The sequence below is a fragment of the Protopterus annectens genome, chromosome 10.part0, assembly GCF_019279795.1.
Source record: "Protopterus annectens isolate FY-2018-M chromosome 10.part0, PAN1.0, whole genome shotgun sequence".
NCBI classification, from domain to species: Eukaryota; Metazoa; Chordata; order Ceratodontiformes; family Protopteridae; genus Protopterus; species Protopterus annectens.
This window is the reverse complement of record NC_056744.1, coordinates 510,154,858-510,226,946: the sequence shown is the minus strand read 5'-3', so window position 1 is coordinate 510,226,946 and position 72,089 is coordinate 510,154,858.

The window sequence follows — 72,089 nt, the reverse complement described above, 5'->3', positions numbered from 1 at the left end:
TGATGAGCTGGGCAATGTTGAAGGTCTACCTAACTACGTTAGCAACGTGTGTGTCGAACGAACGGTTACCAACAACCCGGGTCCCCAGATCCCTGGTAACTCCCTCTGTGCTCAGTGGATTGACACCTATATGGTAGCTAGGGATAACCTTGTTCTTCCCGAAGGGTATGACTATGCATTTCCCGGCATTTAGCTGTAGGCCATGTCTCTGGCACCAGTTATCCACATCTGTGAGGCCCTTCTGAAGGATGTCTGTGGCAGATGTGTGTCCGACTATGGCACCCAGTTTGCAGTCATCTGCAAACATTGTCAGCCATAACCCCCCTGTGTTTGCTTGTACTTTGGAAATGTAGATGCTGAAAAACAGTGGACCCAGGACTGAGCCCCGTGGGACACCACCTGTGACCGGCTGTGAGTATGACATGGCGCCAGCAACTATGACCGTGTGGGTTCTGTGACTTAGCCAGTTTGCAACCCATCTGGCGATGTATGTATTCACATTCAAGCCGACGGGTTTATCAATGATACCTGAGGGGGGTATTGTGTCGAAGGCCTTTGCCAGGTTGAGGTAGGCTGTATGGACTGCTTTACCCTCATCAATGGCCTTGGTGACTGATCCTAAAAAGTCAAACACGTTTAAAAGGCATGATCTGCCTTTGACCAAGCCAAACTGGGTTGGATCCAAAGTATGCAGGTCCCGTATGTCTTTATCTATGAGTTCCATTATGATCCTTCTCCATGGCTTTGCAGATAAGGCTTGTCAAGCTAATGGGATGGTAATTACCAGGGTCAGTGGAGGCACCATCCTTGTGAAGTGTGACTACAGTCGCCTTGTGCCACTACTTGGGTAACGATCCTGAGGTGAGGCTAGAATTAAACAGCTGTCCTAACTGTGGGTTTAATTCCCATTGAGTTCATGGAGTACACAGCTGGGACAACATCTGGTCCCATGGATGCTGTGTTTACTGCCTTGGAGAGAGCATTTCCCACCTGTGCGTTACAGATGTTCCAGGATCTACAATCCTCTGGTATAGATATCTCTCCATGTGGGGGGGGGAGAAGTTAGCACCGAACCTGTCAGCCAGTATGTTGGCAATGTGTGTAGGTTCAGTCATCTTCACATCATTCTGAACCCAGTCTGAGCATATCTGGGAGTGCCCTCCCAGGTGTCCAACATAGCTAAAGAAGGCCTTATGATTGTCTGTTGAGTCCTTGTTAATTTCTCTGTTGAATTTCCCCTGGATGATGTCATGACAGCTTGTAGTTCTTCACATATAATGAGCAAGGGTGTCTTACCTTACAAGTATTCCGCTCTATCTTGTAGTAGCTACCTCCTGTCGTTGTAGAGCTTGTTCATGGCTGGGGTCCACCACACTGGATGCTTGGCTTTGGTACAAAGAGTCTCAGTTTTGCATGGGATTGCCTGATCCATGCAGTCCTGTAGGTGCTGGTGGAAGGCATATGTACGTGATTCAGCGGTTTGAGTAATGTTTACCACTGGCTCAGGGGCCTTAAAGGAGACCACAGTAGTGTTCAGAAGTGTGAATTCGGCTTTTGAGAAAGGCATATGTATGGTAACCGGCACCACTGCACACATGGAACATCATAGCAATAAACCACGGCCGGATGTGGGTAATGCTGGGCATACCCACCGCAGACGTGGCGCTGCCTCGAGTCCGATGCCCGAGGGACCACACACATAGCCGGCCTTAGGCATAGGCCAACCCAACTAGGCAGCCGCCTAGGGCGTTGCTCTACTCGGGGCATCTTTCCAGCCTTTATTTGGTGTAGGTAGACCAGGAAGGGGGTGGCGGGTGATGTGGCGGTGGCACCAGGGAGTCCTTCTGCCTAGGGCACCACTTAACCTAAGGCCACTCTTGCCGTGGGTAAATACAGCAGTACCCACACCCAGACGCTGGTCATTGCTAGTATGCCATATCATCTATGGAAAGAAACCATATATTCCCAGACATAATGGCACAGCATAATGCCTGTCCGCCGCCCAAACGCAGACATACGGCACCAAGCGGTGCGGACGCATTCACGCGAGATGTCCGCTACCAATGTCGACACTGTCTTGCTCTGTGAAACAAAGTCAACATAGCGATTTAATACTAAACAGCGACGGAGAGCCCGATGTCCCCGCTGTTGAGTTGTTCAACCTGTTCCGCCATGTTAAATGTGTGTAGCAGAGCGGAACCGCCCAAACTAAGCAACGGACATGTCTGTGGCTCAGTGAAAGCCGCCACGCAATGTTAAACCCATGTAATATAGCGACACAGGTTATACATACCGAGGGTTAGTAATGGAAATAGGTCCGCTTGACCGACCGTGTGCAATTAGTATAACAAGATCTACAACGGGTACACCGCCAATCAGCGCACACGGTTATGAATAATGGGGACATGGTATCATAGACACGGACAAACCGTGCCCATGTGACTCATCTAACATTCAGACACGGTCAGGGCAGTTCCGTACACTGGGCGGACAAGACCAAACCCAAAGCACCACAGGAACACCCTGACAATCAAAGGCCTGTATGCGTAGGGGATATAAGCACCTGTGATCTGAACATCCCTGCGGTCACGACATATGCATCCTGGGCCATGAGCGAGAGGGAATAAGGAATGTTTAACATGTAGTACCGCACCTTTCCCAGCAGGGGAATGGATGCCTGTGACGTGCATGAGTGCGGGGGGGGGGTGGGGGATATGTTAATGTAGCTAAGTACCATGGGTATGCATATTAATGAGACCGAACAGCTAACGGTAGTGGTCACAGTAACCGCAAACGTGAATGCAGTCCCGCTTGAATTACGACTATAGAACATATACATGTGAACGGTACGTAACGCGCCCATGCTGCAAAGACTGTTACATGTATAAAGGTGTAAGTGCGTTCTGCACACGTCCGTCAACCGGATCAGAGATATGTTACCGGAATAGTCACAACTAACACACACCACGTAACCACACAGACCCAGTAAACATATGTAAACAGAATACGGATATGCATGTGCCTCGCGTAACCCACAATTAGGAAATGCGAAAGTGCGTGTGTCATCCACTCAAGCAGGGAAGGTGAAGGATGTTGTCTCCCCCCCAACCAGACATGTCTCAACAATGTTAGCCTCTGAAAGTATGGAATCGGGCAATGCCATGTAAAGTACCGTTAGAAATAGTGAGAAACACACGCTATGTGATGAGACAAACATAGACTGTGGATAGAATAACGATGTGTTAGTAGTATGGATTGATGACGGTTATGCATCAGTAACCCGACCCACTTGTCAGAAGGTGCCCCGCACGACCTATGCTCAGTTGGCTCACACTTGTTGACCGGCTAGGCTAGCTGGATATATGTCCAGTGTCAGCAGAGGCCCGTGGAGAAATTCTCCACACACAATAATAGCACAACATACCAAAGTACTCATATATGTAACCAAAGAAGAACAACAATAGAAAGTGTCCTGAAAGGACTGGTTACACACAGATCCCAGACGACAGACAGATATATGGCCAGTGGAAGCATCGCCACAATTATGGGATCAGGTCCCTAAAGTAGCAAGAAGGTCACACATGACACGCCAGCGAATTGCCAGATAGACACTGGTCAATGTAACACACAGCAAGAGTAAGGGCCAATCAGCCGTACACCATGCCAGAACCTGTACAGTGGAAAGGTATGGCATGGTAATTGATGTGTGTACACAGGTAATCCACAGACAGTAACAAAGAAAGGTATGAAACGAGGGGTTCACATGTACACATCTACACACAGCAGTCCGACGGCCCGTATATATGACGATGGACATAGATTTGTCACTTGAAAACAAGATGTAAACAACTACAGTTTATTCCATTTCATATTGATATAGTTATAATACAGTCATATTCATATGTAACATTGTGACACATTTACATTCATAATTATAAAATATATGCTTAGATTGTACATATTGATTCCATGCTTTGGAATCGTAATGCTACAATTATACACATTGATATACAATATCATGATCAACACACTACATTCTAAGGTTTACTCACAACAATTATCAAGTATGTTTCAATATACTGATTGTATTGACCAATATTGTATTTATATTAACACATTGTTGTCGTATTATTGTTTCCATTAAGTAATGTATGCAGCACTGATTTGTATATGTCACGTTATCATCAAGACTTGGAGCACTGTCCACTTAACTATGAGCAGGTTTATTGATTAATTGACTTTAAACTGACTCTGAAGGAAGTGTATAAGGGACGAATATGTAATGTATTTCAGATCCGACGATGCCCCATGTTAGTGGGTGAAAGAGCTCAGTATCTTTTGACTGTGGAGTGTATCGTTTTTGTCATTGTCTGTTTTGGCCGATATATGTTCAATAATGTCTTTCATGAAGATGAGCAGGACTCAAGGTTTGCTGTATTTCCGCCTACTGGCACGTGGATATAGATAGGCCAAGTAATACATAATATGGGTAGTCAAACAGACATCCGCGATTGGGGAACATACAGCGGCAGTCAAAACCACTGGCCAGATGGTGACAGTCCAACACAATCTACACTTTACATATGCACATCGGTGTCCATTGTAGGACTCCAAAATTGTTCCGCTCGCAATATCGACCAGCTGCGATCGACCCAGACAGAGTGACAGCCGTGACTACGGCACAGCTAGACATATGCACCACCAGCGTGTTTAAGGTTGATGATAACTGTCCATGAAATGCAGGACATATGAACAGAAATCCCCAGATTGTCGTGTCCATAGAAGTGCGTCCACATCCCAGTCCCGCACACATGACGGGTGTGTAATGGGTACCGTGGAGGGTTGCAGCCATGGGATCCTGGGTATGCAAAGATGGGGCTCGGTGTTGTTTGGCAGATAATCCGTTGTCCCGCCCCGTGGGAGGGCTGTGGGTATAGCACGTGCCTTACTCCCCACTAATGATGCAAAGCATCCACTGGATAATGCTAAAAGCAGGTGTGAAATGTGTTCAGCCCTATATCAGTGTCCAGTAGGCAATTCCCATGGATGGACAAGTGTACGACCAAGATGGCACCTATAACTGGAAACCTGGTGGAATTACACAGCTGCGGTAAGGCATAACACAGGAAATACAGATAGGGACTACAGTAGACACTCCCCATACAAAGTCAGACCGCCGTAATACCGCGCATACAGCACTCGATCTGCCAGCAACAACATGAGGATCACTCGCCCATACTGCGGAACAAATGGGCGACCTGTGGAACACATACTAATGGCACACTAACAACCTCAACTAGGAAGGTCATACGATGTTTCAACACTAGCGCTCCCGCATATAACGAACATCCTTCAATGAATAAATAGGGTATACATGTTCTGGCTGTTTTATATTGACAATACAGTGGCGATATGTCCTACTGGGCCTTCTGAGGATTACTTAAAGCAGTTGCCAACCTGCAGCATTACATCAATACCATTTGGGTTAATCGTAGTAGAACATGGGTTTCAGAGCACAACATAATATGTGTATTCAAACACACATCCGCGATTGGGGAACATACAGCAGCGGTCACAACCACTGGCCAGATGGACACAGTCCAACATGTTCTACATTTTACATATGCACATTTGTGTCCATTGTAGGACCCAAAATTTGTCCTTTGCAACGCCAACCGGTGCGAGCGGAAGACCAAGATGGACTACAGCCGTGACTATAGCACAGCTACATATATGCACCGCCAGCGTGTTCAAGGTTGATGACAACTGTCCATGAAATGCAGGACATATGCACAGAAATCCACAGATTGTCGAGTCCACAGATGTGCACCCACATCCCATTCCAGCACACATGGAGGATTTGCAATGGGTACTGTCGAGGGTTGCAGCCATGGGATCGTGGGTATGCAGAAATGGGTGTTGGAGATGATTGGCAGATGATCCATTGTCCCGCCCCGTGGGAGGGATGTGGGTACAGAACATGCCTTACCACCCACCAATAATGACAATCATCCACCGGAGAATGCTACATGCAGCTGTGAAATGGGTACAGCCCTACACCAGTGTCCAGTAGGCATTTCCCAAGGATGGACAAACGTACGGACAAGATGGCACCCATAATAGCAAACCTGGTGGAATCACACAGCTGTAGTAAGGCATAACACAGGAAATACAGATGGAAACAACAGTAGACACACCCCATAGAAATCTATACTGCCGTGCGAATCCCGACGTACACAGCAACCAAGCTGCTAGCAAGTATATGGGGATCACCCGCTTCCACTCCGCAGAACATACGGGCGACCTGTGGAACACATATTAATGGCACACCAACAACGACAACTAGGAAGGTCATAGTATGGTTAAACTATGGCGTTCCCACCCATAAATAACATCCTTTCATGAATAAATAGGTTCTACATGTAACTGCTGTGTTATAATGACAATACAGTGGCGGATAGTTCACAATGGGACCTCTGAGGATTACTTAAAGCAGTTGCCAACCTGCAGTACTACAGTAACACCATATGGGTTAATTGTGGAAGGACACGGGTTCCGTAGCACTACATAATATGGGTAGGCAAACAGACATCCGCGACTGGGGAACATACAGCGACGGTCAAACCCACTGGCCGAATGGACACAGTCCAACATGTTCTACACTTTACATATGCACATCGGTGTCCATTGTAGGACCCAAAAATTTCTCCTTACGTGTTGGCAACAGGCTGCGATCGTGTGACCCAGAAGAGGTGACAGCCGTGACTACGGCACAGGTAGATATATGCACCACAAGCGTGTTCAAGGGTGATGACAAGTGTCCATGAAATGCAGGACATATGAATAGGACTCCCCAGGTTGCTGCGCCCATAGACGTGCGCTCACAACCCATTCCCGCACACATGAAGGATGTGCAATGGGTACTGACGAGGGTTGCAGACATGGGAACGTGGGAATGCAAAATGGGTCTCGTGTGGATTGGCAGATGATTCGCTGTCCCGCCCCGGTGAGGGACGTGGGCATGGCATATGCGCTACTCCGCACTAATAATGCCAATCATCCACCGGAAAATGCAGAATGCAGCTGTGAAATGTGTACAGCCCTATACTAGTGTCCAGTAGGCAGTTCCCATGGATGGACAAACGTACGCCAAGATGGCACCCATAGCTGCAAACCTGGGGGAATCCCACAGCTGTTGCAAGGCATAACCCAGGAAATACAGATAGGGACTACAGTAGACACTCCCCATACAAAGCCAGACCGCTGGGCAGATACCGCGCATACAGCACTCAATCTGCCAGCACATAAATGGGGATCACACGCTTCCATACAGCGGAACAGATGGGTGACCTGTGGAACCATACCAATGGCACAATATCAACGCCAGCTGGGAAAGACATACGATGGTCAAACTATGGCGTTCCCACCAATGAAAGACATCCTTCAGTGAATTAATAGGATTGATGTCACTTGACCATGGAAAACACCCAATCAACAATAAAGACTCGCTGGCACCCTATGGCCACAAACCATGTCACACATAGGTAGATGGAACAGTCAACTGAAACATTTCATCCACGACAGGTCACATATGGTATCCAAAGGTTCTTCATAGACATGTATGCGCTATCACCCGTAGGCCCCGTGAGACTTACACATAACATGGAAGCATCCAGGCTTTAAATATCCACCCTTACACTTCCATTTGTCACTTTCTATGCGAACAATGAACATGTAGCCACAGCATGAAAAGCACAGACGCACTGCTAACGACACACACACATGTCAACATCTCAGAAAGCATCCTATGAACACACGTATTACATAATATTGTAGTATGACAAACAAACCAGCAACCTGCGGCAAGAATAGTAGTTCGACACAACACAAGTGTTATTAACGTTTAAAAAGTTTATTAAAAAATGCAACGTTTTGGTTGCTTCCACAACTTCTTCAGAAAACAGCAGATTCTACAAATGTTCAAAATCAACAATGTGAGGTTTAACGAAGTTCTTAAATCTCACATTGTTGTTTGAGAACATGTTTAGAATCTGCTTTTTTCGCAAGAAGTTGTGAAAGCAACGAAAACGTTGCATGTTTTAATAAACTGTTTAAACGTTAAGAAGACTTGTGTTGTGTCGAACTACGGGGACTGTTCTTGCCGCAGGTTGCTGGTTTGTTTGTTTTTCACGGTTTTGCAGTTTTTCCGTAGTATGATATTGTACTATGTCGAATCCTCAACAATCGAAGACCTAACAATGTATATGGAAGATATGCATAGCATATCACTGTAATACAACGGTACAGAACTGACAGAGTGGACAAATGTATGTTAACCCTACATCTGTATCTACACTACATTCCCGTTACGGGTGTTTGCTCCACCTGCCTCTCAAAAGATGCCTCAGCAGTTATCCATCGGTCAGCCCTGGTGTGTGGCCAACCCTCCACCTACTAATCTATCTACATCCGCATTCTTCAGCATAGCTGAGGAGGTCCCTCCTGTGGTGTTATAATCTAGACGCCGAAACACCGAATGTAGACGATGCCTTGTGATGTGCCCATAGCCGCCGTAGGCATACGCCAATCCTGCGGCTGCCCAGGGCGCGCCTAGTAGGGCCACCTGTCTAGTAGGCGTGTCACGAGGTATACCAAGATGGGTGCACCATGTGTTGTGGTGGCGTGCGCCATGTAGCCCCACAGCCTAGGGCAGCGGACGATCTAAGGCCGCTGCCGCCGCAGGGGTAGTACAGTCTGCAGGTATGTTCAGACGCGCCCATGTAACAGCGGTCCACAAGGATACCCATAGTGGCGACAGCTGCACACATGGCTATAGCGGACACACACACGCCATGCATACAGCACAGTTAGACATACACACACCATAAATAGGCAAGTACACACAAGGTGTATGTCGTGTATGGGTACAGTGTCAGGACAGCAAGGATAGCTGTCTGCCACGTAATCCAGCAGATGTCTATGAGGTGTTCTGGAATACGGACGGTGCATGGACAATGTGTGGATATGCAACGTACCACAGTTATATGTGTCAGCCGTGCAAATATGCGATACATGGGGAAGACAGCTGTCCATGGTAGAGCAGCTGCACGCCCACAACATAGGTACATAGATATACAAAGAAAGAGATACAGACGGACACATCCGCAGGCCCGACAGTGTAATGTACACAGCAGCACCCCACCACACCATAGTAGGGTGCACGTGGAGAACACGCTACGGAGGTCGCCGACCAGGAAAAGCACACAAGCAGTACACGAGCTGCATCCCGCCATCCACAAACACAAGGATGGCGCCAGGTTATGAGTGTTCCAGAAACCTCAAAGCCATACTGTATGAACCCATGCAGCTGGGAGCCTGGACACACACACACATGTGGCACGATGATGATTGACCACACCCCCACATACCCAACCGCACAAACGCATAAACACAGGTATGGTATGCGCCACGTGACCACCGAGTACAGCACCAGCAGAGGCACATGTACAGGTGGGTGGCAACAACCGTACAGGAATGGCTGCTGGTAGGCAAGGTATGTGTTTTGAAGCATCTAAAAGCATGTTCATCCGCAGAGGCAGCTGGAAACGCCCAACACACACACGGAAGGTCCGGGAGCCGAACCTACGCCTATCTACATGAACTCACTACAATATGAAGCATTTACAGAACGCTACCGAAGTTTACTGAGCACAGCGCTGTCAGAGGCATACTTCTAGGCTGGTGACATCACCCGAAGACAATAGCTGGCAATAGCCAAGGTATGTGTTGCGAAGCCTAAAAGCATGTTCATTCGCAGAGGCAGCTGGTAACACACAGACACACACACACACACACACAAGCCACACCACACGAACCTACGCCTATCTACATGAACTCTCTACAGTATGAACCATTTACAGAACGCCACCGAAGTTTACTGAGCACAGCGCTGTCAGAGGCATACTTCTAGGCTGGTGACATCACCCGCAAGACAATAGCTGGCAATAGCCAAGGTATGTGTCGCCTAAAAGCATGTTCATTCGCAGAGGCAGCTGGTAACACACACACACACACACACACACACGGAAGGGCCAGGAGCCGAACCTACGCCTATCTACATGAACTCACTACAGTATGAAGCATTTACAGAACGCGCTACCGAGTTTACTGAGCACAGCGCTGTCAGAGGCATACTTCTAGGCTGGTGACATCACCCGCAAGACAATAGCTGGCAATAGCCAAGGTATGTGTTGGCGCCTAAAAGCGTGTTCATTCGCAGAGGCAGCTGGTAACACACACACACACACACACACACACACACACACGGAAGGGCCTGGAGCCGAACCTACGCCTATCTACATGAACTCACTACAGTATGAAGCATTTACAGAACGCTACCGAAGTTTACTGAGCACAGCGCTGTCAGAGGCATACTTCTAGGCTGGTGACATCACCCGCAAGACAATAGCTGGCAATAGCCAAGGTATGTGTTGCGAAGCGTCTAAAAGCATGTTCATTCGCAGAGGCAGCTGGTAACACACACACACACACACACACACACACACACATGGAAGGGCCGGGAGCCGAACCTACGCCTATCTACATGAACTCACTACAGTATGAAGCATTTACAGAACGCTACCGAAGTTTACTGAGCACAGCGCTGTCAGAGGCATACTTCTAGGCTGGTGAGATCACCCGCGAGGCGATAGATGGCAATAGCCAAGGTATGTGTTGCGAAGCGACTAGAAGCATGCTCATTCGCAGAGGCAGCTGGTAACACACACACACACACACACACACACACACACACACACACACGGAAGGGCCTGGAGCCGAACCTACGCCTATCTACATGAACTCACTACAGTATGAAGCATTTACAGAACGCCACCGAGTTTACTGAGCACAGCGCTGTCAGAGGCATACTTCTAGGCTGGTGACATCACCCGCAAGACAATAGCTGGCAATAGCCAAGGTATGTGTTGAAGCGCCTAAAAGCATGTTCATTCGCAGAGGCAGCTGGTAACACACACACACACACACACACACACACACACACACACACGGAAGGGCCGGAGCCGAACCTACGCCTATCTACATGAACTCACTACAGTATGAAGCATTTACAGAACGCTACCAAGTTTATTGAGCACAGCGCTGTCAGAGGCATACTTCTAGGCTGGTGACATCACCCGCAAGACAATAGCTGGCAATAGCCAAGGTATGTGTTGCGGCGCCTAAAAGCATGTTCATTCGCAGAGGCAGCTGGTAACACACACACACACACAAACACACACACACACACACACGGAAGGGCCAGGGGCCGAACCTACGCCTATCTACATGAACTCACTACAGTATGAAGCATTTACAGAACGCGCTACCGAGTTTACTGAGCACAGCGCTGTCAGAGGCATACTTCTAGGCTGGTGACATCACCCGCAAGACAATAGCTGGCAATAGCCAAGGTATGTGTTGCCGCCTAAAAGCATGTTCATTCGCAGAGGCAGCTGGAAACACACACACACACACACACACACACACACACACACACACACACGGAAGGGCCGGGAGCCGAACCTACGCCTATCTACATGAACTCACTACAGTATGAAGCATTTACAGAACGCTACCAAGTTTACTGAGCACAGCGCTGTCAGAGGCATACTTCTAGGCTGGTGACATCACCCGCAAGACAATAGCTGGCAATAGCCAAGGTATGTGTTGGCCGCCTAAAAGCATGTTCATTCGCAGAGGCAGCTGGTAACACACACACACACACACACACACACACACACGGAAGGGCCAGGAGCCGAACCTACGCCTATCTACATGAACTCACTACAGTATGAAGCATTTACAGAACGCGCTACCGAGTTTACTGAGCACAGCGCTGTCAGAGGCATACTTCTAGGCTGGTGACATCACCCGCAAGACAATAGCTGGCAATAGCCAAGGTATGTGTTGCGGCGTCTAAAAGCATGTTCATTCGCAGAGGCAGCTGGAAACACACACACACACACACACACACACACACACACACACACACACACACACACACACGGAAGGGCCGGGAGTCGAACCTACGCCTATCTACATGAACTCACTACAGTATGAAGCATTTACAGAACGCTACCGAAGTTTACTGAGCAGAGCGCTGTCAGGAGGCATACCCTACGCGGGTGGTATCATCTGCAGAGGCAATGCGCCCGATCGAATTATGTCAGAGTGCGCAGTCACGCAGCCTGTTACCATCCCAAGGTCGCCGCACAGTAACACGTTAGTGCTGCAGTCGGGAATACCAAGTAACTACTGATCAGTACATCACGACAGGAATACGGGATGCACCGCATGACAGTTCACCCTATGAGAGGGCATCCAGCGCAGGATGTAGGCAACCAATGTGGCATGACAGCCACACATTATGGTCACCATATCTATGCAGGATGCCATTGGCCATGGCTACACGCATAGTAGCAGACATCGTGTACTGGCCATGCCCCACACCTAGCGGTTGCAAAGGGAGACAGACATGCTCACGGGTATCAACGCAGTCGCAGTGTGCACTGTACTGTGTGTCTATCTACACAGCTGCCTACTGGGCATGCTCAGACACTTAGACTCGGCACAGAGCAGACATGCATACACATGGTGCGACTGCATGGGTGGCGGAATGTGGACCGTCAGGTGTGTCCAGCCACACAACAGCAACCTGGCCATGCCACAGACGTGGCCGCTAAGGGGATACAGGCATGCACCCGGGTATAACTGCAGTCGGGCGGTGTGCACTGTGCTGTGTGTCTATCTACACAGCTGCCTACTGGGCATGCTCAGACACTTAGACTCGCACAGAGCAGACATGCATACACATGGTGCGACGGCATGGGTGGCGGAATGTGGACCGCCGTGTGTGTCCAGCCACACAACAGCAACCCGCCATGCCACAGACATGGCCGCTGCAGCGGGAATATCTAGGTGCAATTAACCATGGGTAGGACTGGCCTACAGTTTGTTGCATGCTACAGACAACCCTCCCAAACACAGGATACCTGCACAGACGTCCTGAGGACACTGGTGAGTGTGCATGCTCTCACAACAGCACCGTATTGGGTGACATGAACCACCCATACATAGACTGGGAACATTACCCATGGCACAACACCACGCCACCGGGTCCCAGGTGTTCTCACACCTGGCCACTGTTAAACAGCCATGCACCATACACACTAGGGGATGTCTAACAGTTCTGCCCATCACACATGGTGAGGATATGCCCCACACAGGATGTACAGCCCTCAATGGTGATGCCAGACCATATAGTGGATCCACTGGTCATCCACATCCTGCACCCAACACCGCATGGGGACCTAAGTGATGACCTCTCCACAACAAACCACACACATCATACGACCGGTGTGGTACCCTACAAGTCCTCCATGCCAGTGTTGAACACAGGCCAGACTGCCAACCGCCTTACGAATGCCTTCTCTGAGCACCCCCATGCATGTCTGCACCAGGCAAACATGATAACATCAGGACCTTGTCCACCACAGGTAGGCACATGGTGTGGTGGACCCCAGCCACTGACAAGCTGTACATCAACAGTTGGAGCTAATACATGACAGAGCAATGTCAGTACCAGGGAAACCATCTCCCATTCATACCGGCCACCATACGGCCACACATACAATCATCCACGGCCGCCAGGGAGTGGTACTGCAGAGGGCACATGAGACAACCATAGGGCCTTCCCTAACTGTGGTAAGGACATGGTTGGGGGCACACAGACTTGGCTGGAAATGGTCCAGAATGGTACAACGGTCACTGCACCCACAGACATTGTCAACAAACCAGCGGACATGTTCCATGCATACATCCACCCCCACCCCCCCAAGAGGGGACATATCCATCCCACCAGAGTGTAGCCTCCAAAACATCTCATATGGCCTGGAGTGATCTCATAACTCTATGGCGGTTGACACAGCACCAATGGGCACCGATGGTGTCCCTGGCTGTGTGCTACCCATCCTCATTGAGGCCCTCGACCCACACATGAGGCCACTGTGTCATGTTAGCCTTACTATGGGCTATGTCCCCGATGGATGGCATATGGCATCTGTGGTCCCACTATGCCAGGGTAGTGCTCTTCTGGACTGTAGACAGCCACACCCTATCAGCTTGACAAGCCTTGTCTGCAAAGCTGTGTGGAGGTCCATACAGGTGCCCATGGATACAGACAGCGTGTACAGCCAATACCAGAACATACCCACAACAACATAGTCAAGGGTGGATCCTGCCTCCCAAACCTGCTCGTCCTGTCTGGAGTGGTCACCAAGGCCATTGATGGGGATACGCGGGTTTGCACACAGTACCATGACCTGGTGGGAGCATTCAGAGTACACTCCACATGGGACTCATGGAAAGGCTTGCCAGCGCATGTGGGGACATATGTCACCCGATGGTTCTCAGAAAGGTTGGAGGTCACACCACACAGGGTTGGTGTTCCTGGTGCCGTGTCACACTCATATCTGGTCTCCAGTGGAGGCCCACAGGGCTCAGTCCTGGGCCCCTGCCATACGGCAATCTAGCAACAAATGTGGATGCAATCATAGGGGGATTGTGGCAGACAAGGTATGCAGATGGCTACACACCAGCCACCATACCCAACACCCCATGTGACACGGACATCCACCTAGGGCGTAATAGACATGGATAACTGGTGCCAGAGCCATGGCCTGCTGCTACATGCCAGAGAAGGTGCAGACCTACCCAGTGTGAAGGACATGTTCGCCCAATGTAACATGTAGGTGGTAAGCCATTCAAAATGGTGGACATGTTCATGGAAATGGGTACCACACCTGTCGGTAACCTCTGTCAACACACACAATGGCAATGTGTGTGTGAAGACATTCCACTGTGGCCACCTGGTCTGGAAGGAATCGCATCCACATCAGGGGTGTTCATTGTACCCCTGTACACATCACACACCAGAGCAATGACTGCGTACGATGGCACATCTGGCCTGTACCTAAGCTGACACCTGCAGCACTCGGAAGGACCACAAACGTTCCACAACGCAGGGATGACGGTGCTAGGACATGTGTCACAAGCTGCACGACCAAGGGGACTCCAGCTGTATACCTTCCCAGCACATCTGCTCTGTGGTGATCTGTGCCTGGCATACACGGCCATGTCCGACCTGGGTGACATGGGCATATTCCACCTCCTAGGCTCCAGGCAAACACGGGCACAGAAGCGACTGTCAGACACCTCACCACAAAGATGAGTGGGACGTGCTGGGGGAACAGGGTCAACGGCCAGAGACCCCCTACAACACGGAGAGGAGTGCCAGCCCATGTTAAGGAAAGGCCCTGACTGCCTTCGGCCCAGGAGTAATCATGATGTGTGGATGTGTGAACATAGTTATGCGCCAGGCATCATCCGTGTGTCAGTGCTGGACGAGGGACTGGGGACTGATGCATGTGGCATCCCCATCCTAAGGGGTGTTAGCAGCCACACACAGTCATGCTAGGTCTACACATGTCGTAGGGCACATAGCCTGGTATGTACGTGCGCCTATGTACCTATGTAGGGTCCATGCCAGTTGCGGTACCTGTACTATGCTGATGTTGCCAGACATGCCTGTGGGTACCCCATGACTACACGTGGGGAACTAATAACAGTGCTCCCAGTAGGCACATGCAAGTACACCATCATTGTCATACGGGTTAACTGAACCAACATGGTGCTACACATGTAACCACCACGCATACTGTGTACACAGATCAATGAATGCTGCACCTGCCCTACATGGTATGTCTGCTGCATGATGTCAGTGCACAACCCACATCACATACACACCTGTCACCAGCCATACACACACACCACAACATACACATCACGCACTATGCGGACACAGGTATCACATACACCTCTCACTATCTTGTCCACCCTGTGCATCAGAATATGTTTGCATAACCGTGCACCAATGGTGTAGCTCACAGTTCTGCGGCAGAGACTTCATCATATGCACAGGGTGATATGTGTGCCACAGGCATGGGCTGTACCAATGGATGACATCATGTGTGTGTGTAAGGGCCTGTGCATTGACTGGGCATGACTGTGTAGATTGCATGTGGATGTGGTGGAGCCCTACAGTTGTGTTTGCTGTGTGTGGGTTTGTGTGTACATGGTTCAGTCATCTGTGATGCCTACACGGGGTATGCTTGACAGCCCCAGACTGTACAGTGCAGGTGTTACGGCTCACTGTGTCCGCTTCGGCGACGTGACCCGCGCCTGCCTGGGGTCGCACGGGCACTACCGGGTGGAGATACAGACTGTCTACTCTCCGATGTCACATGTCCGCTGGAAACGCGCCCACGCCGGGGCCGCCCAGGGCCACGCCCACGTGGCCTGCTGTGTCCTGGTGTGGTTGGTGTAGTAGCAGCTGCACTGCTGCTGCTACCAGCACTGTGTGGGTGGGCATGGGAGGTGGCACGCACACGCTGACCTGCACCTGTTGGTGTTACTGGCCCACACCCACGTGCCCTATGCCTCACCCCTACCATGTGTTCCAGCACAGACAGCTCACGCCACGGATGGCCATGCCTCGGTCGAGGATCCCAGCCATCTCACCCAATCTCCTATCCAGAACATCGGCAAGATGCTGTTGGGCATTCGCCAATGACTGGATGTTGTCATTCAAGGAACGGATTGCAGACCTCTGCAGCCTCTGCCCTTCCCTTCCAGGTTCTGCCGCATTCGGCACGCGCCTGTGCCGCCATTACAGTCTGGAACATGCGTCTGGTTATACCAGCTGCTGCACCCTGTACGGCAGGTGTATGTCTAGCGGTGCTCCCCCTACGAGCAGCACCTGCCACATGCCTGTGTGGCACTGCACCAGTCATTGCACTGGCAACATCGCGTGTAGCCACACCTTCTGCAGCCACCACACATTCCTGCTCGGTGCCAACAGACGCTGACTGACTCTCATCCATGGGCAATGGTGTTGGGGTATGTGTCGGCATCTGAACCGTGTGCAGGGATGAATGGGACGTAAGTGTGATGTTCTCCAATGGCACAGTGTCTGCCTGTGACGACCCTGCCTGTGCCTCATGCACATGGTCATCACCACTAGTATCTGTGTGGACACTAGCCTCAGATGGCCCGCAGGAGGGGAACTCACCTACAGCACCTGTCAATACAAAGACATACCATCCGTTACAATACAGACATGCACACACACACACACACACACACACACACACACACACACACACACACACACACACACACACACACACACACATCATGCATGTGATATTGCAGGTGGCATGCAGCATTCCCACAGCACAGACCAGTGAATGCAGACCAGACATTCATAGTGGCAGTATGCACACTGCCCTGGTGGGTACACTACAACAGGCAGGTGTCTTTAGTAGGCATGCAGTACACACATTCATGGTAGTTTGCATGCATCACCGCGGATACACCGTGTGGCCACGGGCGAGTTGACACTACACATGGCTGCCGACACTATGTCATGTACACTGCAAACATGTGCGGTATCATGTGGACATGTGACAATGGTGTCCCACCACATGCACCACATCACAACAGCTGTCACAGTGCAGTGTTATGTGTACAGTCTACAGATACAATGTATGGGTAACAGGGATGTCTGTGCAGGTGCGGTTGGTGTGAGCTGTATACATAGCTGTACAGTGTGGAGTGCAGGCACTGTGCCACTGCACAGTAGCAGGACACAGGTATGTTTCTGTGCGATGCGTGACCTGGACGCATTACATTGCCATGTCTGAAAGTCAGTTCAGCTGCTCAGCAGCACATATATGGTGGACAATGGTGGCACCTGTAGTAGCTGTGGACAGGCATTCCATGTCACTGGTGTATCACATCGGATGTCCAGGGGGTCCACTACAGTGATGAGGCCACTATGTGTGTACAGGGTGCAACAGTGAATACCCACTGTGGATGTACTGTGTGACAACATGCCTGTAGGTATCGCCATGGCCTTGTCTGTCTGGGTCATTGACAATTGTGTGTGGTGGACATCGTGCACACGGCCCTGTGGTGGCCCATGTCACATACAACCATACTAGTCTAAGGTGTCACATTGCCTACGGATATGCAGACAGTGTGGATGTCTGGCATGTCGCGCATAGGTCATGTCATGGTGTGAAAATGTTGCAGACAGACATCCACGCGCATGGGACATGGTATGTGCCATGTCACAACGCGGTGCACCCGATGCAGGGGCATAGGTCACATTGGTAACACCTGTGCTCTGGCCAGATCACAGCTCACTATGTGGTACTGTGTGCATACTGCAGAGGCATACCAATGCATACTACACATGCAGCCATTGTGGAACACCGACACCATTGTATGCATAGCTGACTGCACGTAACACACCAATAGGTTGTGTGGTGTCATGCCACTCTACGCTAACGGTTGTATCTACTGTACATGGGTGGTGTGTGTGTCGGGTGGTGCAACCTGTATACCGTGACTGGGGCACACACAGGTGTGCATGTCATGCCTGGACACATGGGGAATATCAATACACCGTATCATGCCTTTGACTAGCAACAGACTTACCTGCGACAGACCCTTGTCTTTGCGACACGCCAGACGAATCTGTAAAGGGATGACACAAAGGTATACACATTATCCATTACTATCGCCACAGTCAGCACTGTGCATGTCACATCATGCATCTGTGAGTTCGCATCTGCTATGCACATGTCTGGTAACACAACATAGCATACTGTAGTATGCATCTTGTGTGGCCATATAGCTGGCATGTGTTGCTATATTATGTGTTGTACTATGACACCCACTCCCACGTCGCTTATCATACAAACATGCAACACTGACTTACCAGGCAGCTCCAAGCTCATAGTTTGGGAGACACCCACCTCCACGATGGACGCATGAGTTTCTGCGTGTTGTTCCGCGGGTGTACCCAGACTGGCCAGGAGCTCCTCTGTGGCTGTGAGTGGCGGCTGGGTTGGTGGCCCACTACCTGTCCCACGTTGTCTGGCGATTGCAGTGGCACGCTGTCTTGCATGCCGGATCAGGTCTGTGCAGTGCCTGCGGATCTGCTGGTAACTGCGGTTGTGTCCGCCCAGGCTGTTCACCCTCCTGCACATCTCCTGCCACATCTCCTCGTTCCTGTGCCTGCTGTGGCACATGACTGAATAGGATGTCATGATTTGTATGGAGGTATGGTATAATCACCTCATCCTCCTGACGGATGAATGCGGGAAGCCGATCGTGGCATTATCTGTAAGACATAATGATGGTGGCAGGTCAAAGTTACACTGCTGTGCTGGCATACTGTTGGAAATACATTGCTATGACATGTACAACATCTGCACAGTAATCTGTGAAAGGCATCGTGGCAGTGACACAGCCGATGTGTTGGCTTCACACCATTGAGCAGTGGGTGTCACATCATATCTGTGTGCCACCCCATCACACTGTACACGCACCATGTAGATGTTAGCCTGCTGTGGACATGTGCACCTGGCTGCACCTGTGTCCATATCAGTTGGCATAGGTCCCCATGTGACGGCGGTGCTACTGTTCACCTGGACGCTGTGTATATGTCAGTAAACACCACGCCGGTAGCCATTGTGAACGCCAGCAGTGGCACTGTACACATACACATGGACACCTGCACATGCATGTGTTGTGCCATGTACATCCACACAGCACTGTACGGGTGTTGGACAACTTGCCACAGCTCACCTGTGTTGCACATGTGATAGACATAGGCGATTGTGTAACCATGACACATTAGCAGGAAAGGCCATGCATAGCATGTACACACACACATTGTCCAGAGCAACACACAGCACCTGTAACACCACAGGGTGCATCACCGCCACATTACTGCTGTGTATGGTTGATAGTGAGAGTGCCTTTGTCCATTGCACCATGTAGGATCAGGATAGCTCATGCAGCCTTGCTGGGCAGGGCTGCATGGTATGGCAGGGTATGCCACATACATGGCACTGGGTTGTGATCCACCTGGGGTTGACGATATTGGCAGGGTGGCTGTCCATTCCATATGTCATTGCTATGTGTATATGGACATTCAACATGTCTATCACCATGGTGTGGACACTGGCCTCAAGCAAGGTATGCTGCACACTGCTTGCTGAGGGTGTGTCAGGTGCATGCAGGTATCACACATCCATGCATACACTGTAACCCTGGCAGGTGCTATGTGCTGTGATATTGATCAACACAGTGCTGTATGTGGACACACACCGCTATCCCACGCACATGGATGGTTGCCTGCACTGATGTGGGTACCACATATGTGTACATCCAGTGCCTGCTGCCACCCCCATGTCTGCTGCTGCACTACACACCGCCATCCCTCCCTCTGTGAATGTGGTGTTGGGCACAGCATAGGTATCCATGTATGGGGACAGGGATGTTCACATAGCAGGGTCAGTGATGGTATCGCCGATCTGACCATACACGCATGACGCACCCTCACACATACAACCCATTCATATTGTTGTTCACAACGGTGACACAGCTATACTGTTATGCCGTAGACATTCACAGCCATACATACACAGATGCATGCACGTCCATCTGTGGCATGGCCTGGACTATTGGTGTGGTTCAGCACATAACGTGTTTGACTGCAGCTGGCGAGACCTACTGTGCACATGTCTACACGGTAAGCCTGTTCTACAGTAGGCATCTGTGATGTGCTGTGCACATATCATATCTGCACATTTGGTTGGTGTCCATCACGGGCCAGTGATGGGACACACAGGGATGTTGCTGAACATATATGCATGCAACCCTGTACAGCTGTAACGCTAGCCTCTCAGATGCTCATGTGTCGTGGACGTGAACACCGTGACACGACATGTGGTTGTGGTCTGCCGTACTCCATCTCCTCCTGTGGGTTGCTATCATCCCACACCCTCCTTGTATTGTATGTTCAGGCTATGCACCTATGTGGGGCTTGTGGGCATGCAATACGATACTATATGCCTTTGCACCCATCACAGACAATGTCACACAGGTACACCTGCAGCCGTACACGTCACAGCTTGTTGTCGGCACATCACATGTGGTACACACATAACACATCTCCTGTGGGACATGGTCAATTGTACGGGCATGTCCAGCGGTCACATGCCACAGCTACCCCTACATGACGGCTATGCAGGACATGTGGCTGTACAGCTACTGTCACATGTACACGGGCAATGCCCCCTACCTACATCACATGGTACTACCTGTGGGTATGTGTGCCTGCATCCATGCTATGGCCATAGATGACAATTGTACATCAATATGTGCAACATACCTCATTGGGGTTGTCATGTGCACATGTTCCACGTGTCAACGCATTGTTTGTGTCTGTTGGCGGTCATTGTTGTGCATGGTTTACATGGCTGCCATAGCGCACTGTGTGTGATTCCAGGTACTTCATTGGGCTACCAGCATTGTACATTTCCACAGCACATTCCGACATCATGTAGCCATCTTAGATGACAGTGGAGGTGTTCCGCCATGTGCACATATGTCACACAGTACGAGGGTGACTGACACACATTGTCAGGACTGGGTTCTGACTGCTGTGGATGTGTGTAATGGTGTTGACGACCATGACTGCGCCAGATGGTGTCATCTGGATGTGTAACATTCACAACACACACCTACCTTCACATAGCAGCACATCGCACACGACAATGGACATTCCTGCATGAACACTGTGTGCAGTATGGCTGTATGACCACTGCATGTACCACTGGTAGCCACCAGCATGGCTGCCTACAACAGCAGTGTGTATCCTGTGCAAACATGGGTTACACCTGTCACAACACACCTGTGTCAGATGGCCCTGTAGTGGGTGACAGTGCAGTTCCACACATCATGTAACAGTATACATCCGGCACCAGTATGTTGCGGACATGTGAACGGCTGTGCTACTCAACATATGCACGCATGACACATCACCTGGTACACCGTGTCTGCCTTGCCACCTGCTATTGTGACCACCCTGTGATGACATTGTACAGGCCACATGGACTGGGACATGTGATGGCTCAATGGTGAATTAACCCTCCGGTGTGTGTCTAGCCAGGTGTCCAGTAGCCAGTGGTCTGCACACAGGGATACTGTACATTGGCCTACTCTGTCACTGGGACTGTTGACTATGGTCATACTGTACTTATGCAGGCATGTGGTGTTTGTCCAGTCTGACAGTCGTGTTCAACCACACTACCGCGGGCACACATGACCTGCAGACATCTGCCTAAGGTGTGCAGCCCACATGTACATCTTCACATGCTATGCTGCCTGTGCAGCAGTGTCACATGTCTGTCTCCAGCAGGGCTGTCACAGGCAGGCACAGCATGCAGTGATGTGTGACAATGCTTACACCCACTGTGCTGTACACAAGCACTGCACACACAGTACGGCACGCATGTCATTTATCTGCAGTGCCTGGGACCTGCCTCCATGCCCTACACAGCACACCTGCCAGTCCAGATTGTACACAGATCATACCTCCCAGGCACATACCTGGACTGCAACACACACGGGTGGGTGGTTCCCACACCACACAGTGATTTACACACATACTGTATATTCCCGAGACACATTGCATCATAGGTAATCCATGTTCAGATACCCATGTTCGTGACCGCTACACACATTGTGACACGCGACGGTGAATACACTGTACACCACAGGTTACATGCTGGCCATGTTGTCATACTGTACATTGCACCTGGGACAGTTGCTACTGCCATGTACTGACAGCAACACGCACTTCCCTAGTATGGACTCCCATGTACCCACACATGCTTGGCCATGCAGTACGCATAGCTGGGTGACATTATTACGACACATACCATACCTACACTACCCTCGGCATGCACCATACCTCCATGTGTCTGTGTGCTATACCTACAGACATCCCCCCTCTGTTTGCTGAACATCCATGCTTCTCAGCCCTGCTAGCCACGCCCTAGACACACGACCATCGCAGCATGCATAGTACATACGCTCTACAGCCGGTAATACCAACATCCACTGACAGAGGTAGTTGATGGCATGGCACCCGTACGATGGACAGTATACGTGACTATGCCAACACATATCACAGTGCACTTCCACTACATTTACGCACTGGTAGGGACCATGCTATTCCACACAGAGACATGGTGGTACTGGCCTTTTCACAGACGCCACAGTGGTATTCCTGTTCCATGCACATGTGCTGTATGGGCACATGTGCAGGCTGTTGCACGGTAGTTATGTTCACATGTGTGTGGTGCATCACTTGACAGTCATGGTGGGTCCTCATGGTGCATCACATACTCCACAGCTAGCTACCTACCTACACATGACTGCCATACATTGCAGTGTGGGCCCTCACACAGTGTGGTGGTATGTCTCTGCTGTTTGGCTACATCCACATTCAATGCAGCATACAACACTCATGCAGGCATTGCCAACACAGATGTTGCTGGCATCGTGCCTGCCAATGGGGTACCTACCAACAATACACACTCTCACTCACTACAGGGTTCCAATCCATGGCTGGACATTGTATTAACCCTGTGGACACATACATGGTACTGCCATGCACACGTTATGTCCTAGGACACGGTCCCAATGTCACCTCCAATCTCCGTAGTTGTTGTATCCCGCCAACCTGGCTGTTATATGTCTCTGCAGCAGCACACTGCATTGACTGCTAGCCCGTTCATGGACGCTGTGTACCCTGACCACCACACTACCACATCTATCACACTACACATGGGTGGTACTGCATTGCACGTATGGGGCTGCATTTGTACACCCATGACTGGGCCATTCAGTATGGCACTGGGCCACATCCTCACATACATGCTCCACACACTCATTGACGACCTCCATGCCTTTACTGGCACCCTTGTTGGGCTTCTGTGCAGCACAGCACACCACATCCACATGCTGGCCACCTGTCATACCATTGCATGGGTGGTTGGTGTGGTACAGAGGGTGACAAATCAGACATTATCCGCTCTTTGCCCTTCAGCCATTCCACATTATGGTATTGCCAATGTCGGCATCCAGCATCACATCGCACTTATGTCTCAGGATGTTACGCCATGTGACTCCTGTGCAGGTCACACAGTGGTGCAGGCATATCATGCTAACTACAACATGTCAGGTACATGTGACATTGCACAGTCCTCAGTCATGTGGCCCCTCATGCTCACTATTTGCTTACATACACTACATGCTGTCACAGAGTACTGTCCATGCCTACATATACCACATCTACATACCTGGCAGCATTCTAGCTCAACCTACTCATACTGCTAACAACCATACAGGTGTCAGTGTGGCAGATATATCATGTAGATGTCATTGCATCAGTTACATCACACATAGTGCATACACATCACCTTTGCATAGTGACAGTCATGCACTGTGTATCACATGGATACTGTCCCCATACATGCATATCACATTGTACATGGTTGCTGTACACACACATGCCCCACATGGTGCTGTGGTTGCCATATTCCACTATGGCGTGGGTACACATGTGCAGGGCCACACATTTCTGGACTGTATGTCTAGCTGATACATTGGGTGCACTTGTACCTGTGCCATACACACATGTACATGTGTGGTGTACCTTACACAATGGATACAACTTTACATGTCACAGTATAGTCATGCCGTGATGTCTACCCGGCTCAGACAGTTTACATATGCAAATGACAGTCGTGAAACACATCTGTACTCACCTGCATACCACTAACACAGGGGTGTCATCTACTCTGGCATGGGCCATGTTCTCCACATTACTGATGCATGTAGTACTCCTACATGGCGCTTGCAGTGGGCAGGGTGAATGGAGCACTCCTGCATGTGTGCACACATGCCACATTGCTCAGCCTGGGCATCTGTGTGACCTCCGCAGACTGGACACACACCGTGCTGTGGGACATAGGTCCTGTGCACATCCCACAGGGACACACTGTGTCACTGGTCATGTGATAGCTCCTTGCTGGTAGGGTGACACAGACCCATGGTACCACCACAGCACAGCGGAAGTACTGTATAGACATACAGTTGACATCCACCTCTGCTGTTCAGTGGACACTACCATGGGGGTGACACTACTGTGTACATTGCACATGTGTTTACACACACGCCCTGCCGGACATCATTGTTGCACACATTGCACCTGCTACAGAACGCTTGGACATGGTTACTTGCTGTTCCCTCCATTTCGGTACCTATTCTGCTACTACTCTGTCCCATATGTGCAGGCCATACATATCCTGTTTATGTACATAACATTAGGCCATCCCTCCATCATGCATGCTATGCCTGTGATACTGTATATGATTTCTGAACATATCCATCATGACAGCTTTGCATTACACATAATTGACATGGTCACCCCTACTGCGAGGCATACGCACGCCGTGCGCACATTCCGTATGACATCGACGGTATATGCCCATACACATGTGTGCTGTGACACTATACATACATGTCCTATCCCCTGCTGTGGCACTTCATTGTTGGATATCCACTGCCAGCATCAGCGGGTGGTGGCATTGTTCTGTGTTTGAAATCCCTATGGCGGACCTTGGGTTATCCCGCTGTGTACATGTTGTCCCACTGCTGTGCACACGCTGTCCACAGTCGCTGGTATGCTCCGGCTTAGCATTACATAACCACCTTTCACCACTCTCTGCCTGATGGACAGGTATCTTCACTTACACACACCATTCACATACAGTGCAGATTCGCTACATATCATGCGCGTTACACACCAGTACATCTCGTGGGTTCGACATACCTTTCTGGCCTTTGGTTCTGTATTCGCCACTACTTGCTTGATACTCCTTGTTTTGTCTTCACTATTTGTTCGGTATGAACATACGGTTTGAATATCCAGGAGTCTTCCTTATATTCGCCGTTACCTGAGGCATGTGGGTTCATCACGCCAATAGCTGTTCCTCGGTGTGTACTTATGCGCATATCACCGTGATCCTCCTCCATTCAGACGCTACGCCGGAACTAGGCCATGGTTCATTCCTCGTGTGGGCGTTGGTTATTTGCAATACCTTAGTGGGGATGGTATGTATTGTATCATGTTTGTGTGACTGCATCCGCTATGTGTGGTGTCAGGTACATTTCGCTGTGGTGTTAGCCGTGGATTGTGTGTGTTGGGTATGGTATTTTGTTCGACATGTGGGTGTCCGTGTCCAGGCGGCGTCTGTCGATGGCATTGTGCATTCAGATGTGTAACATAGCTGTTATATTCCTGTACACAACGGATGCAGGGATGCATCAGCTGCTGCTAGTGTTTCCCACGCGGCTTGTTGTGCCTATGCCGCTGTCATTGACTGCCTGTATGTTTTTGCTACGGTTTCAGCTGGTATCCCTTTGATATGTGCGATGGGGTATATCTGCGGATGTGGGTGACGGGTACGGGGTGTGGGTCTTGCATTTATACATACACGATATGCTTGTGTGTGTGCTCCATCCCTGCTTGGGGAGCTGCAGGTTACCTGTCTGTTGTTCTGGGACTGTTTGTTTTGTTGATGTCGGGTGGTGTCGGTATCGCCTGCATGGGTGCTTCCTGCACGTATTCCTCCTTCACATCGGTTATATATCTGCGGTTGTTCAGACGCGCCTACTATCCATTGGCATTTTGTCACTGATAGTTACGGTGATTGTGGTCCTGTACTTGGGACGGCCTGTATGCTACCGGTTGCCTCCTATTCGTGTGGCGCTTGCTTACTTAACAGTCGTGGAACACACAGCGGTATTTACGGACGGTAGGTGGCCACGATCGGTGCCGGATAGCACATGCGATTTTCGCCGCATGCCTGATGCTGTGTAACGCTGTCGACGATCGTGTTGAGTCTACCATATGGCCGCCATACATACGGTCATGGTTTGTACATGCACCCTTTGAATCTCCTGTTGGCTATGGTCCTGTGGTACATTCTGGGACATTTCCGCTTTGCATCGCTTTTACGCCGCCACGCCTAGCCACTGAGGAGCTGTCACTACTACTTTGTGGGTACTGCTGTACATACGCCTATGTTTCCTGTACTGTATGCCTCACGCATGTTATTCCTCTCCGCCTGTGACATGTCACCTACATACACATTTTACAGTGGCACACACATTACACACACACAGCGGAACACACGACAACCTCACCTCACACATACACATATTGCCGCCATAGCTCTCAACCTTCCATTTCCAAAATGAGGAACACACACCTTCATAATATGGAACAAATGGGCAAAATGTGGAACACATACTAATGGCTTACTAACAACTTCAGCTAAGAAGGTCATAGGATGGTTAAAATATGCTGATTTACTTATAAAGAAGAACCTTTAATGAATTAATATGATTAATTTCTATTTACCAGGATTTCATTTCAATAAATTCCTAACAATGAATGTGTGACAGACTATTTCAATGTGGAACTTTGAGGAACTTCGAGGAACATGAACTGTTTTAGACCCCAAATGAGGTAATGCTCTCATAATGACGCATAATTTGAGAGGTATGATTGCCGCTTCGACCGACGGTTGCACACAGTACCTACGTTGACGCATCGCCGGGCGGCGGCGTGTGTACCTCCGCATCCATATCCTATGAATATGACACGCACATATCCCGTTACTGTACCGCGGCCTGGCGATCATCCCGACCCGCGGATATGCATTGATGCAGGTTGACATTTCCATGGCTGGCGTTCCCTGCTCTGCCCACCTCCCGGATGATCGGGTTGTCGCTCACTATGTTTACTATGTGGAGATTTCGCCTTACTTCTCTGTAAACTTGCATCCCTGGGATTCCATATTTACCTGTTGTACCTTATATCTGTGTATGTGTACATATATTTCTACGTGTGTGATGATATCTATCTCCGTATCTGTGTATGCACATAAGTACATATGTGGTCAACTTGCGCGAAGTGGCAGCATACGGCTACGCCTGCTGTAGGACCGGCGGCGGTTGAGGTGTTGGCGCTCCATGCCCGCTGGCTATTGGGTGTGCAGTGTTTGGGTGGTGCCTATGTTGGAGTCACACATACGCGCCCATACGGTACACATTACGGGCAGACATGTTTGTGGCGCCCATTTCACTGTGTGTGCAGGTAGGGAGGTGTCAGTCCATGGGGCCTACGCTGTCAGAGTATGTGCTATACGCCCTCTTTGCCAAGGCATAGGCATATTGGGTACGCCCGCCTACCTACTGGGGCTGGCACAGTGTGTTCATGGCGCTGAACGCCCTGTGCCTGTGCTTGCCTTGGCAGTTGTGGCGGGCTTGGTGGCCCTACACCATTATGTCCCTGCAGCAGCTGTTTCCGCAGAATCATATTGTGTAGCATACAACATACTATGAATATGTGGGCACATGTGCCTGGAGAGTACTGCAAGGCTCCACCGGATGTATCCAAGCACCGGAACCGTGATTTCAACATCCCAAACACACGCCTATGATTATTCTGGTTTGTGCGTGTGCCTCATTATGGCGCTCTTGCATGTGTGTGTGTGCATTTCTGATGGGTGTCATCATCCACGGCTCCAGTGCATAGCCAGCATCCGCCACAAGGTGACCTTGTGTGATGTCCCCTGGCAAATACCTGATACAGCTGTGAGGCATGCCAGATATGGGAGTCGTGGTAGCTTCCAGGGCTGCCAGCACACACATCCATGATAATGCCCCGCGCATTGCACACGACCTGGCAATTGATGGAGGGGTATCCTTGCGGTTTATGTAGCGCCTACCCTGCTCCCCGGCGGTGACTTGATTTCTATGTGCGCATAGTCTATCGCACCCAGTACCTCCGGTATTGTGCCACACGGTGGAAGTGGCGATATTGCTAGCCAACTCCTCCTGAGATCTGGGGAAGTTTATATACTCATGGGCATAAAGAACATGGCATCCAGGAACTGGTGTAGTACCCTGGATGCTGATGCCTGTGAGATGCCCATTATATCCCCGGTTGGCCTTTGAAAGGTACCTGTAGCCAGTATTCGCAAGCTCACACATACCTTTGTGTCCACTGGGATGGGCCTCTGTTGTCTCTTGTTCTCAGGCGTGGCCGCACAGCTCCACTATTTGCTGTAACGTGTCCCTGTCCACCCTGTAGCGCTCTACTATCTCCAGGTCTTGCAGCCCCTGGTAGGTCACCCTTGGTCTGAACACTCTCCTTCTCCTATGAGGCCTACGGTAGTTGTCGGCACCCTCCTCCGCAACTCCGTCTGTCTCTGACACATACCTATGCATCACGGCCATGGCGGCACCCAACATATACATATTAAAAGTTCCCCGTGTGTTTACACCCTACGGTGCGGCATTTGGGAAATCGCGCTGTGTGTTGTGTGCATTCACACTTTATACTGTTGTGCTGTATACCCGGTGATGTCATTGGGTGTGTCTGTGCAGCCGTATCTGTGGATTATCTTCCATGTTTTACCATTGCAACTGCAACGCTATTGCCTTTAGTGTTACATTACAGTTGCCTGCATTGGCTTAGCTTTGCATCTTACATTACTGTTTCTGCACGTTGCACCTACTATTGCCTGCAGTGCATCCTGCAGGCACATGGCATATGATGCATTTTGTCTGCCGCCGCCGTTATGCTACCTCTGTACTTGGCTGTGCTATTTCGGTTCTTTGCTCTTTGCATTTCTACTACATCCCCTACTATCTTTGCATTCCTATGCCTCCCTTTCCCGCTTTGGCGGAGTCTGCATGCAGAGTTGTCAGCTGCCGCCGCTTGCCCTTCCTGGATTGATTGGTGTTGATTGCTCATTACGGCTCCAATTACACTGCTTCCGCATTTCCTCATATTCTCCGCATTACCTTCCTATATCCGTGGTTGTTGACGGGAGGCCGCCACATGACTGGGTTGGGGAACGAGTCATCCTCGTGCACATGCATCTGTGCGCATTATGTACTCTCAGCGCATCTATTTCCTCACACGCCGTCCTGCTGCTGTGATGTGCATTGTACAGCCCATGTTTGCTGGCCTCCAATGTGCTTCCTCCTACAGTGGCACACCCTCTGCGATTGACATGTATTCCGTAGGCCACTCGGTATACTACCGCGCCGCTTGCTCCATCCTTACACCGCGCCCGGTTTGGCGATTCACTATTATCTGCCTCATTTGCATGGCATTGACTGCTAATACATGGTTACGGCGCTGAACACTGCCGCCACTCCTTGACAACCCTTGCGCTGGGGTTGAGGCTTTCCATACATACTATGGTGTGTGGTGGCTGTGCAGCTGATGTGTATTATACTGCTCTTTTAGGACATTGTCATATTATTTCATTGTTTTGCACCTTCTGTGCACATATCCGGGGTTCTGCTGTGGTTTCTGCGCATAACATTTATGTCATGGTTTACATTTTGGGCATGTTTTCTTCTGACATGCTTGGTGCCTCTCGCCATTGGCATAGTGGACCTGTATGATGCCTGACGCTGACAGCCTTCCATTACTCCTTGGTCATGTTTGGGTAAATGTAAACCGCTTTTCTTGGTTTACATTGCCGCGCCTTACGCTTACGCCTGCGCCACTTCTGTGGATCGATATTTGCCTTCATTTGCATGGTGCAATACCACACAGTGTGTTTAGCATACCTACGCCGGGCGGCAGAACCGCGACGCCGGTAGTGCACGTGGGATTGGTTCATACCTGAATCGCTCGGTGGCCATATTTGGCTTTATAACGCCGACGCTATGCGGGCGCCTGGCGCAAGGTTCATGAATCCCGGGGAACATATTACAACTAATTAAAACAATGTTTATCATTTCATTTAGTCCAGGGAACTTATTGTGTTGTAGCCTTCTTGTAACATGCACCTCTAAAATCCATAGGCACATACTCCAAAACAGAAAAATATTTTTTTAAAAGAATTACAAGTCTGTGCATTTTAAATAAAGCACTGTTATTTATTACCCCTTGTCCTAATAGGATATGCATGCCCTTTAATTCTTTTTATAGAACTGACATATGATCATGCCAACATAGAATGCTTCACATGTAGAAGGGAGAATTAGTCAATGACATAGCTGTTAGTAGATGTTTGTTGTTTAATCTGTACTTGACAGTTGCTTTTGCTGTGCTTTTACATTAAGAAATTTCAGGATCATCCATCATGTACCTATGAATTTTAGTGGTGGTTGTTAAAAGAATTATCTTAATAGGAAATAAACTTTATGGCAGCTAAGGCTACAAGCTGATAAGTTCCCCTGACTAAATAAAACTGTAAACATTAAATGCTGTTTTTAAATTAGTTGTAATATGTTGTCCAACTAACTATTCCTTTAAAATTTTAAACATTCTCAGTAATGTAATTAATTGATTGATTAAGCCATATTTATCATTGGTAGATTGGTTTTATAAAAATGGAGGCAAAGTTAAGAATTCAGTTTTGAATTACTCTTACTTAGTCAGTTTCTCTAAGAATAAGTAATACAAACCCTGAAAGTGCTTTTTATAGAGCTAAGGTAATAGTATTTTCTTGATTTACTGCACTTCTATTTGCTTTATACAGTGATCGTTGCTGTCTTGAGCATTTTCAAAGCATTTATTTAACTTTGTGACTTCTTCTTCTTTCAGCTTTTCCCAGTTAGGGGTCACCACAGTGGATCACCTGTCTGCTCATGATTGGCAGCAGAGTTTTATGGTGTCAAGTTGCCAGCCCGATGCCCAACCTTCCACAGAAGGCACACGCACACACACACTCATGCCTAGGGCCAATTTAGAGTGTCCAATCCACCTACAGCATGTCTTTGGGATATGGGGGGAAACCTGAGCACCCGGAGGAAACTCATGTGACCACAGGGAGGACATGCAGACTCTGCACAAAAGGCACCCCAGCTGAGAACTGAACGGGAGAACCTCTTGCTGTGAGGTGGCAATGCTAACCGCTGCACCACCATGGCCACCCATTTATTTAACTTTGTGACAAAAATGTAATTTTTCTATTAACTTTTCTAGTTCTGTTTGCCTCCACAATATCCTGTAGAAGGGAGAATTAGCCAGCGACATAGCTGTTAGTAGCTTTTTGTTGTTTAATCTGTGTTTGACAGTTGCTTTTGCTGTGCCTTTACATTAAGAAATTCCAGAATCATCCACCTTGTGGCAGAGGGTGTTGAATTAGTCTATCTGAGTTGCAAAGCATCCCAGGGAGCACAAAGTGTGGTTGGCTATTGGACATAGCAGTCAATTTTCAAGCTTTATTCACTGCCACAAATCAGGCAAGTTGTGCAGAGCTGTCCACCACACAGAGGCAGTTAGCAGTGCTCTGTATATCTCCCAGATAGAAAAATGTCCCCATAATGTTAAGATTGGTTTTGAAATCTGTTAAACAGTGTGGCATTATGTGGAATTAAGCTTAGAGCAGTTACCTTGCACATGGAAAAGCACTACCATATCCTAGCACTATATTATATCTTGCTCTTAATCCAAGAAACTAGTTTGTGTATCTATCCTAGCACTATGTAACAGTTTGCCCTTAACCCAAGACACTAGTTTGTGTATCAAGTAGCACTACCATATCCTCGCACTATGTAATATCTTGCCACTAACCTAAGAAACTAGTCTGAGTATTGCATAGAAATAACATATCCTAGCACTATATAACATCTTGCCTTTAACCCCAGAAACTACTCTAGGATACCCCTATTAAAGCCCAATCCTTAATCCTAAATAGTCCACCCTATTACAGGACAGGACAACATGGATAAGCAATGGCCAAATCCTAAGGCTACGTAGCAATTGTCTCCTGTTCTCAGAAGAGTTAATCATTAAAGAATATCATATGGTATGCATGAGATGTGAATTCACAAGTTCCTTTCAGGTAAAAATATCGCATACAAATGTGGTTGTTAGCAATACCCACACTACATCCCTTACACAAACCACTCACCACACACACACACACACACACACACACACACACACACACACACACACACACACACACACACACACACACAAAGACTGTCTTATGCTGAAAAACTTAAAAGAAACCTTTTCAAGCCCTCCAAAGCCCCCTAACAGCAGTACTGCTCCTCAGCAATCACCGAAACATACACCAAAAGAAACAACAAACATCTCAGATAACCCTACACTCAATGGTCCCCCAAGAACAAAGGCCATAAGGCAAACATACATTTTACCTACTACTCTTGTCATTGGGGACTCCACTGTGTGACCCACATATACCCCACTCACAGGGGTAGACAAGGAGAAGATAAAGGTTAGTTGCCTGTCTGGATCTAGGGTCCACAATATCATGCATGCACTCAAGCCACTGTGCTCTAGGTACTGATATGCTTCTATCATAGTCCATGTGGGTGTAACTGACCTGAGATGTAGCTCACTGAGCTATATAAAAAGAGGCATAACGGATCGCTTGGAATATGTGCCGCAGCCAGAGATGTAGTTATTGGTAGCTGTTTGTTGTTTGATCTGCACTTGACAGCTGCGTTTACTGTGCTTTTACATTACAAAATTTCAGGACCATCCATCTTGTGGCAAAAGGATTTTAATTAGTCTGTCTGAGTTGGGAAGCACATAGGGAGTGCAAAATATAGTTGTTTATTGGCTAGAAGGCATAGGAGTCAGTTTTCAAGCTTTTTTTCAGTGCTGCAAGTCAAGCAGGTTTGCACAGAGTTGCCCACCACACAGGTACAAGCCTTACATTGAGCAGCATTCTACCTTCAGGTGTGGGTGGTGGGCACAGCACCCCATGTTGGGGGGGTGAGGGAGGCTTAGCCCCCCCTTAGTTGTTATGTTTTAAAGTGTGTGTGTGTGTGTGTGTTTGTGCTAGCGATTTCTTTCCTAGGGAAAGAAACCGCTGTTCGGAGCATTCGGGCTTTACTGTATTCGCTCATTATGTGTCGACCAAGAGGTATTCGCTGAAACACCTCTTTGGTCTTTTAATATAGACCCCAGCCAAACACCATATTCATGAGTAACTTTAACAACCTGTCTATAGACTGAGAAACTTACTCTGCCTTAAACTCACAGGCATAACACTTCCTGGACTTTATTAACACAAACACCCTGGAACAAATAATGCCAACTCCAACCAGAGGACCAAACGCACTGGATCTGGTACTCACTAACATGAGAGAGTGTTGCCCCCCAGTCATGTCCTCACTAGTGAGGTTGGATCACAAAACCATGTCCTTTGAAGTAAAAATTAACCTGGAAAACCAAGCTAAACCAGTAACAGTTAGGAACAATTCTATGATAAACTGCATGCTATTAAGTGACAATTTATCAAAATTAAAAGCTTCCCCCTAGCCGTATAGCTACCAATGCAGAATTATTCACATAGTCTGTATACAAACATTTGAATGGCTGCAGAGAAGCTTCTGTACCTAGCAGAAGTAAACCCAAAATAAACACTAAAAAACAACTCCACAGGTGGAATCCTCACCCAAACAGTGCATATAATAAAAGAAGAAAACTCATGGCCAAAATCAGGAAAAGCCACTCCCTCAAAAACAAGGGCTCTCTTACATAACTAAATAAGAAACTAGCCTTGCAGGTTAAGGTCAGTCATAATGCCTTCTTCAGCTATGTCCAAAACCTTAAAGTTAACACACAACAGTGTGCTGAAATGGTGATGGAGGGTACCACTTTCACTGCTCAAGATGACATAGCAAATCTACTGGCTGATAAATTCAGCTCAGACCACTCCTTACTTGCTATCTCAGCTCCACCAGGTGAAACCCCCTCCACCATACTACCCACAACTTTTAACAGTGACTAGATACTGACAACTCTTACTAAAGCCAAGAGTGCCACCTTCATGGGTCCCTACAACATCTGGGGTTGCCTCCGAAACTGTATAAAACATGTCCTGTCAAGCCAACTTGAGGCATTCTTCAACAGGCTATGTGCCAGGTGAATGTAAGGCTGCAACGGTCATTTCCCTCCACAAGGGCAGACCATCAACCAACCCAGGGAATTACAGACCCATCAGTCTATCAAGCCAAATATGCAAGCCATGGAATGAATTATTGTGGAAATGATAAATAAGGACATTGACATCCTTAGACACTGGCCCTATCCCAGTTTGGCTTTGTTAAGGGAAGGTCATGCCTACTTAACCTGGTTGACGTCTGTGAGAGGATCACCAAGGCAATGAACAAGGGTTAAACAGTACATATTGCATAGTTTGACCTATCCAAGGCATTTGATACAATACCCTATTCAGGTATTGTTGACAAGCTCTCTGAGCTAGGCATAAATGCCTACATAGCCGGCTGGATTGTTGGCTGGTTCACTGACAGGACCCAAGAAGTTCGGATTGGTGAGACTACCTCCACTAAGAAACCAGTCACCAAAGGAGTACCTCAGGGCTCCATGCTGGACTGGTCCTATTTAGCATCTACTTCTCAGAATCCTACAATCATGCAAATCCTTTGTTACCCCCCTGTTGACATGCCTCACACTTCATTAAAAGCCCATGAAACTTGGGACAAAAATGGTTTGCATTGCATGGCTAGGCTTGTATGGTCCTAGTTGTCATTAGCCTAGCAACAACCTATGTAGCAGTGAAATGCTTATCTCAGGGGTTTCCAACAAATGTGTAGATGGACAAATGTAATATATATCAAACATACTGACTATGAAATGTTGTACTACTTAGAGGAACTGGAAGGTGTATTAATGTTCCACTTAATGAGATATTTGTAAACATTCTAATTGCATGATACGACGGTTAGCTGTATCAGCTCTCTCTTTTGCTTTTATGTAAAAAGTCATCCCAGATGTATCTTATAAAAGAATATTCCAAGTACCTTTACCAAAAAATGATTGCTTTAAAAAAAATCTGGTTTTCTTGGTGACGGTCGATAAATGTATGAACATTATTGGTACAGCAATATATAAGGGGTTAGTACATTCAGAAAAATAATATATTGCTTCAGGAGGGTACACAATGCAAAAAAGAAAAAAAAAAACAAGAACGATAATCTGGAATTAGTCATGCTGAAAGACCTAACATCATTAGAATAATGTAAGAAAATAGCAAGAAAGAATGTTGAGGAATTATATGTGTAATATATATATATAAAATCAGCATGTTTGTAAAACTACAGCTAGAGTACTTCAAGCAGTTTTAGGTAAGATACCAAAAGGGTGTAATTACGATAGACATACCTCACAGGAAAGCAAGAAAAACATGTACTGCAGGAAATGGTGCAGTATATTTATTTGTTTACCAAGATAGATCATTTATCTCCATGGATCTTTTTCAACCTCAGCCCAGGAGCACTAAATTGTTAAGTATTTTGCTCAAAGCCTCACAAAGAATGGAAGCTGAAAGAATAAAACAGTGGACCACTAGAAACAGCTCAGTAACAGCTGCTTAATCCTCTTTGCCAACTGCCAGACCTCATACATGTGATTACAATAACTTAACATGTGATATAGTGAAGGAAAGAACTGTAGAATAATATGATGAAACTATAAAATAACTGAAAGGACTCCACAGAGTTCAGGTGAGCACCACCTTACAGAAATAAAAAGATGTGTGAGATTGAGAAGATAGTCTGAGAAGAAAGGAAGGAAGAGTTTTCACAAAATGTTCTAGAAGACATAGTTTCACTGAAAAGGTAGTAGATAATTTGAATAACCTTCAGAAGGCATGTGGCCCTAACTACATTGTTATCTACAATTAGAACCATTATTATGGTGTCATTCTAAGGGTGTGCAATATTTGTCAACATGGAAGAAGATGGCCAACTGACCACCTTGTATTGCCACGGATGGTTTACACTTCTCCACTCTATGCTTTTGAATATTAGCTAAAACATTGCCTCCCCCCTCCCCATAGTGCCTAGTTTTAAGCAATGCCAAACTGAAAGTATTTCTTACATAGCAAATCAATACAAAGAAAATCTAAAGTTGTTAATGCTCAATGCTAGGAGTCTAAGCAAAACATTCCAATCCCTATAAACTCTCTTCACCATGGAGAATGCTGATGTCTGTGTTGTCATTGAGACTATGGTTTAAAGCCACAGAGAGCACACCAGCAGTGCTAGGCTACAATGGCTTCCACGCATTTAGACCAGCTACTACACAGACAGAGACTAAAGGTAGAGGTGTCACTATATACATAAAAGATAAATATACCTCAAGGCTGGTCAAACAGGATGATGCACTTGAGCTTCTCGATGTTCAGATCACCACTGGCAAAATCTCAAACCACTATGACCAAGAAAACCCATACCATGTATTTAGGCTTACTGGAAACACTCACCATACAACCCAATACCATATTAATGGATGACTTTAATTACTCCACTATTAACTGGGAATCATATATGACACAAAATATGTAGGCACAGAGATTCTTGGATTTTTTTAAAGACAAATCCCCTGGAGCAGATTGTCAATATGCTGACCAGGGAAGCAAACATACATGGAAGAATGCTGCACACTCCCTTGAAGTAAAAATAACACCCAGAACCCCAGTTAACCATTGAATATTCAGGAACTATTTTAAGGCTAACTTCCTACTATTAAGTGATAACCTGAAAAAATTTCATTACTCTAAGGCTAACTTCCTACTATTAAGTGATAACCTGAAAAAATGTCAAGCCCCTATAAAACCCTTAGAGCACTGCTGCCTATGTGGAATTGTTCACAGCAACTCTATACCAGCAGGTTAATAGCTGCATAAATGCAGCTATACCCACCAGGAATAAGTACAGAACTAACTCAAAAAATAACCCACCCTGGTGGAATCACAACATCAATAGGCTGTATAATGGAAGGAAAACAATTATGGCAAAAATTAGGAGGTGTAGTACCCAGCAAGATGCATGCACTCTCGTCAAACTAAACAAGCAACTCAGAGGTAAAATAAAGTCTCTCTCTTTTCCATTTATGCACCATATGGTACATCTGACAAAGAGCACCTTTTAGAGCTTGTTGCTTCTGTAGCAGTTACAGATTTAAGGGCTCAGACTGCTAGCCCAAGGCCCAGCACTCCTCAGAGGGTGCAAAATGAAGTCTACCATAACCAAATTTGAGTTAAATTTGGGATCCTAGGCTAATAAAAAATGCAAAGCATTCTTTAGCTATGTCCACAACATCAAAGACAATATACAACTGTGTACAGAGCTCATTGTTAAAGGACCCACCTTTACTGAGCCAGAAGATATAGCAAACCTACTACCAGGCAAATTCAACTCTAAACTTACCCCTTTCAGCTCCTTAAACTCCCCTCAGAAAATACCTACAATATAAATCCCCCTACTATCACTAGGGAACAAGTCCTCAATGCTCTCTCTAAGGCCAAGAACACTGCATCAATGGCTCTAGATAATATCCCATGATTCCTTCTAAATAGCATGAAACATGATCTATCAGGCCCTCTGGAATTGCTATTTAACTGTAGCCTCCAAATAGGGTATGTGCCTAACAAATGAAGAAGAGCGATAGTTATCCCTCAACACAAAGATGAGCCATCTACAGAACATGGAAACTACAGAGTCTTATGTCTCACAAGTCTCCTATGCAAATCCATGGAAAGAAGTATCATGGGAATGATCAATAATGGCATAGGAAACCTCCAGACACTGGACCCAACCCAATTTGGTTTCAGCCTCCTCAGTCTGGTGGACTTCTTTGAGAAGGTCACCAAAGCAATGGGACAGACCAAATGTTTACACTGTCTACCTTGATCTGATGAAGGCATCTGACAGAATACCCCTACTTGGGCATTGTTAACAAACTCAGGAAGTGAGACATAAACCATTATGTCACCCAATGGACAGCCAGCTGGCTCATAGACAGGACCTAGAGCCCAGCTCTACAAAGATGCCAGTCTCAAGGATTGGTCCTGGGACCATTCCTTTTTGGTATTTACTTGTCTGAAGTCAAGGCCAAAGTCATGGACCTCTGGATAACAAAATTTGCAGACAATTGTAAAATTAGGAGCAGTCATAGTATCCTCCACTGACACTAATGTTCTCCATGAAGGGCTGATACAGACAAATAGTGTCAGAGGCACAGACTAAAATTAATGCCAAAAAATATATAATAGTATCCTTTGCAAAGTCACCCACACCTGGTAACTGCCATATTGACAACACAACCCTAACAGTCAGTGCAGTAGACAGGGACTTGGGAAACACGTAGACAATAATCTAGTCTTTGGTCATCGCATTTATACAGCAGTGAGGAAATCATTCTAAGTCATGCAACTTATAAACAAAGGTATGTTATCTAGATACAAGGAGATCATTGTTCCACTGTATTCAGCTTTCATTGGACTTATTATCGAGTCCAATCTCCCCTTTGGTAAGTATCTAAACATGCACATCCAACAGCTGGAACTTCCACAAAGAATCCTCAGTAAAGGAATACAGGGCATATGAAACATGTCCTATACAGACCGACTTAAAGCCCTATCATTGTATCCTGTCTCCTCCAGGCTGTTCAGGGAGATCTATGCCTAGCGTACAAGGCATTGTCAAGCCCCACCCTGATGCACCTCCTGCAAGTCCACAAAACAAACAGCACCAGACTTACCCATTCTATAGACCTAAACCTTACCTGTTTTATAAATAGGAGCTGCTAGACAGAAAGGCATGTATCCCAGAGATGACCCCTTCTCTGGAGCAGACTCCCTATCCATGTGAGGCAGAGTTCCTCCTTAACCCAGTTCAAGTGTAACTTGGACAACTGGATGGGGAACAGGAAATTCATCCTTGGTTTGGCACCTATGTCTCCAATAGACACAGGCAGCCTTTAAATGTTTCATCTCCCAGACCCCTGCTTGGAAATATTTAATTTCCCAATATAATACATGGGTACTAGAACTTGTCAAAGATTTTGGATGAATGGCTAGGCTTAATATGGCCCTAATGGTTGTTAGCCTAGTACACACCTTTTAAACTATTAACCTATTAAATAAGTTACAATACTTCTCAAGCATCTATTCCAACTTTAGTAAACACTAACCCACTATTTAGAGCACCTCTACTTACAGAGAAACAAAATTTGCTTCTGGATAGTGACTACTAGTGTCAGTTTATTTAGAGTTTTCAAGCAAGCTATATTTCCTTGTGGTAGTCTTCTCATTTTGTTTTGTTTTCATCAAAGTTTTGTTACTGAAGTTGAAACTGGATAAGTAAGAAATGCATTTCCAGTTCATCGTCCAGAAACATGCTATTAACATGAGTTAGCAAGGCCTTTTAGTTAAAGAAATGAAATAGTCTTAAATGTCAAGATTGCTCTAGAGTAGAGTTAATTTATGAGATAGCAATGGAATCACTTTCAGAAAATACTTATCAAGTTTTTGACTTGGAGATGGTGGAGAGTCATTTTGCCAGAATGGAATCCAGTTATACAGGCCATTGTAGATTGTGTTTCAAAGCAATTTACTTAAAATTATGTGAATGCTAGCACAACTTTAACTCAATTAATTTGAAATATAAACTAAGAAAAACATTTTTTCTACTTAAAATATTGCATTTAACTTGCAGCTCTTGCGAAAGCAGGCTAACTTACCTCTCATATATCTTGAAGTCTGTTATGGTATTTGACGTCTTTAGGACACAATTTTCTAATTTATGTTTCAGGCATTTTCAAAAGGTTTACGGTATGTATATTGACAAATATGACCATCTACGATTCTTGTATTTATATGTTTTAATTTATTGTTTCAAACCTTAAATGAACTGTGGTTTACAGAGCAAAAAACACAGTGCTGTCAAGCTGTCAAAGAGAAGAAGCAATATTTTGTATTTGTGTTCTCTTAGAATAAGACTGCAGCTATTTCTTGATTCATAATTTTTACCTGAAAAATCTTTTGCAGTGGATAACCATTCTTAGCTAATGATTAATAGACTGAGAGATATATTTATGGAAAAAAAGAAAACAATTGCCAATGTTAGATGCTAGGAGCCAAATCAGCATATAGGATATTAGTATGACTGAATCTATACATGTCTTAGCAAATATTTGTGCACAAGGTAAGATTGTTATAAGGGAAGTAATTTTTGAGTCAAACAGACAATCTACTTTTCAAATATTGTATACAAGTTCTTCCTTTTTAGTTTACCATTCACACACACATATAATACACCAATAGTACTTTTCAGAACAAGTATAGTACAACCTGAAATTATTGCCTGTGCTCAAGTTATCCAATGTATTTGCTTTCACCCTAATTCAGCTTGGTCGTGCTGCTGGAATTTAGGATAAATTTCAGATCTAGTGTCTTTATATTACCTCTCAGATGTCTGAAATACAGTCATCAAAATTTCAAGCTCATACTCCATGGAAATTAGAAATATCTAACCTCTATTAATTAATGCTTAAACGATATGCATACAACTGCATCTGGGCTTGTGGCTTTCAAATAAAGATTGTGTCCATTTGTTTTTCTTGCCCTTTAATTGAATATAGGTCGGGATTCATACATGAGTGCTGTGTAAATGTGCAGTGTTACTATTTCAGAGTTTTTGTCATGGGGCTACTTGCAGCTATACTGACAATGCATTAAACATTGTCTTTAAATCCCTATACCCTTCATATGGCCACTAAGTAGCACTTTGATATATGCACTGCAACACCGAGTCTGAGTAGCACTTTGATATGTGTGCTGCAACATGAGTCTGAGCAGCACTTTGATATGTGTGCTGCAACACAGAGTCTGAGCAGCACTTTGATATGTTACCTGCAACACGGAGTCTGAGCAGCACTTTGATATGTTACCTGCAACACCGAGTCTGAGTAGCATTTTGATATGTGTGCTGCAACACCGAGTCTGAGTAGCACTTTGATATGTGACCTGCAACACCAAGTCTGAGTGCCATTTTGATATGTGACCTGCAGCACAGAATCTGAGCAGCACTTTGATATGTGCGCTGCAACACCAAGTCTGAGTAGCATTTTGATATGTGACCTACAGCACAGAGTCTGAGCAACACTTTGATATGTGACATGCAACACCAAGTCTGAGTAGCACTTTGATATGTGTGCTGCAACACTGAGACTGAGCATCATTTTGCTATGTGACCTGCCACACCGAGTCTGAGTAGCATTTTGATATGTGACCTGAAACACTGAGTCTGAGTAGCATTTTGATAGGTGACCTGCAACACCAAGTCTGAGTAGCACTTTGATATGTGCGCTGCAACACTGAGTCTGAGCAGCACCTTGATATGTGACCTCAACACCGTGTCTGAACACCACTTTGATATGTGTACTGCAACACCGAGTCTGAGTAGCATTTTGGTATGTGACCCGCAACACAGGATCTGAGCAGCACTTTGACATGTGACCTGCAACATTGAGTCTAAGTAGCACTTCGATATGTGCGCTGCAACACCGAGCCTGAGTAGCACTTTGATATGTGACCTGCAACACCGAGTCTGAGTACCATTATGATATGTGACCTGCAGCACAGAATCTGAGCAGCACTTTATGTGACCTGCAACACCAAGTCTGAGCAGCACTTTGATATGTGACCTGCAGCACAGAGTCTGAGCAGCACTTTGATATGTGACCTGCAACACCAAGTCTGAGCAGCATTTTGATATGTGTGCTGCGACACCGAGTTAAGTCCTAAATGTTATATTATCTAGTGTTTGTCAAGTGTGTTGAGCCACTCTCTTGAGATATTGCTGCTGATTTCTTAAAAGTCTTCAAAATTCCTTCACAGTAGAGGTTTCCTCATCTGTTTTCTTGAATATCGTAGATAACTAGAATTAACAACAGATCATAAATGCAGAAAAAAGAACAGTAGTCCAAAATGCCCATGTTCATTATCTGACTTAATATATACCAGTCAAGTAAAGAAACAAAGATGAAGGCAGTACTTTGAAATTAAATAATAATTGAACTGTAGATTTTATCCTATACAACTTTTAAAACAATAAAAAAAAAACTCTCTGCCACTTTATTCTAAAGCAAATTTACAGCATATTGTAGTCACTATACAATTAGAATAAGATGTTAACAATTAATTAGCTTCTGCATCACATTAAGTAAATGCATATTCTTTCTGCTTTTAGCATAATGAATCTGTATTACAACCTAATGCTGAGTAAGAAGAAAGATAGTTTCAATTTATGGGACTCACACTTAGTAATGAAGGCACAGATGTCTGTCATAATGTTACAAACATTAAGTAACCCTAGTCATATTTTTAAGAGCCTTTTAATTCACTTTAGGTATCATTTTCAAATACCCTTAATGGCTACTTTCATGAAGCAGTACAGCTTTAATGCTCTCACAGATATGGCACAGTTAATTCCAATCACTAAATTTAAAATGCTCTGACTGCTTTCTTTACTTTGAATTTACATTCATTATTGAAGATGCATTCATTGAATGAAATATGAGTGTTTATTGTAAATATATTGTACAGCTGTTTTATTTGTTGAATCCATTCAACATATGAATCTTTACTGGTACTCCTTTTTTTTGCACAAATTCTATTGTTTTTGCAAATGTCTTTTTAATTTACAAACAAATTTAACTGTAATTCTGTGAAATACATAAGATTAGCCATGAAGGTACTGTATAATATTTTCCAACACAACATGAAATGCATTTCTAATACTTCCTAATTTTTTCTTTATATACAAGTTTTACATTTACTTTTATCATATAACACCAAAAATGTTGATGCCATGCTTGCTTATCAAGGGAAATGTGAGAAGAATTTAAACTGGTTGTTAAAGGCATGGATTTGCTTCTCTTGTCAAAATAATTCCAGCATCATTGTGCAGAATAACATTATTTCAGAAAGGATTGTAGTCAAACATAAAGTAAAAACATTTTGGGGGGGTGCATTCAGAAATGCAGCACATACTGCACAACGCTGTTTCTTACAGAAATATTTAGTGTACTGGAAGGCAATTTTTCAAACACTACTGAAGCACTTCTGGATAACTCTGCATGTCAATACAACAGACTGGGGGGCAGGTTGTTGTGAATTAGCCACTGTTTTGCCACACAGCCTTACTCCATGATTGAAATGATATGGGACAGCAACTCAAACACAAGCTCTGCTATGTTATTTTAGGGCAAACCTAAGGGAATGAATGTGTTATTCTACAATGTTCATCCGTTGGTGTCTATAGGACAGAGAGTTAGCTGTGTAGGAATTAATTAGTATGACACTGTGTGTGTGTGTGTGTGTGTGTGTGTGTGTGCGTGTGTGTGTGTGTGTGTGTGTGTGTGTGTGTGTGTGTGTGTGCACATGTGTGTGTGTGTGTGTGTGTGCGCGCGCGCTTGTTATATATTTGTGTCACTGACCCTGTATGTATATGTGTGTGTGTGTGTGTATGTAACTGTGCAACAGTATTGCAGGGGTTGGTAGTGGAGGAACACTAACATATTTATTCTAACTACTTTGACTTTATCTGTATAGTCAACCAAATGCAGTTGATTAAACAAATGTCAATCAAACTCCCTGTAGACCAAACCAACGGAACCCTTGCTAACAGAAAAACACTTTGTATTGATCACTTGGTCTTAAGACCAAGAATTTCAGACCATTCAGACTACATTTGCCTACTTAAACTAATATAGAAACTAAACGAACAATGCCTTTTTCAGAGCAATTTTGTGAGAGAACTTCTTTCTTAATCTAAGACTGCATAAATAATCTTGAGATGATTTCTTATCAAGATAGTTCATCTGGTACCCTTTTCATTTTAAATTCATTTTCCATGTTATTCTACAAACAGCTGCTGTCTCAGTAGTTCTCACTTACATATCTGTATCTTGAAATATATTAATCAAACTGATGCCCATGCCAAATATCATGAACGTAATATTGTTTAAAGCTAAAACCACCCTGTCTATGCCAGTTCTTGAGAAAACATTATCATTTCAGAAGGGGCAGTCATGAAATATGGATTGAAGTCTGGCTTGATTATGGCACAATTATTCTGTCAGAATGCTGTTATGAGGTACACTTAATATTTATATGAAGTTAATGAGAATATTATTCATGATTTTTTGAGTGGGAAGAAATTGCTCTGAGAAGAGGATTCATATCTTCCTTCAACATTCTACCACAATATTAAAAGGGGTGCAATCCAGAAGGTCAGGTTGAGTTTTGTTGTGCTCTAAATCAGTGATCAAATTTCATTGACTTCCAACCTACTGCATGCAAATACTGGGGATAGTTAGACTTGGTACTGATAAAAGTCCCATTTCTGAGAGTTGCTAAGCTGTGTTTCAATGATTTGTTTTTGAACCATTATGATCTAATGTACTCTAGTATAAACATCAAATATAGTCATTAGAGGATATGTTTAGTGACCTCGTAAACAAACAGGATGAGACAAACTTTATCCCTGGCAGTGATTTCAATCTTAAGCAGAAGGTGACCTTTGCAAATATATTAATATCACGTTCTAATTTTATCTTAGTCGTTTCCACCTATAAGTAAACTGGACCCCTACAAAATTCTTTTAACCTTGGATTCCAATAACTCCTCCAATGAGATTCTTAAGTTGTATATAGAAGAATTCAGTCTGACTAGAGCATTTGATTTGAGAGATGTTTATTCTAATTCTCAGTCCTGTTTCATCACCTATGTTTTCTTCAAAGATTGCAACATTACCACTACACAATATGAAATAGATATGAACAAAACAAAAAAAAAACAACCACAAGAAAGACTTCACGGCTTAGTGTCGGTGTGACTGTTGTAGAGACATTGTGAATATTTCATAGAGGTCTAGCAATGGTGTTAATTATAATTATGATGACTTATTTATAAACATAAGATGTTTGCTAGGGGAATATCATATAAAAATAAACCCTATTGCAGTATGCCAGGGAATAGTTATCCTTAAAATGTAATACTAGCTCTCATGACTAGCAATGAGCAGGAAATTAAGCAAATAAAAAATGTAGGAATTGTTAAGGAGCAGATGCAACCATTATAATGAATGAATGCTGTGGTTACAGCTATAAAACATGACAACATTTACATTAATTTCATCTGCAGTATCTGAATAACACGAATAAAAGAAGTAGTTACAGTCGGTATACAGGTGAGAAAGTGGTCTTAACAATACCAAATGCAAACAGTTGATTCAGGAAGATAAAGCAACATACAAAATGTTCTAAACTGTGTATATTTATGGGTTTACTAGGAAGATACAGATGTTATAGACTTTCATTTGGTATTACATGAGCAGTTAATGCATCCAAAAGAACTGCTGTATAGGTAATTGTAAACTCGGAATGTGTTATAAACAAAACTAATGATCTTTTTAGTATATGTGTATGCACAGTTAAATACAGGCAGAGCATGATATGGGAGAATATAACTGTTAAATAACTCATGACAGCATAATTAGAGTTGAAGTAAGAACCCAGGTAAAACAAGAGTGTCAAGTCTGAAATACACTAGGCATAGTCTACTATCAGAGGAATTTTAGCCTAAAACAAAAACGTAAACTATTTGTGCCAATGCTAAAGCAAGATGAAAATCATTCAGTACAGAGGTTTCTAGGAATAATGTGGTATCTTGCAAAACATCTATTTGATATGCCTGAGATTACAATGCTTTTAAGAAAGTTGTGGAAACTGAAAAGATAAGACTTGAAGAGAAAAGCTCCTCAAATCATGTATTGAAGTAAAGTTGCAAATCAGCTAGAGCTGTTCCAAATGGGATATCTGAAATCCATAATAAATAATACTATCAACTATTCCAGATTTGAGAAGAAAGCAGGTAGGAATGCAAACAATTCAAGAGACAATCATGATACTAAAGACGGAAAATGATACTGAAGATGGAAAAGCTGCATTTATTTGAATATATTTTGAATGGAACATATGTATCTAAGGAAAAATTCATAACAAAGAATGAAATCCATGATGCAATGAAGATGCTTAAAAAGATAAAAAAACATTTTTTGTAGTAATTCCAGTGTACAAACTAACATCACGTACAAATCTTGTATTACCTTTCACAATATTGATAGTAGTTCATGGATCTAACTTATGGTTTCCACATCAACAGCTTCTAAGACCTTAAAAGTGTGCCAGCCTGTTGTGTTAAATTGACAGATCATCAGAAGATATTGTCATGTTATGCTATCTTCTAGCTACTGTAAAATCTATAACATTAGTGGTTATCTAAACTGATTCTCTTAACTATACCAGCCAAGAAATGAACAACAAGTTTCTCTGTTGGGTACCCATTTAAAAATTATGTATTTTACAGACCATTCCAGTACTGCTGCAGCTTCAGTTTTTCTCACGTGATCCATACTGTACTGACCATGTGACACTGCCTTTCCACCTAAAGACTTTCTACACTGCGAGCAGCAGGCTTGAAACTTATAAAATAATAAATGGCAGACCATGCTTATTCGTTAATATCTTTTAGCATTTAATTCATACTTATTTCATAAGATATTTTACACTACTATAACAATAATGTTAATAAGCATTTGTAAATGAAAATCTGTATCTATATCAATGTCTAAAGATAAATGGGGGTATATTGTTTTTAGAAGATGCTGTTAAATAGCACAGAGGGCCACACCCTAGACAAAGAGGTACCACCTGACAGACTTTTTAGGATTTACTAAGTGTGGGAAGCTTCACATTACTGTATAATTGCCAATGATTTTCAGCATTAAGCCAAGATGCAATGCAAGACAAATCAGACTGTCTGGCATCTGTTAAATGAAGGCACTTGTAGTTACTGTAGGTAAATTAGACTTGCCTTATAGCTGTGTAAGAAGTAATGCCAAACCCACCTGATTACAGGATGTTTAATCTACTGACTGTTGAGTTGCAGGTTGGTAGACTGACAGTAAGAATATGGGTGTGAAGAGAAAAAAGTAAAAAAAGAGAAAAAATCAGGAAAGATGAAAAAAAATAGTTAAGGGGGAAAAGGAAAAAAATGTAGGTTAGAGACAGTGAGTGATACAGGTGAGAATGAAAGAGGAGAAAGAAGAATGGTGGAGGGTATGACACCTTTCAAAAAAAAAAGTAGAGGCGTGAAAAGTCCAGAGTGGGATGAAGAATTGGAAAGTTGAACCTCAGATGATGTATGACCTTTGTTTTCAAATGAAATAGTAGTTTATGAGTTCTAACTCTTAATATAGGTTAAGCTGAGTTGGTTAAATCAGGAGACGAGTGGAAGCATGACCACACAGTAAGCAGTTCTAACTGGCTGAACAGAACTGTCTGAATTAATTTTTGATTTGAGTTTGAATCTTTCACGTCGAAGCACTACTGATCATCATTTATGAGAGATTTTAGTGTACAATTTTGGGGTAACTATAGAGCTAGTGTATGCAAATTAGAGATACTGAAAAGCTTGCACACCCTCTGGGGATGCAGGAGGACATGTCACTTAGTTTAAACTGTGCAGGTGTGCTGTAGGTGTAGTGTGTTTTCAATCAGTTGTGATTAACATTTTTTTGCGATTATGTGTTGGTCACTGACAGCAGAGGTGAAAGTTACATTTCATTGTGGATGGTATTAGATAAAAATTACAGTTGTGTCTGGCACACAAATGTAGACATGAGATTTGACAACATAAACAGTTAATTCTATGGAACACCAAGGGCTTCTCTTTGGCATGCTATTAGTATAAATGTTTGTAAAGTGGTGTAATATAATTACTTTGAATCATAACATGAAATAGTATTAGTTACTAACTTTTGAGAAGTAGATGGCACAATAAAGGCTTGAAAGTTAATAAAAGAACATAATACAATAATGTAAAGAATAAATGTATAATTTTCTAAAATTACATTTTGGATAAACTAGCCTATGTGATTTATCAAGACCTTGATTCGGTGAATTTGCATCCTGTCTTTTGACACTTTTAGTGGATTTTGACTGTCCTTGAAGAAAACAGAAGGCAGAAATAGATTTCTGATCATGCCCAATATTGGGATGGAGGACTGGTCATGACTCTGTTAGTGAGCAGGGCTCTAGAGGAACTAGCAAGTGAGGGCTAGAAGTGAACAGGTTTGATTTATATCTGTCTAAAAAGGGAGAATGGGAAGTGGGTTGTAAGTTTTTTTTTCACACTAACATAATCCCTCATGCAGAGGAGTGACCAAAAGAAAGCTGTCTTTTGAAGGGGCATGGATGCCTGAAGGGTTACATTACTTGGGAGAGCACATGATGACCCCATGCTCTACCTTGGCATGCTTTACAAGCATGCTTTGCACCACACCAGAAATGCAACATGTAATAAGACACAAAATTGAAATAAATATATTCTCATGTCTGCCTACAATACAATGCAATGCTGTGATCAGCTATAGCCCTAAAGGTAATGAATGACAGAATGTACGGATATCACTGTGTTTGGCCAGATTGTCAGCAGGGCATTCAGGGAGGACAAAGTAGTCACATAATTGCATGTGGCATACTTTTTTTATTCACTGGTTGTCAAGTTTTCATTAATGAGTGTTGTACACTGTTATATGTAATAAACTGATGTGGGGTTATGTACTACAACTGGAGAGTGTAGATTTATTTGTGTTTACGTTTCATATTAAATCCTCTACCCCTCCCCAAAATCTATATATATACATACATATGCACACACAGACACTTCTCTATGCATATGTGTATGTATGTGTATAAACATATATATATATATATATATATATATATATATATATATATATATATATAGATATATATAGATATATATAGATATATCTATATATATCTATATATATATATCTATATATATATATATATATATATATACATATATATCTATCTATCTATATATACATATATATCTAGCTATATAGATATACATATATATATATATATATATATATATATATATATATATATATAGAGTCTATATTAGATAGTCAAAGGTTCAAAATTTCAAACCTCACAGGTTCGACAACATATGCGCGAAACTTGAATCTTCGAATATATAATAAAAACGTAAAAAAAACCCACTTACATTAAAGCCCTGAGCAGGGGGGCAAGGCCCCCTGCATCTCCACACCCCCCACTTAAATATACCAACTCCAAGACCACAAATCAGTGCAGAGGAGGGAAATGTTCCCATTCTGCGCGTATGGAGCCATTGCCTTTCACCTACGAACTTTTCAAAGTTCGATCATATGGTGTCAACCCTATATATATATATATATATATATATATATATATATATATATATATATATATATATACATACACACACACACACACACACACACACACACACACACAAACACATATACACACACACACACACACACACACACACACACACACACACACACACACACACACACACACACACACACACATAAACAAACAGGTCTACTTTGACCCATTGAAAGCTTAGTTGTACAAATCACAAATGATCGAATCCAGTTCAGCGAAAATGCATTTAAGCGAAAATAAACATTCACAAATTACACTTTACCAGTCCAGAAAAAATACAAATAAAACACAGCACACACACACACATTTTCAGGGTGGGCAAGCCCCCTGCACCCGCCACACCCCCGCTACTTAAATATACCAACTCTGAGATTGCACTACAGTACAGAAGAGGGTATATTCCCTTACCCTACTGTACTGTGCTTTGGTAAAGTATAATTTGCAAAAGTGCATTTTTGCTTAAATGCACTTTCGCTAAACAAGATTTGCTCACTTGCGATTCACACAAGTGAGTTTTCAATGGGTAGAAGTAGACCCATATATGTATATATTATTCAGATATTTCCTCATCCTCTTCAGCTGAAACTAATTTGATTAGTCAATGTATTAGCTCACTAAGACTAAGCTCTCACACAAAAATCAGTTCAGGTGCATTAGCCATTTATTATATGATCCCAGGATGCCATCCATACCTCTCAATCACTTAGAGCAAGAAATCTGAGAAAAGCCACAAATAATGCGGGGTCAAAGGCCCAAAAAGTGGGACACTTTTTAAATATTGCTCTTATAAACTTAGTAAGTTTAATGAATAACAGGTTTTGCATTAGCATGAATTTTCTGAAGGATATTAAGTCTGAAAATCAAATATCTGTCATTATTATCTGAGTTCAGTCCTCAGTGATTTGCCGGAAAACTACAATTTTATGAGAAATGGACCAAAAATATGAATCAAAAATCTAGTTATTCTGCAAAAATCTGATCAGGTGAGAGTTATGATGCCATTACTTTAATCAGTGCACCAGCTATCAAAAAATAATTGTCAAAGGCATACACTAATCAATCCTGCTAATCTTTAAAGGTCAACACCATTCTGTAAATAAGTGTCCATTCACCTGGGCATACATGCATAGGTGGGCCTGAGTATGGAAACTGCACTGGACTCATAATAGACAATGGCATTGATCTAACTGCATGATAAGTACATCTAAGATTCAACAGGTATTATGTGCTGCAAGCCATCATCAGGACTGGCAGGACTCTCTTTTGACACATTTTTTGGAAAAAAGCATGTTCTGTCCAGAGATACACTTTTGCTGTGCTGACATTCTGTCTCAACACATCCAGACCCAACACACACATGCATGCACACACACACACACACACACACACACACACACACACACACACACACACACACACACACACACACACACACACACACACACACACACACACACACACACACACACACACACACACACACACACACACACACACACACACATACACACACACACACACACACACACATACTGTGTTCACAGACATAAATAAGCATCTATTATCTCTTCTCTCCATAAATAAATATGTATATCTTCTTCTTCTTCTTTCGGCTGCTCCCGTTAGAGGTCGCCACAGCAGATCAACTGTTTCCATTTCTTCCTGTTCTCTGCATCTTGCTCTGTCACACCAACCTCCTGCATGTCCTCTCTCCCCACATCCATAAACCTTATCTTAGGCCTTCCTCTTTTCCTGTTCCTAACAGCTTCATCTTTAGCATCTTTTTCCCAATATACTCTACATCCTTTCTCAGCACATGTCCAAACCAATGTAATCTTGCCTATCTGGCGTTGTCTCCAAACCTTCCAACCTGGGCTGACCCTCTAATATACTTACTCCTAATCCTGTCCATCCTTGTCACACTTAGTGCAAATCTTAACATCTTCAACTCTGCCACATCAAGCTCTGACTCCTGCTTTTTTGTCAATGTCACTGTCTCCAACCCATATAACATAGCTGGTCTCACTACCCTCTTGTAGACCTTCACATTCACTCTTACTGGTACTCGTCTGTCACAAATCACTCCTACACTCTTCTCCACCCACTCCATCCTGCCTGTACTCTCTTATTCACCTCTCTTCCACACTCACCATTACTCTGAACTATTGATCCCAAGTATTTAAACTCATCCACCTTCGCCACCTGTACTCCTTGCATCCTCACCATTCCTCTATCCTCCCTCTCATTCACACACATATATTCTGTCTTAGTCCTGCTGACTTTCATTCCTCTTCTCTCTAGGGCGTATCTCCACATCTCCAGGGTCTCCTCCACCTGTTGCCTACACTCACTACAGATCACAATGTCATCTGCAAACATCATAGTCCATGGGGACTCCTGTCTGATCTCGTGTGTCAACCTGTCCATCACCATTGCAAATAAGAAAGGGCTCAGAGCTGATCCTTGATGTAATCTCACCTCCACCTTAAAAGCATCCATCACTCCCACCGCAGACCTCACCGCTGTCACACTACCCTTGTACATATCCTGTACCACTCTTACATACTTCTCTGCCACTCCTGACTTCCTCATACAATACCACAACTCCTCTCTAGGCACCCTGTCATATACTTTCTCTAAATCCACAAAGACACAATGGAACTCCTTCTGACATTCTCTGTACTTCTCCATCAACACTCTCAGAGCAAACATCACATCTGTAGTGCTCTTTCCTGGCATGAAACCAAACTGCTGATCACTAATCATCACCTCCCTTCTTAACCTAGCTTCCACTACTCTTTCCCATAATTTCATGCTGTGACTGATCAATATAATCCCTCTGTAGTTACTACAGCTGTGCACATCACCCTTATTCTTAAAAATCGGTACCAAAACACTTCTCCATTCCTCAGGAATCCTCTCACTTTCCAAGATTTCATTAAACAATCTAGTTAAAAACTCCACTGCCATTTCACCTAAACATCTCCATGCTTCCACAGGTATGTCATCTGGACCAGCAGCCTTTCCATTCTTCATCGTCTTCATAGCTATCCTTACTTCCTCCTTGCTAATCCACTGCACTTCATTATTCACTATCTGCACATCATTGAACCTTTTCTACCTCTCATTCTCTTCATTCATCAGCCCCTCAAAGTAATCTTTCCATCTGCTCAACACACTCTCCTCACTTGTGAGTACGTTTCCCTCATTATCCTTTATCACCCTTAACTGCTGCACTTCTTCACTAGCTCAGTCCCTCTGTCTAGACAATTGGTACAGGTCCTTTTCTCCCTCCTTAGTGTCCAACCATTCATACAACTCTTCATATGCCTTATCCTTAGCCTTCGCCACCTCTCTCTTTGCCATGCACCTCATCTCCTTATACTCCTGTCTTCTTTCTTCATCTCTCTGACAATCCATTTCTTATTCGCCAACCTCTTTCTCTGTATACTCTCCTGTACTTCTTCATTCCACCACCAGGTCTCCTTGTCCTATTTCCTCTTTCCAGATGTCACACCAGGCACCTTTCTAGCCATCTCTCTTACTAGCTCTGCTGTAGTTACCCAGCTATTCGGTAACTCTTCAATGCCACCCAGTGCCTGTCTTAACTCTTTCCTGAAACATCACATCACCTCACAATTACCCTTTTTCAATTTCCACCATTTGATCCTTGGTGCTGCCCTCACACTCACCCTCCTCTTCTTGATCACCAATGTCATCCTACAAACCACCATCCTATGCTGCCTAACTACACTTTCCCCTGCCACCACTTTACAGTCTCCAATCTCCTATATATATATATATATATATATATATATCTATATATATATATATATATATATATATATATATATATATATATATATATATATACTTGTGATGCACTATTTATACATACAAAAGCAACAAAATACACCTGTAGAGGGTGTATGGGGTATAAAGTCCTGTGAATGACCCAGGTGACCTGGGTGATATTGGTGGCTCATGTAACTAACAGCAGTGGGGAAGGATGGATGTGCCTGTCAAGGGGGGGAGTGGAGACATGGATATCTCCTGTGATGATCCCTGGTAGAGGCTGGGATGTCACTGGGAGGAGGAATCATGGTCAAAGAGGAGGCAGGGAGTGGACCTGGCATTCACACCTCAGATGTAACCATGTCACCATGATGGAAGGTGGAGTGGGGAGGACATAAAAAAAAGAAAAAAAAGAAACAGATGGAAAGATGTCCCCTTAGACACCCATGAGATCCCCAACTGACCTCAGCACACCTGTGAAAGGCTGGGGGGGTATTTAGATTTATTAGTAGATTCAGTATGTGTGGGGGACACTGTGGTGCTGGTTTGGTAATATGATGGAAAAGGGAATAAAAACTAAAACACAAGGAGATCAAGGTCAACATGTCAGAAACATACCGAACAAAAAACGAAAGAATCAGAAAATCAACCGATTTCGCAAGGAAAACAAATATTTTTTTTTTATAATCCCTTAACTAAAACCATAAAATTTAATTCAGACACATTTTGGTTGAATAGTAGGAATGCTAGTGAAAGGGTTATTCATAAGGTAAGGTGCAAATCTGGTGTTAGGGGCAAGGGTAGGTTAAACTTAATGTTAGCATACATTATTAAACTGCCATATTGAAGTATACATACAACCAACCCTAATCCTGCACCTTGCAAATGTTGACAAAGGCAAGTTCCTGATTCACTCTCCCACATGTGTACACATTTAAACACACACACATGAATGCTGATATACCTCTTACTTGGTCCCTGAGTAGACAGAATATCCCAGATGCCTCTTTTTATTTTTGTCCCTTTTCTCATAAATTATTTATTCTTACAGTCAGTCAATAATGCCAGAAGTTACAGTTTCATATTTCTTATTGTTTAGAAAGTGTGTTGTTATGCTAGACCTGTTGCTCTATTTATTTTTAATAAGTCCAAGTAATATTTCAGAACTATCTCTGATTTCACAAAATGCTCCCGATGTTGCCTCTTATACATGTCCTGAGCCTCATAACTTACAGACCATTACAATCAGTGAATTTTGCCAGAAATTAGAATTTCAAATAATGCCAGACACCAATATTTCAAATAATGCCAGGCATTAGAATTTCATGTTTCTTATAGTGCAAAAAATGTACTTTCACAACATCTCATTAATTAGTGTTGTGGGGTAAAGCTTTGGCTGGAGTAAAGCTATGGCTGGGGAAAAGCTGTAGCTGTTCAAGCTGTTTTTTTATAACAACAATGCAAGGTTTGAAACTTTCTCCTCCTTTTACTTTTTTGTTGTTTTTAAGGCTTAAGGTAATTGTTTAAGAGTAACTCAGCTGTCTCTTGATGTACTAAGACTTTGTGAATGAATTGGGTGCATCCTGAAGGGAATTGGGTGCATTCTGAAGGCACAAGGTTCAAAACTTTCCTTCCCCTTTACTTTAACTTTTTTCTTTTTCTTTGAATGACTTTGATAATATTAAGTTGTATCCTTAGTGTTTAATGTTTTTTAGCCCGTGTCTTTCAGGCTACAAAGCATTATCATGGTATCTTTTTAAAGGCATAATCTAAAGAGTATCATGTTGTCAGCTGCCCCCCTCCCATGTCTTTTGTACTGCAAAACTTTAATTTGCTGTCTTTTTTTCAGTACCTTCATAATATGATCTAAAGATTAGCCCCTAGTTTCTAGTGTTTCACCTGCCTCACATCTTTTGTACTGCAAAACTTTGTTTTGTTACCTTTTTAGTTCTTTTGTGGCACTCTAAAATATTTCCCTGGTGTTTAGCGTCACCTTCCAAATATTGCATGATTTGCTTATTAGGTTTGGGGACTCTATGAAAGTACCCCCCCCCCACACACACACACACACACACACACACACACACACACACACACACATACACACACACACACACACACACACACACACACACACACACACACACACACACACACACATGCACCTCTGGCTACACCCTCTTCAAACACTCACACATGCAGCCACACACATCTCTACCTGTCCACTAAACTCCCAGCACTTACATCTAATGTGTTTTTACCCATTTAATGCGATGGATAAATGTCAGCTTTTGGCTGTGTTCAGTAGCATAGCTGGCTGAGGTAAGTTATCACAGTGGCTACATGAATGCCTCACCACAGGGATTACTGGGGGAAATAGGTCGCTCCACCAGAATGTCTCGTTCATACCAGGATTAGCTGGCAGAGACGGCACACTGCTGCGATGCTCCACTTCATGGTACGCCACTGTCGTAGGGCTGTCTCTAAATCAGAAATGGTTACAGTGAGTTATGCACTAGGCATGCATATAGATAGTGGCAACCTTTCTGAATCAACCCCATCATATATACTTGAAAAAATGATATAAGGAAATTCAAACATTGAGCTAAGAAAAATATTATATAATATACTCATTTATCAAGATTACTTAAATGTAATGAGAGAAATACTATTTTATTTTACCTTTGCAATATTTTTTAATTTAACAAGGTTCAAACTGTCAAGTTATTCTGGATTCTGCCATAACATTTCAAGATAATCTGCCAGCACTTTTGTTCAGTCATGGTCCAAGTTTCAGTTTTGAATTGTTTGATGTGCAGTATGTTCAATTAAAGACATTACATTTTGCATGACTTTCTTTGGCACATTGCAAATTTGAACATTTACCTGTCATTAGTACCCATATAGGTATCTATCTATCTATCTGGCTAGCTAGTTATATGCATATTTTCTTGGTGTGTGGGAATTATAACAATGGAATTTCTGTGTATAACTAAGGAACTGGACTCTCTTCAAATTCTGTAGAATTTACAAAATGCTGGTTGTGGGCAAATTAGAAACCATTAAGGAACAATGTATATTTTATGTCAGAAACTGGAAGATGTTGCATTTAGTTATGTCTGATTGCACAGCATACTGAATAATTTTCTTCATTAGACAATAAGTGTAGTTAATCAAAAGAATCTTGCTGTCACTGTGACAATTCATAATTACAGTGAACTCAAGTGTAAAATTATTCTTCCAAAATTAATTTCATGGGTCTGTTGACTAAATGGACAGGCTTCAGTTTGCTTATAGTCATCACTTCAGAGTTGCTTAACATTTTGATGTTTTATTTTCTTTAAAGGGATATTACATTTTCCAGCAAGCCAATATGTTTTCCATTTAGCTCAGCACAGGGAGTGAGTGACATTACATCAACAAGTCATTCTTCCTGGCATAAAAGATGCTTATATTTATTTTATGTCATTCTTTGTCATTTATATCTCACCCATAAATCCCCAAGTCAAACTTTCACTAAGGACTTATTATTTACGAATCACATTAACCCTTTTTACTTCAATCAAGTCAAACTGTAGTATTTCCATATTTTAAATTTTGAGAAGTTTCATTCTTTTTCAGGTGAAAATAAATTGTTGATATATTTTGAAAATGCATATTTTAAACAATTTAGCATATGCAGTAATTATAAGGGGAAGTAAAATAGAATAGGAAGCAATGCAAAAAAATGCATTATTTGCTGGGAGAGTATCGGACAAATTCAGAAATCATTCGCATGTCTAATTTGTAGAACACATATAGTTTAAACATTGCTCTTATATAGATATTATCTTCAGTGCATAGCTTGCTTAGGTATACAGAAAATGGATAAGGGGCATTACTTTTCAAGCAACACCAACAATTTTCTGCTTAAATATAAAAACAGAACATGAACCATTTTTAGTCTTTTCAGAATAGTGTTGCACAGCTTGTGGCACTGTCAACAAAAAGATTATTATTGTTGTTATTAGTATTAGTAGTAGTAGTATTAGCAGTGGTGATATTAGTAGTAATACAAGTTGCAGTATTAGTAGTAGGGATAGTGGTAGTGGTAGTTGTACTAGTAGTAGTATTTGTACTAGTTGTTATATAGCAGTAATAGTAAGGATGGTAACAGTAGTATTTATGGTATTATTATTGCTAGTACTAGTAGTTGTACCAGTTGTGGTAGTAGTGATAATAGTAGCATTAGTAGAAGTAGCATTGGTATTATTATTATTAGTAGTAGTAGTTGTAATAGTACTGGTAGTAGTATTAGCTGCAGGTGTGATCATATTATTAGTAGCTGTAGTGATGATAAGATTATTAGCAGTAGTAGTGGCAATGGTGGTAATAGTAGTAATAGTAATAGTATTAGTAATAGCTGTGATGGTATTATTAGTGTACTAGTAGTAATACTGGTAATAGTTATAGTAGTGATCATATCATCATTATTATTATTATTGGTAGTAACAAGAGTAGTAACAGTATTATTGTTATTATTATTAGTAGTAGTGACAGTAGAAGTAGAAATAGCAGTAATGGTATTATTATTGTTAGTAGTAATGGTAATTGTAGTAGTATTATTAGCAGTGATGGTAGCAGTATTATTAATAGTAGTGATGGTAGTAGTTATAGTCTTAGTATTATTATTAGTAGTAGTGATGGTATTATTAGTAGTAGTATTAATAGTGATGGTATAATCATTATTATGATTATTAGTATTAATAGTAGTAATAGTTGTAGCGATGATCATATTATTAGTAGTGATAAGGTGGTAGTATTATTATCAGTAGTAGTAATAGTAATGATGGTAGCAGTAGCAGTAATGATATTAGTACTATTATTAATATTTATAGTAGTAGTAATAGTAGCAGTAGTAGTAGTACTAGTAGTAGTGATGTTAGTATTATTAATACTACTAGTATTAATGGTAGTAGTAATATTAGTAGAAGTAGTAGTTGTGGTGTTAGTGTCATCGTCATCATCATTGTTATTAATAGTAGTACTAATTGACTCAATAGTACTAGTATTAGTATTATTTGTAGTAGTACTTGTAATGGTATTTTTCTTATTAGTAGTAGTGATGGTAGCAGTATTAGTAGTAGTGAAGTTAGTATTATTATTACTATTATTAATAACAGTAGCACTGATGCTAGCATTATTATTAGTAGTAGTAGTAGTGATGGTAGTAGTACTAGATGAAGGCATTATGCATTTCATATGTAGGTCAATAGCAATGTGTTGGCACAGTTAAATTTCAGTGTGGAAATGCATCATCAGCTAACATCTGACCCACATGGTTTGCCAGTGTGCTTCAAGCCAGTTTAAGAGACTATACTCTTATCATTTTTGAGATGCATAATTCACTTACAGTATGTGTACTTACAGGGTATTGTAGACATTTGGTTAAAAGGTATGTTACAAAAGAAATAAGCAGACTTCATATACTGCAGTACAGAGTTTGTCTGAGTTTCTTATGACCTATAGAATCACATATCTATAAAAGGTATACAACAACACCTATATTCGGTTCATTGGCATGTGTCCTGAATCTAAAGCAAAATGCCAGATATTTACTGAAAAACATGCATGGACCACCAATCCAATCTCACTCTGACATACCAGGAATTTATATAGAAATAATATCTTTGAGTCTCAAAATCCTGTCCAGTTAATACAAAACTTTAGAATAAAGTAATTTTGCCTGTGAAAAGCACTTAATTTGGGAAAAATGAGGCAAAATGCTTTCACCAAAGAATTAGACTAAAGCTTCACAGAAGGATCTGTTATCTTTAATCCCTTGTACACCTTTAATGTACTTGGCATCCATAATGCCAAGTGCATTCGTGTCCAGGTAGCATTGACATTGTCATGGCCTTTCGCATTTAATGTCCAATTCCTTAAAAAGAAAGATCATATCTAAAGAAATGTGCAAACAAAAAGTAAAGAGCTGCATTATTCCCATTAATAATGTATAATATGCCTTTATAATTTACAGGCACAGAACACACAACCATTGCTATATACTATAGAATTTAAGGCTAACCATAATGTCAGATAGCCGAAATGTAACATTAGTGAAATGTACAGCAAATCTCAAAAGGAAAAATTAACATCCCTGACCTTTGTTTATCAACCTAGTCTATTTTACAGAAATCTGTTAACATCTCTTGATTAATATCACTTTAAGGTGCTCAAAAACACAGTATCATAGCTTTTTGCAATAGTAAATAATACAGTAGCAATTTTATGTTATTTGCAGTTCATAGCTACCCAAATGAGGACAGTCCAGCAAAAAGGGATAGATTGTAACTCTAAAGCTGTGTCAATACATATCCGTCAAATTCAAGGTAGCATACTCATCTTGGTGCAAATTGGTGTAGATACTTTTCCTACAATAAGTAGATGGATTTCAGCATAAACGGTGTGCTGCACTCCTCTGTGTGTGTGTGTGTGTGTGTGTGTGTGTGTGTGTGTGTGTGTGTGTGTGTGTGTGTGTGTGTGTGTGTGTGTGTGTGTGTGTGTGTGTGTGTGTGTATCATCCTTTGGACGAGATGTTAAAATGAGGTAGTTAACGGATGCCTTGGTCAAATTTCGAATTTCAAAAAAACCCTAAAGAGAGGCAATTAACCTAGTAAGACTAACCCACTCAACAAAGGATAAAATTAAAAAAATCCTAAGTGAAGAAATGTCTTTAGTAGCATTTTCCACCTACAAAAAACTTGGAAATGTGCATGATGGGATAAAACAGGAATACAACTACAGATCCCATGTCACATAAGTGTCTATTCTATCTTTCTTAGTAGAATCTTAATCTGTTAACTTTAAATAGCAGATAAAACATATCTAAACATTCCTTGAGTTTCAGTAAAATTACTGCTACATGCAAATGCACTGTCATCATATTCTTCATATTAACAACCATCCATTCTCAGAACTCACTTTTAGGAAATATGACTATTTTCTTTACACACTTGTGTAAACAAACAAAAAAAAGTACCCTGCTCCTGTTCTGCTGCCTGGAAATGGTTTAATAAAGAGTCACAAGATAAAACCACAAATAAGACTCAGAATGAAATAAAAAAAAGTCAGTCGGACAGATTCAATAAAGCCTACACAGTCCATTTATACATTGTGGACATTGCAGCATTCACAGAGTAGCACACTGTTTTAGATAAATTAACTGGCTCTACATGGTGTGTAGAACCATGTAAACAAAGTAAAACACTGTGGCATGCTAATTACAGTATAATCAGTTGAACTGTATGTTAATCAACCAATTACATGGTGTGTAGGACCATGTAAACAAAGTAAAACACTGTGGCATGCTAATTACAGTATAATCAGTTGAACTGTATGTTAATCAACCAATCCAAGATGGAGGAGCTATTCAACAAGCTATAAAGCATAAACTCAGTGCTGGTTTTTTCCGTGCAAATTCAAATAGCTATTGGAATACAGCCACAGAAAGGAGTCTATACAGAAAGAATATTAGGGGTTATTGTTGCTTTACTTCATGTGTATGTGCAACAGGCTGAAGTCTGTGCTGTTACTGCTAATAGACCATGGTCAAGGAGAAAAGTTTGCAGACCTCATTTAGCTTATCACAAGACATGGAAATGGTAGAGCACGGGGCAGATAGAGACACACTACAGGAACTTTGCAACCTCTGTTCTCCTCAAATCAGAGCCAGGGCTAAGTGAGGGGAGGAACCCATACCAGTGGAGGCAAAGATGTGTAGCACTTTGAATTTTAGCTACAGGTACCTTTCAGTGACAAACAGAGGACATGCTTGGGGTGTCACAGGCATTAGCATCCAGGATTCATCATGAATTCCTGAATGCTATGCTCTAACATGACAGTGACCACAGACATTTTCCCTGTACTTTTGAGGACAAGGTCAGAGATAATGCAGGAGTTCTACCCTGTAGTACACTAGTCTGAATTACTGTGTGCCATAGATTTCACACATAGAAATTAAGACACCACCCAGGGAACAGGGAAAGCTATATACAAATGGAAAGGGCTTCCACTCTATTAACTGCCAAGTCATGTGTAATGCCAAGAGAATCATCTTGAATGTGTGTGCTGGCAACCCAGGCAGTTACTACGATTCATATCTGTCACACCTTCTAAATGTATTACATGTTCACTAGGGGTGATATCCTACAGGGTCATTTACTGGGGGATGTGGGTTATGCACTGGAACCATGGCGGATGATGCCCATCAGAAATGCACACACATCTGCTGAACAATGCCATAATGAGGCACATGTTTAAACCAGAGGTATCATAGAGCATGTGTTTGGGTTACTGAAGTTGCAGTTCCAGTGCCTAACATACATCTGGGGGAGCTCTGAAGTACAATCCACGTATATGTACTGAAATATTCACTGCATGTGTAATGCTACACAACATCATCCTGAGAAAACAGATTCAGCAGAATCAACAAGGGGAAGGAGCATTCATCTCACCAACAATGGCAAGGTCACCAAAGCCACATGCAGGTGAGGAGTCAGAGGGCAAACCAGCGCATGCTCAATATGCCCTCATACTGGCCAAGAGGCAACACATAGCACACTCATTCACCACTTAAGTAAGTAAAACCTTCCTTCTATGTATATACATATAGTAACATTGATGCCAGACAATGCTCACAACCTGTACTTACCCATGAAATGGATGTGCACTGCTAGCATCAGACAGAGTCAGCCCTGAACTAAAACTGATGCAACTGCTGGATTTACTAGGTAAGTGTTGATCCTAGAGTGTATTGTGTAACAATATGAATGAATGGCATATCCTTGCATGTTGCTCCTTGGTAGTGTAAAAGGTGGGTGATTTGTACAGAAATGACTTTAACATTTGACAGCAGAGACTTATGTGACTTATACGTGTCCATTATCATGTACTAGGCCTCAGACACCAAAGATTCACACAGTCATACCCCTTAAAAGTACTGATGGTCACCAGATGTCTTCATTTTAACACCACACTTTCATGATGGAAAATCATCAAAGAGAGAAGTTAAAAGGTAATGAGACACCTTTCAGTTTCAGACTTCACAACCCTCACAAGATCATTAATAATACCGATGCACAAAATGTTTGACACTATTAACGGTCTAACTTTCTAAGACCAATATAAGTCAAAGGTACAATGACGACCAACTGAACATCACAAATGCAGATATACTAAACACTAAGTCAGCTATGCACACAAATGTTATGTATCCCTGAATTCAAAAGATAGAAAACAAGGATATGGTACAGTTATGATCACTGGCACAGGGTGTTTTGTGTGTGTGTGTGTGGGGGGCAGGAAGTCTAGGCTGACACAACAGGTCAGTACATATGTGAGAGCAAGAAAGATAAGTAGGCAGACATTCGGATAAAGTAACAAATGACCAGTGAGATAAAATGAGCTTTAAGTTTCAGGGTTGAACCATGTAAATGTTGTATGTGTGTCCGTACCTGTCTTCCAAGTGAAATTGGTGTATGAGTGTCTGCATGAACACAGTAAGCTCTGTGCTAGCTCTACATCTTGGTATGTTGGACAAGTGCAAGCCATGCATGGTAGAGGTGGCAGTTCATCATTGTTCTACATGAGCACAAGAACTGGCTCTGTTAGGAGTTGCACTGCCATGTCCATGCCAATGGTCAGATGCACTGCTGCTACCTGAACATGACTGATGTCTGCTGGATGAGTTCCACTCATGAGGGCACCCAGGACTATGACCCCATGGCCTGCCATGTCTGCGTATGGAAAGCTCAACCAATGATGAAGCAGTAGAATTACTACCACTATGGCAGCATGATTGGGCATGGCCACATCGGCTAACAGCACATGAAGTGGCTGACCTATGCCCATGAAGATACCATTCCCTTCACAGCAGGCATTCCATCACAGACAATGCCTGTTCCAATGTGTCATTCATCTGATGCATTGAATGGCAACACAGTGGAGGCAGTCACGCATGCCAGCCTGTGCCACATCTACAACCCTAAACATTTCTCTGGAGAACCAATGGGAACATGCCTCCATGATTGGCTGAAATATTCATTGAGTAACATGGGAAGAGACACTTGGATCAGGTAGAGGAAGGACAGCAGGCCTCCTCAGAGCACCCCTAAAAACTCTCCTAAGTGGAACTTTGCCCACACTTTAGCTATGGCTAAAGTCAGCAGGCACTGAAGCCACAGTAACCACATTTCTGTGATCGATTTTCTCACCCTCCACTTGTCCAGTATGAGAGCTTACTGAAATGGTTAGGCATAGGCCACATACTGGCTGTGTCCTATGGAATTACAAGGTATGTCTGTATGTCAACCTCTGTTTCAGAGTCAGCCTCTGCACTCCCTGACTGTGCCTCTGTTTGGCCACCATCATCATCAGAGTCTTCTGATACACAGGGGTGGCTAGTCCTGTTGGACTGCAGGACTGCAGCCCCCCAGCTGTAAAAAATGTAAAATAAACAGAAATAAAACAAAAATGAAAAGAAAATAACAAAATAAAATTAACAGGGTCCCGGACTGTCTTGCATGCACACTCGCAGCATTTCCCACTATCCGGACTGCTGGTGAACCAGTCTGGAGCATGCTCACAGGATCCAGACTGTCTCATCAGCAGTCCGGATAGGGAAGACAATATTGAATTTGCATATTTCTGGATGGTTGGTTGCTGCAAGGGACTTGTGGAGGAGCTCGAATGGATGGTCACAGGCGTTTAGCTGCTTCAAGCGATTTATTCGAATGGATGATTTCTGTTACCAGATTAACAGGTAAGGAGTGTGTGTGCATGTGTGAGAAATGCCCCAGTTGCTACATGGTGGTGGGTAGAGAATAAGGCTTGAACCCTGTACCTTGAGCCCAAGTGGCAAAAGCCTGTATTTCCTACCCACCACTATTTGTAAAAGAAAACTTTGCAGATGTTTGCCTCATATTTGTTCTGTTTCTCATAAAATCTATGGTTTCTGTATTTTTGTTTCATGATATAGTCTGTAATGCGGAGGTCCACTGGTAGCATTGTTACCTAACAGCCTTTTGATTGTTTGATTCTTGGCTGGGGTATCTGCTGTGTGGAGTCTGTATGTTCTCCGTGGGTTTGCTCTGGTGTTTTCCCATCTTACAAGGACATGTGCCTGGAGTGTTTCTCCCTGAGCCTCGGCAGAAAGTTGGCTTTTGTTCCAAGTCAGACTTTCCTGGTTAACAAATGTTAAATAAAATTGACAAGCATTTGAATTTCAGACTTCATATTCTACAGAAAAGTACATGGTAACACAAAACCTTTAATTCTAGCAATTTTTGAAGTTTATAAGATGGATATTTGAAATTTGTCCCTATCTTTGGGACTGTATTCCTTCATTATTGGCTTCATCCAGGTTTTTTGTGCTAAGGTTGAGAGCTATGGTGAGAACTGAATTCACTGAATATGTTTGGGGGCTGTATTCCTCCATTACTGGCTTTTGTTGTTTACGTGTTTATTGCTAACAGGTCGAGAGCTATGGTGAGAACTCAATTCACTGAATATGTTTGGGGGCTGTATTCCCCCATTATTGGCTTTGTTCAGGTGTTTTGAGGTTGACAGCTATGAATTCACTAAATTTTAGCCAGTTTTCCTTTCTCTCCTAAAACAGATGATTTGGTGTAGTGGTATTTTGCTCTGATTGTTTTGCATAGGGTCCTGGGTTCAGTACTTGGCAATGAATTGTATGGTGGCAGCACAGCATTTTATTTTAGCAATTTTCAACATTATACATGCAATGTTTAAAATGTGTCCCTAGTTTTTGGGCTTTTGTCCCCCCACCCCAATAAATTATGGCTTTTTCCAGATTTCATGTGCTGCAAAGTTCGGAGATACAGCTGAGTGTCAAGTAGATTTTACAAGAAGCTGAGAGCTGCAGGGGAACAAAAGCTTAGTGCTGCTTATGCTGAGTCTGCTTGTATTGTTAACAGCACAACAGGTAGTATACTTGGTTTTGATGCAGAAGGCTGTGGGTTCTACTCCCACAGTAGGTAGGTTCATTGCTGATACTGTACTGTCTTGTAAAGGGGGTGGATGATGCAGTCCTTGTTGACAAAAATACCTAATAACTATGAACCTGTTATCAGATTGCCATCCATTCCCTATTGCAATATTACTAGCTTATCATTTTTTGAATGCAACATAGGCAATTTATTCCTTAAGGGCAGCAGGCACTCTTTTTGTAGATGAAACGATTAAATATAAAGTTGTTTGCTAGCAGCAAACTCTTCATTAGTTACAGATTTCTTTAATGTGAAATTATTTAGATGACTTTTACTTCTTCAGAGATTGTGCATATTTACTGATAATGGTGGAGTGTAGAAGTTTGAGTACAGTTTTATGATGGAAATGTTCTGAACTGGGTAGATTTGTCATTGTTGGTGCATGCATTTTGTTTCATTGTTTACTGGAAAAATGTTCAAAACAATAAATTTAAAACACCCTCTAACAACTGTACTGTACTGTATAAGGAATATAATTTAGTACAATCAGGAAGGTGTATCAAAGAGCACATGTATGCTTCATGTGCAATGGGCCTATGATTTGAAAAAAGCCCAAAGTTAATCTTTATCTGCCACTGGCAAAATGTATTTTCTTTGAAAGTGAGTTTCAATGCTGTTTCAATGAATGTGAGTTTCAAGGGCAGAGAAGTTATAATTCTAAGTCTATTTTCATTGTGAGACTGCATTGCCCATTTAGCAGATGTCTTAGTGTCTGTGCTGTAAAATGCAAAATAAAACTTTCAAATGACAAGTGACAAACTTTCAAATGACTTTCAAGTCTCCCTATACTCATCACTCATCAGACCAATGATTGAGTACAATGCCCCATTCGGAATGTATCTGACCCGACACTTGCAGCAGCTGGAGAGGCCACAAAAGTTCCTTACCAAAAGGATAAAGGGTCTCAAACATCTGTCCTATGCTGCCCGACTGAAAGAACTCCAGCTCTATTCAGTCGCTTACCGCTTGCTCAGAGGTGACCTTTGCCTAACATACAAGGCAATGTCAAACTCAGATTTGATGAATATGCTTCACCTCAAAAAATCTAGATCCATCAGAGCCACAAGGGCGGGAGACTTAAACCTCGACACAGCTATTAATAGGATGTGCTGGAGGGATAGATTCATCACCCAAAGACTCCCTATGCTGTGGAACAAAATCCCGGTATATGTGAGGCAGAGCACCTCACTGGCCTTGTTCAAGAGAAATCTTGACCAATGGATGGGAGATCGCAGATATACCCCAGGGATTACCTCAGTGTCACTGCTCGACAGAGGCACAGCAAAATAATGGGTATAGTTCCCCATACTAAAGGGGTGGCGTAAGCCACAAAACTATGGGCTAGGCTTGTAAATGCCCTCGGGCAGATAGCCTAGTATGAACCTATGAACCTATGAACCTATGAAGTCCAAATCATCATAGAAGTAAAGCAGTATGCACATTAGTGTTTATGGTAAATGGGGTGAAATAGTCAAGTAATAGTTCATTGGAATGGCTGCAGGGGAAGGCTGCATTCAACCATGATTTTGTGAGGGGGAAGGGTGGCAAACTCAGACAGGTGCGGCTGAACTATACCTCCCAACTGTCCAGATTTTCACAGAATGAATAGATTTTTGCTTCTTATTTTTGGTTTGTTCCTTATAAAATTTGTGGTTTTCTGGCAAAATATTTAGGAATTAAGTCACTAAATAATGACAGACACTGAGTTTCAGACTACATAACCTTCAGAAAATGCGTGCTAAAGTAAGACCTGTTATTCTATCAACTGTCTCAGTTTATACAAGAGCAATTTATAGTACTGTTTATATGTTCCCCCAATATATTTGGCCTTGTCTAGATTTAATGCATTAACAGGTTGAGCGGTACATGCAAATAAATTGCTTTACAGAATTAGGCATAGCCAAACCTCTCAACTGTCCCCGATTCTGGCTCAAAATGTTGCTCTTCCCCTGATAATCCCTCTGCAAAATAGCAATTTGGGAAGAAAAAGTGGAGGGTTTACAATTAAGAAATAACTGTAATAATCAGAGTTATAGATTACTTTTATTTCAGAAATGGATGTAGATTTTTTTATTTTGTCATCTGCTCAAGTTAGCAGTACTCATATTAAAAAAGTGTCCCTTCTTTGACAGGTTCCCAGCTGTATTGTGTGGCCATTTTATATTTTTGCATCACATTTTTGGTCCATTTTTCATAAAATTGTGTTTTTTGGGGGCAAATTAGTGGCAAATCATTAAAGACGGAAGTAGAAAATGACAGACATTTGAGTTTCATATTTCATATCCTTCAGAAAATTCATACTAATGCAAGATCTACTATTCTATTATCTTTCTAAGTTTATAAGAACAATATTTAAAAATTGTCCTTATTTTTGGGCCTTTGTCCCACTTCTATGTATGGCTTTGTCCAGATTTCTTGTTCTGAGGTTGAGAGGTATGACAAATGTGTCAGTATCATCACAGTCATCCAGAGACATTTCAAATTGTGACATACTTGTTGCACCCCACTCCCCCATGTAGTGACTCTGGATTAGTCCAAGCAAGGCAAGGAACAGTTATGCAGTGTAAATGTGCAGAGTAACTCCCCATCCAAGGTAGACACAAGTACTACAGTGGCTTTTAAGCTGTCCTTGATTTTACAGAATAGTCTGTTTTTTGTCATATTTTTGGACTGTTGATTTATGCTTATTATTACTCAGAAAGTGCCTGTTGCTCTGTGTTTAAGTAGCAATGCTTTAATGAGCATCAGGTAAGTTTGTCTGACATCATAAGATGAAAGTAAGCTTTAATAAGCATACTGTTAAAGAATTGCCAACATTGAAACCCTTTCTGTTGTTGCCATGCAGAGAATACTTTCATAACCAGATAATGTATAAGCCTTGGCTATTGAAATGCATATGACAGTATTTGTAATAAAGGACAGGATTACACTATTTTAAGAAGCTCATTACACTTGGAGACTTCCAGTAATCTCTGCAGGCTTTACCCGTAAACTAAACAGAATGCCAATCTATCATGCGTGGTCCATAACCTGTACAGTAATCCTTTAAGCAATGTATCTTGAGCTTGTTTCTTGTTTGCTTTTCATTTTTTACTTTGATCATGTTTTCCCCATGAAACAAGTAGATAGTTGTCAGGCAGCAGGTCTTTTTTGGATAAGACACATTTTTACAAGTGGGGGTATCACAGAGATTGCTACTTTCAGCATGTTACTTGGCACTTTAATAAAGCTGAATATAAATTATAATTAGAACTGCAGTGCAAGGAGAAGTGGTTTGAGTTGGGTGCTGCTTGTTTTTCTTATACTTGATTTTAACTGGCATTCCAATAATGTATTTAAAAAGTAATTTATTTTTTCATGACTCACAACCTTTTTGTTTCCATCTAGATAATAATGTCATGCAGCCAATGCATTGAAATATTTTTTTTTCTTCTACACTACATTTTGTCTAGATTGGACTCTCATAATGATGGTTTGGCACCCAGGGCAGCGTATTTAATTAAAGTTAGCTTTTGTGGTTTTGAGCATAGCTCCTCCCCTTTCTAGTTGGCCACACCCTTTCCCATTGACCCCACCCATTCAGTTGTCTCCTGCAGCCCCCCTTTGATTTGAAGTCACCAGCCACCACTGTGATACCCTGACATTAGGTGGTAGAATTCTCACACTGCCACTGTCAGGATCATCTGTAATAATAAGTGACAAACGCAGGAAAAAATTAATACCTACACTTCTATAGTCCAATATATTCTAACAAACTAACAATAGTGCTACTATTACAGGAAGTACAGCAATACACGCAACAGTCCTGACACCAGCATCACAAACATAATATTTATTTGAACTGCTCTTCAGTACTGAGATAAAAATGTTTGGCTTACCATGTGCAGATGATTGTAAGCTCCCTATGCTAGTTGGTACTGAAAGAAGTTAAGCAAAAGGTAAGAACAACATAATCTCAATTAACAGTAGCACAGGGTTAAAACTTTTTTCCCTTTATATGTCCATTAATTATACTTTCAACAAGAACTTGGATGACAAGTCCAACCTAAATCCATGTGTAATTAATCAATCAGAATGTGTTGTTAACTGTAGCAATCTACAATCCTCCCCCAACAATGTCCTGTTAAAATAACTAATATATCATTGTAAATGTTTTACTATACAAGAGTATTTAACAATGGAGATACATAAGCCTACCTGGAAGCTCCTCCTGGGACATACTTGCTGTCCCTGAAAGAGCAGCACCAATGTCAAGGACATGCTGTTCTGCACTTTCCTGGGAGCTGTTTGGATCCTTGATAGTGGACAGAAACTCTTCATTTGCTGTTAGTGGTGGCCCTGTAACAGGCACCATGGGTACCCATCTGATCACGGGCCACTGCAGCTGCTCTTCTCTGTGCAGATGAGATAATGTCATTGGCCCTATGGCACACCTGATCATATGTCCTGCTGTGGCCACCTATTATATGCACATCTGCAACTATCTGTTGCCACATTTTCATTCTGCCTGTCATATCTTCACATCCCCTCTCAAACAAAAAGGCACCATGTAGCCTAAATGTTTCCACGATGATCTCAATCTCAGAGTCACTGAAGGGTAGTTTTCTGGGACTTGAGGCACCTGGGTGCCATAGCACCAGGTGTCCTAAAACATAACAGAAGAATAATACACATAAGTATCACATAACCAGATAAAACAGAAAATGGAGCATTTCAGTATCACCCACTGGAGATATATAATACAGCCTGGATATCTGAAATATGAACAACAGGAATTGTGTGGTTGTAACATATTATATTCACACATAAAGCATGTCTGGATGCAAAACAAGGGAGAGTAAAAATAGCAACATATCCTTGCTTGTGCCAAAACAGAAATGCAGTTTTGCTCCTCCACACCCAAAAGAACAGGCAAATGACACATTTTAAACAAAGGAACTCAGGCTTCCAGTGTTAAAAATCTTCCTATAATGCACAAGTGCTTTCACAACTATGCTCCGTCAGGTGCTAATAAAATTCTGCAAAACCAAAGCTCCTTAAATACTTACTAATGAACATGTGACAGATCACATGACTGTAATACAATTCAAAATTCCTAAAACTATATATCTATATTAAAAACAAATATCTGGTGGGCTCTTAGAAAGCAAAAAAAAAATACACACATATATAAAATACTTACACATAAAAATGCAAAAACACACAAGTAATAAACATTAAAAAATAATTATATAAACTATCTATGCAAAGGTCTGTACTGCGGTGGTGGTGCTGCGGTAGTGTTGTCACCTCACATAAGACGCTGTCCTGTTTGATTCTCAGCTAGAGCATCTTCTGTGTGGAGACATGCGTGAATGGGCGTACCTTCATTGAAGGTTGTGCATCAGGGCCGGCAACTCGGCACGTAAAAATCTACTGCCAATCATTAGCAGACCAGAGTTCCGCTGTGGCAACCCCTAACCGGGAAAAGTCAAAAGACACAACAACATCTATGCAAATGTCTAGATTTTAATTTGGGTCTCAATGGAATATAATCATTGAGGTCATGTCTAGCATCCCCTCTCATTCTAACTATCCAATTAGCCTCTATTTCCTCTGTTAAGTTCCTTAGGTCACCACCTCTTTTATTTTCATAGACCTTGGATATCACCATAAATTTAAAATTGTGTGTTTCATCAGTATTCATAACATGTTTCACCAGGGAATTTAACTTATTCTTTTTCATGATATTATATACATGTTCCCTTATTCTCTCCTTTAGTGTCCTGTTGGTTTTCCCTATTTATCTTGCACACTGCCAGATAAGTAGATGTTTTTATATAGGGAAAACCAACAGGACATTAAGGAGAGAATAAGGGAACATGTAAATAATATCAAGAGAAATAATAAGTTAAATGCCCTGGTGAAACATGTTATGAATACTGATGAAACACACAATTTTAAATGTATGGTGATATCCAAGGTCTATGAAAATAAAAGAGGTGGTGACTTAAGGAACTTAA